Raw genomic sequence first — 71,376 nt, forward strand, 5'->3', positions numbered from 1 at the left:
TCTCACAATACTCATCATATCATGTATGTGCATGGTCATGCCCTCTCTATTTGTCAATTGCCCAACTATAATTTGTTCACCCAACATGCTATTTATCTTATGGGAGAGACACCTCTAGTGAACTGTGGACCCCGGTCCTATTCTTTACATCTGAAATACAATCTACTTCAATTGTTCTACTGTTCTCTGCAAACAATCATCATCCACACTATACATCTAATCCTTTGTTACAACAAGCCGGTGAGATTGACAACCTCACTGTTTCGTTGGGGCAAAGTACTTTGGTTGTGTTGTGCAGGTTCCACGTTGGCGCCGGAATCCCTGGTGTTGCGCCGCACTACATCTTGCCGCCATCAACCTTCAACGTGCTTCTTGGCTCCTACTGGTTCGATAAACCTTGGTTTCATACTGAGGGAAAACTTGCCGCTGTACGCATCACACCTTCCTCTTGGGGTTCCCAACGGTCCCGTGCTGTACGCGTATCACTCATGAGATCATTGTATTGAAGTACATGGGAGAGAGATTAACCACATAGCTACCGGTACAGCCCTTAGCCTCGAGGGAGAACTACTCCCTCCTCATCATAGGAGACAGCAGCGGCGATGAAGATGGCGGTGGTGTCGATGGAGATGCCTTCCGGGGGCAATTCCCCATCCCGGCGGCGTGCCGGAACAGAAACTTATGTCCCCCAGATCTTGGCTTCGCGATGGCGGCGGCTCTGGAAGGTTTCTCGTACCGTGGCTTATTCGTCTCCAAGATTTAGGCCAAGGGGGGGCGCGCCCCCCTATGGTGTGGGTCCCCCGGGACCCCTCCGAGGCTGCCCTTCCGCCTACTTAAAGCCTCCGTAGCGAAAACCCTAAAAAGATAAGCCACGATACGGAAAACCTTCCAGAGCCGCCGCCATCGCGAAGTCAAGTTCGGGCGACAAAAGTCTCTGTTCCGGCACGCCGCCGGGACGGGGAAGTGCCCCCGGAAGCCATCTCCACCGCCATCTTCATCGCCGTTGCTGTCTCCCACGATGAGGAGGGAGTAGTTCTCCCCCGAGGCTGAGGGCTCTACCGGTAGCTATGTGGTTCATCTCTCTCCCATGTGATCTTTATGTGATCATGAGCTTTGTATCACTATTAATCTATGTGCTACTCTAGAGATATTATTAAAGTAGTCTATTCCTCCTCCATGATGTAATGTTGACAGTGTGTGCATCATGTAGTACTTGGCGTAGGTTATGATTGTAATCTCTTGTAGATTATGAAGTTAACTATTACTATGATAGTATTGATGCGATCTATTCCCCCTTTCATAGCTATTGTTGACAGTGTGTATGCTATGTTAGTACTCGGTCTAAATTGCAACGGTCTATTATGCACTCTAGAGGTTACTTTAATATGAACTCCGGATGTTGTGGAGCTTGTTTACTCCGGCTAGAGGTGTGCTTTTATATCCCTACACAATGAATGGTGTTTGTTATCCAACAAGAGAGTGTAGAGTAGCATTTATTTATTCAGTTATGTGATCATTGTTGAGAGTATCCACTCGTGAAAGTAGGATCCCTAGGCCTTGTTTCTAAGCATTGAAACACCGTTTCCAACAAGTTCTGTTACATGTTTGCTTGCTGCCATCTTTATTTCAGATTGCAATTACTACTTACAATCATCCATATTACTTGTATTTCACTATCTCTTCGCCGAACTAGTTCACCTATACATCTGACAAGTGTATTAGGTGTGTTGGGGACACAAGAGACTTCTTGTATCGTAATTGCAGGGTTGCTTGAGAGGGATATCTTTGACCTCTACCTCCCTGAGTTCGATAAACCTTGGGTGATTCACTTAAGGGAAACTTGCTGTTGTTCTACAAACCTCTGCTATTGGAGGCCCAACACTGTCTACAGGAATAGAAGCGTGCGTAGACATCAGCCACCCTCTATGAGATTCCGGTGTGATCTTATTGGCCCCCATCTAAGTAGTTGGAATGAATTGGTACAGAGGTTAGCTTCAATACAACTAGTTCTGGGGACGGATGAATTCCGATGGAGCCTCACCAAGAATGGTGTTTTCTCGGGCAACTCCATGTATAAGGCTCTTACTATTCCCGGTTAACCGATTGTCAATAATAAATCCATCTAGAAAATGAAGATACCCCTGAAAACAAAAGTCTTTGCGTGGTATCTTCGTCGGGGTGTGATTCTTACTAAAGACAACCTTGTAAAACATAACTGGCAAGGCTGTAAGAAATGTGTTTTTTGTCATGAATATGATACAATAAAACACCTTTTCTTCAACTGTCGGGTTGCTAGATCTATATGGTCAATCACTCAGATGGGTTCTACCTTATACCCACCTCAGTAGCATTGCAAATATTTATGGCAATTGGCTAAATGGGGTGGATCCTAGGTATAAAACGCTTATCAGAGTGGGCGCGATTGTTGTGGTATGGTCGCTTTGGCTATGTAGAAATGATAAGATTTTTAATGATAAAAATTCTTCTCATGTGCAGGTCCGATGTACGGCTTTGCTCCATTCATGGTCGTCAGTTCAATGATTGGAGGACCGAGACCGCTTTATGGAGGTGTCTACACGGTTAGAGAATACGATCAAAGAGTTTATTTCCTAACATGGGTGGCTGCATAATAGGCGGATTGAAATCAATGAAGCTTAGTCTAGTTTGCTCTCTTTGTCTTTCTTTATAATTTGCTCTCTTTGTCTTTCTTTATAAGTACTTTTTGTTTGAGACTTGATACTTTGAACGGCCGTGTGCATGTTAGTTATGCAGAAACTGGGTGTAATGCTTTAAAAAAATTGAGTAATGAAGCATCCTTTACCAAAAAATATGGTCGGATCCGTGGACGACTGCATAAATGAAACGAACTCATAAGGTATGTGTAGTTTTATGGAGCAGGCACAAAGCATGATAACAACTTATTGATAACTTGTTAAGAAAACAAGTTCTATGGAGCTTACATGCTAACCATCATTACATCGTTAATTTTTATTTATATTATAGGTAAATAATAATTCAGGACTGTAAACTGACGTTCCTCCAAAGAGATAGCAATGTAACGAGACAACACGAGATATTAAGAAACGTCTCGTGTTAGTTGTTCGACCCGGGTGTATTCCGGCGGGGAGGATGCATGCTGACTCCGGGCCTGCCCGACGGAGGCGGCGGTATCCACCGACTCCTTGATCCGAGCACTTTTGGTCCTGGCTCAGCGTCCCCGCCGTCCGCAGCACGGCCGATCCTGTCCTCGTTGCATGGCTGCTGGCCGTATCCTGCCATGAGCAGTCTCCTTGGAACTGCACATACGTGTGTACATATATATACGTCGTTATACACAAACTGCTGCTGGTATACAACCCTTCAGGTCATATGAAAATCCAAGCAATCAAAGCAAGGAAAAAAGAAATACAAGGTCGTGCGTAGACGTACTGCATCTGGAGGAGGAGGGTGCAACGGAGCTCGCTAGCACAGCCACCAACATGAGAAGAGCTTCCAATCTAACCTTTGCTTCTCCCATCGAAATGCTTTAGTGAACGTTACGAGATCGAAGCTTGGGTGGATATATGTGGACTAGTGGTTTTTATAGATGAAACATGTGGTAGCTGTGATGTGTATGTCAGTATGTGTACATGCAAATATGCAATGGTCGATTGTAATGGCAAGAGCCCGGCTACCATGCATGATTCTTGTGCCGTACGTGACATGGGGTCAAGTCAACTACCGGATAACTTGTACCGTACTACTCCGTTTTATAATAAGTGTTGCTTGATTATATTTACATGTATCTATACACTAAAATATGTTTAATATATGTGTAACTAGATAAATTTGCAACACTAATTATAGGTTGGAGGGAGTACAAAATATGTAAAATTCAAGATTACACATCGATATAGTATATATATAGTGTTGCGTTCTAGTGAAGCTTACTTACAAAGTCCACTCAGAAAGTCATCTCCCACCACTAGCTAGCGTGGTGGTTATTTTGTGACAAATCCAATTATATCGTTCGTCTCACATTAAATGGTGGTCAAAGCCAGAAAACAAATGGTGAAGTGCAAACTTGGTGCTTCCATTGATGAGCATTGACTTTGAGCTACGTGGGGTTGACTCTCAAAGTCAGCGAACTACCAACTCGAAGAATTTATGGGTCAGTGTCAACCTTTTCGGTGGCATTGTTAGTTATACTACCTTCGTCCCAGTTCATTGGGCTTACACGTATCCCTAGGTTCTCAATTTGGCCAACATAATATCAGTTGTACAACACAAAAATTATATCATTAGAAAGTAGAACACGTGAGTTTTGTAATGATATATATTTTGTAATATCTATGTTGTATTATCATTATCAAATTTTCAACCTAGAAACACGTGCAAGCCCTATAAACTTGGACGGAAGGAGTACATGAGATTTGTGACATCCTTACCATCTCAAATTATAAGGCCATCATCAATAACTTTGTGAAGCTAGATCCTAGACTTTTGGGCTTTCAGTTGTTCGAAGTTTTATACAGAGAAGAAGGGGTTTTTTCTATCATAAGACAAGGCGCTCTCAACGCCGGTTACAATATTGTGCAACGGAAAGATGTTAGCTGCAAGTGTATTAAGGGATTCCTGGTTGAATATAGAATTTAGACAGAGTTTAACTAGGAAGTGCGATTATCAAATTAACCAGATTCCTTTTTTTGGAAATTAACAACTTCCAGATCATTTACGGTTAAATATGTGTATGCAGACCTATTGAACGAGCACACTATTTTTGTTCGTAAGTATCTATGGAAGCTAAGGATACTATTTAAAATTAAGAACTTTACGTGATTTTTTTGTAGAAAAACTATTAACTAATGATAATCTTGCTAAGCGAAAATGGAATGGATGTAAAAAGTCAATGGTAAGGACGGAATCATTATCTCCTCGGTCGGCTTGAGAGTAACGATTGATCGGAATTCAGATGATTAGCTGATTTATATATACAACTTACGGAAAATAGCACTTAAAACACGTATATATATATAAAAAGAAATAGTATATGTACATGTGTACTTCTCTGGAGCCTAAAAGCTCATCAAAACATGTACACTTATCCAACCTGATTGAATTTTCAAGGTCACAAGCGACTAAGAGCCAGCAGCCACCACCACGTTCCTTCGCTCCACTTCTCCTCCTTTGATCTCTGAAGTTTTTCTTTTTCGACCACCTATCCAAGTGACCACCTCTTTTGCACCACAACCACCTACCCTAATAAAGGTAGCATTGAGCTCTTGGATATGCTCCTCAAAGCGATCAAGTTCCTGTATCTGAGACTAGTCACAATAGGAAGTATCATACACTAGTATCATGCACATGATACTCGTTTATGATACTACCCCACAATGCATAATATCATAAGATAGTATCGTAGTATCATCATATTTAATGTTTTGTACAATCTCAATACAAACTTGTGTACATGATATGTTTGCCATTAAGTTTTCTAGTTTTACGTGCTATGATACGGTATCATGTACACAAAATTTTGGTACTCCCATCTCTCACCTCATTAATTGATGCGCCACATCAAATGCATGATACTACTTAGAGCAATTCCAATAGTGTAGTCGGTTGTTGGCTATAAGGAAGATGATATGTCATCTATAGTCAACTTGTAGCCCACAAGTACAATAGTTGGCTATAAGAATGTACTACTTTCTCAATGGATGGCCCACATTTCATTGACACAACTTGCCTAGGAGCACATGCTAGAGCTGGCTCTTGCATAAGAGCACACTTACATTCTCTCTCCTCTTCTCTCTCCTCCAACTAGACACAAATATATTATTTTAATTCTTCTAGCCAGCTGACTATGACTTATTGTGCTTGCTCTTATGATACTTTCATTGTGACTAGTCTGAGGTTTAATTGATAACGGTGAGGAACTGATTGGCGACGGCGGAAATCGATGGGGAGATTCCACAAGCCGAAATGCACCCTGGAAACAAACACGACGTTTCTACTGTGCACTCTACCTATCTACCTATCGTGCATGTTTTACCTGTTCCAGGATTTCTTCTGTAATGTTTCATCAACTTATGTTTCTATTGTCGGTTTGCTACTTCAAAATTCGTGCTATAATGCTTCCTCGTATCTTTTAAATCTGCACCAAACGTAGGGTCTGTTTGGTTTGAGTCCCCAGCTCACCCTACAAAAATAATAGTCATGCCAACGAATGTGCCTCTTGTTTGGTTTGTTTCTACTACCTCCGGCTTTGATGAATAAGAAGCACAGGTATTTTAAGATAAACTTTGACCTAAAAAATAGAGCAATAGAATCTTGATTATGTTGGACATATTTAGTATGGTTGGATTCAAATTTGAAAAAAAAAACTTTATAAATGCTAAATTTGTACCAATAATCTTTATGCATTTGAAGAAAAAATAGTAAAAAAGACATGAAAAACGAGAACGCCTTTTCCGTTAAAATGAAGGGAGTAATTGTTTGGCTGCCTATGGCCTCTGTAGTGCTTCTTTCATAAAGTTGCCTATATCTTTTAGCAAGTTTAGGGCTTACCCAATTTTTGGGCGTGGGCGCTAACCAAATGTACCCTTAGCCTCAAACTTATTAAGATAGTGGGCCTTCTTTTTTTTAGAGCTGCCTAGGTAGTCGTAAGGGTGTCTTTAGCTGACGAGGGGTCACCTCGTCAATACCTACGTATTGTAGACTTGGGTTTCGGGAGAGAGCGACGATGGAGATTCTGGGAGTGAGATTAGGCACACAATGTACCTAGCTTCGGGTCCCCTCGGTGGAGGATCCCTACGTGCTGCTAGCAATCTAGTATATGATCATAAGTATGTTTACAGGGTGCCGCTGTAGGCGAAGCTATGTTGTTTCTCCCCCTCCTCATGTGCCCTGGCTAGCTTTATATATGCAACCAGCCTAGGGTTTTACAAGAGTCCTAGTCGACTACTTTTTCGGGTTGCCTTGTTGGGCCTTCTCCATATTGGACCGAGCCGAGCTAGGTACACTAATAATGGGTACCCGAAGGGTATACCCATGTCAGTAGCCCCCGAGTGTCTAGGGAAGTCGAAGACTTGCGTAGAGACTCCAAGCATCAAATTGAAAGAAATACAAGGCGAGATCCATGTTGTTGATCATGTGTAGCGTAGATGATGTCGACGATTCTCAAAATTGTTTTTCTATCGGGTGCGTGGCAGCGCTCCCGATGGGAGTAGCCCCGGAGTCTATGGGTAAGTGCTTGCACTTAGGCATAGACTCAAGTTGTACTACTCGATGAATAACTTGACTATATTTCTAGGGCAGCCCTCTTTTTATCGACTCCTGTTGGAGGACTTAATGAAATCCAGCGCTCTCGATGGGAGTAGGCTCCACTCGAGTCACAGAGTCGAGTTGAGTCTACTAACCTTTATATGTTTACATAATCGAATGAAATTTACATGCTTTTTCAAATTCTTCGAGACCAAAAAGACACTATATTTTCTTCGTCAAATATATTGTATAGGGATATTGGTAAATGCGGCTGGTTCATCTGACGGATCAGGTACCAGTTAATTACTCCAGTGGAAAATCCGGATAAACCTACTTCAAACTCGCGTCCCCGGACACGAATTTGGGATACTGACGTAATTCAGAACGTGCCGCTTTAGGACTTACCGAAACTGAATTCCAGCAAAATTATCGGTCCACATTGCGTCCGCCGAGATTTTTCTTCACATTTGTTGATGTGGAAAAAGTGGCAGAGCGCATTCGGGTGCGATGCCATGCCACACAGGACGGATCCTGGGGTCTTACCTTCGTGACCTTTTTACGAGTCACGACATTTAGAGTTTTTACCGCGGCCGACGCGCTCCGAGAATATGTTGTCTAGCACCTTATTCGGCTGATGTAATGACCTATTTTTTGGGCTCTTCTATATTTTTCGCGGCGTGATGGGATGGCCGAATATATTGGGATCTTCTATATTGTAATCAGGTACATCGCCGATGCTCTTGATCGGAATAAATGACGAGTCAGTGAACCTGAAGATTTTTCCACCTTTTTTTTGGTTCTTCCTTGATGAAAATTTCAACGAGTTCCTCCTTGAAGAAAATTTCTTCGGGTCCTCCTTGAGGAAAATTTCTTCGGGTTTCTTCTTGAGGAAAGTTCTTCGGGTTCCTCCTTGAGGAAAATTCTTTGGGTTCCTTCTTAAGGAAAGTTCCTCGGGTTCCTCCTTGAGGAAAATTCTCCAGGTTCTCTCTTGAAGAAAATTTGTCGGGTTCTCCCTTGAAGACAATTTCGTCGGGTTCTCTCAAGATTTCGTCAGGTTCTCTCAAGATTTCGTCGGATTCCTCCCTGAAGAAGATTTTATCGAGTTCCTCCCTGGAGAAGATTTAGTCGGGTTCCTCCCTGAAAAAGATTTCGTCGGGTTCCTCCCTGAAGAAGATTTCGTCGGATGCAAGCGGAGACAAGCAACCGTTTCCGTCCGCGTGAACGAAAAATGGGTTTGCACCACAGCCTAACGGCCTAACACAAATTTTTCTAGTTGTTCGCAGGGACGCAAACACGTCCCAAATTTAGGGTCAAAAAGCTCGGCATTGGCTGCCTGGATTGCGTCGGTGGTCACCCACGGAGGTTGGCGATGGAGCGACTCGAGGGACGCCGCTCGCCGGTCAAGGCAATGGCCATGCGCACCGACGCCTCCGCTCCCTTCCCCATGCCCTCCCGGTAGAGGCTATAGAGCGAGCCCTCGTGGAGGTAGGGGTGATCCGCTCCGCCTCGAACCCACGCAGCGCTTCGAGATGCGCTGCATCCGGATCTTCCGGATAGCGAGCGTGAGCCATGGCGGTGCGCCTCTAGGTGCTTTCGTGGTCGTCCATGGCTTGTAGATAGGTACTGCCATAGCAGTCCTAGTGGCGGCCATAATAAAGGCACGGTAGGGCGGGAACCAGCCGACCCAGCAGTGACGCAGCGTGCCAAACGCTCGGCCTCGCGCGTGAACCACTAATCGACGACAGGACTCGGTGATTCATTAATCGTCATTAAAAGTGATTCACAGTAAAAAAAAATACATTGGGCTGCTCGAAACACCCCAGACCACCCCAGAACAGTCGCCTGAGCCTTTTTATCCAATTTCCGCATCCACCACCCGATCCAAATAGACGCAGATGGTCAATTTAGGCGTATGGTCTGCGCCGGTCTGCTGGAGATGCGGGTGGGAAGAGATTTCTCCTTTTTGGCGACCTTGTTCTCGAAGTTCAGAATTAGGAAAGAAGAAAAAACAGTGTTTTTCTGCCCGATTTGAATGGTCATACATACTTCACGTGCTAAAACTGCGTCACCAGTCGGCACGGCAGCACTGCCGCGTGTCAGCAGGAGCACGAATCGTGGGCCCCGCGGCCCAAACGGCCCGCCTAACCGCACCTCTTTGCTCCGCGCAACCAGCTCCCGTCCCTCCTCCGCCCCACGCTTCTCCATTCCATCCACGCCCGAGCTCCCACTCCTCCCATCGGTTCGGAATCCCCACGCGCGCCGCCGATCGATCGATCGAGCTCCTCTCCCTCCTTCCTATCGCCAGATCGATCCCGCCATCTGAGGGCTTCCTCTCCGTGCTGTTACGATCGATGCATTGAGCTCCTGACCAGCCAAGGCAAGCCCCGTTTCTTTCGTTCCTTCCTCTTCGTCGTTTCCCGTTCGATTCGCGTGATTTCTCGATACTCATTTGATTTGCACCATGACATGCCGACTTCAAATCCGTTGTAATGGCAATGTTCTGGTTTGCGGCGGGGGGATACGGTGTGGATGCGCGGGTTTCTTGATTTGTTCGGGTGGATTTGGTGGGCTCCGCGTGGTCTTTGTTAAATTGTTTCTTGATAGTAATGATCTCCCGGTCTCGTCACTGGCTGTTTGCCTTTTTTTCGTCCCCTAATTTATTTTTCTGTAGTTTATGTAATCGGATTAAAATTTTCTTTTTAATGTCAGGTTTTTACTACTAGTAATATCATTATTTATATGAAGTGAGATGTTGTGATGGCCTAATCAGTTCTTTTATAATACCATATGTGTTGGTTGATGCATTCAGCTTTTAGTACGTGTATCAATATGTACAAGCGAAAATGATGCGCATGATGTGATATAAAGGTGTGAATCATGCGTCAAGAATGGTTGGCGATAAGGTAATCAACCAAGATGTAATCATCGCTCCAAATACTGGAATATCCAGAATTAGTAGTGAGATCCTATTCTAGGAGAGGTAGAGGCGATGGATACTTTCTTGGCTTCCATTGGCAACGGCATTGTTTTTCCAGTCTTGTGCCGCCTTCACCTTCGGCGAGGGATATCAATTGACATCTCAAAGAACCGTTGTTGTTTGTTTTAATTGTCGCTGTCGTTACTCTGCATCAGTTTTCCTTTTCAACAGTGTTTTTCCCTATGTAGATTTGTTGTTCCAGAGGCACCGGAACTGAACTTGGACAACTTTGACCATAAATATGTATTCATTACTGTATAAACAAAGCATTTCATCTTCGGCAGTAACTAGGAGCGTCTGTTTAGTTCTGCATCTCTGCTCAGCTTGCAGTTAGGCATTCAACTGATGTACACATATTTAATTTCTTAATTCTCTTTGTTTTTAATTAAAGATGAATTCAATATGGTTTCTGCCGTGGGCTCACCATCTTAGGGACCCTTAAATATGTGAAGCATCGAATAGGGATAGTTGGTTATGCTCAAGCTCTCATCTCCGATATTATGTATATTTCCAGGTAATAGGTTTCTACCACCTTACAAAATAGAGCCATTTGCTGAAATGGGGGGTGTAGTTGGAAAGGGAGACACCCCAAGGCACAGTTCAGCAGCAACAAAGTTAGAGCAGAAGATGGTTGAGGCCATGCAGCAGAGGGCACAGGAAGGGACTTCTCTGAGATCATTCAATAGTGTCATTATGAAGTTCCCTAAAATTGATGAGAGTTTGAGAAACTGCAGGATTATCTTTCAGCAATTTGGTGAGTATCTATTATCCCCTGCACATAAAGTCGTGGACCAAAGCTTATACTACATACCTTTTATTTCTACCACACACCAAAACTTCAAAACACAAGTTGAAAACTGTTTGAGATGTGCTGAGTCTGAAGTTGATGAACTTGATCAGTTAGTTAATTAGGCTAGTTTTCCTTTCATATAATACTGTAATTTGCTAATCTCATTTGTAAAAATTGCTCTTGATTGTTGGATCTGTTTCCTAGTCCCTTTGTGTGTCATCCTATAAAAAAAATACTGTTCTATTTGCGCAGATGAAGATTCAAATGGTGAAATAGATCAACTGGAACTGAAGCATTGTTTCCAAAAGCTGGATATCTCATTCACAGATGAGGAGATAAAAGATCTATTTGAGGCGTGTGACATTTATGAACATATGGGCATGAAGTTTAATGAGTTCATTGTCTTCCTGTGCCTTGTTTATCTTCTCAATGATCCAGCTGTGTCAGAAGCAGTATCCTTCATACTTCTATGCATAAACTACCCCTACTTTCAGAGTTCGTCCTATTACTTGGCGCTGTGCTGCAGTTTCTACATTACATGGGAGCTAATCATTACCCAAGTTCATAAAAGTAACATTGATTTTCTGCACGAAATTTCAATATGCATAGTTCTGTTTGACAAAATACAATATGAATTTGTTTATCAAAGCTAATGATAGATACACTAACTTAAAGTTCTCTTGCGAAAAAAAATCCATACAATGCTTTGATAAATCGACATATGGAGTAGGAATTACTTGCAAAGTGTTTCAGATCAGGTCTCTGATGATTTTAATTATATTGTTTGAAATAAAACACAAATGAAGCTCTATAAAAATGTAAGAGACATACTTAAAATTGTCGAAGTGATATAGTTTATTTATTCAGCGTTTTGGCCATTGCAAGAAAGTAGATCATATAAGAACAACTAGGTAGATACATGTTTCTTCTGATTTTATGAGGAGACCTGTTTTTGTTCTGTTTCGATGAGGAGACCTGTTACGTCCTTGATATGTTGCTTTAGAGAAAAAGAATGGGACTCGGTAACCTTGAGCCTACTTTTGAGACACTGGTTGACGCATTTGTCTTCTTGGATAAGAACAAAGATGGATATGTCAGTAAGAGTGAGGTGATAGAAGCGATCAATGAGACCTCTGCAGGAGAGCGTTCTTCTGGGCGCATAGGCGTGAAAAGATTTGGTTAGTATCTCCCCTGCAGCACCATACTGAATCTGAATCCTCTATAAAATTTGAAGTGTTACACAAACTATGCTTTTCTGTTGTTCTATCTTCGGTTTCTCAATTAATTTGTTTTATGCATGTTATGTAGTCACCATCCCTTTTGTAGGCATATCTGCAGTTCAAAAATATATTTTTAGAAGGTGCATCTGCTGGTGAAAATAACTATGACTATGTTGTCACCACCTCGTTCTAGTTTGCTTTGCAATGGCTTTGTAATACGCATCCCTGTGAATGTGGGTTGTGAATATATAATCTATACAAGTTTCAAGCTGCTGGCAATTTTAAATTCCTTTGGGACATCTGTGGATGCTTACAAGTTTTTTTTTTTCCTTCATGCTCTGCACTTGAAGAATTTTTGTTTCAGTTGAACAACTCCATGGGAGGTTGTTTCAGTTGAACAATTTTGGTAGTACTTATTCCAGTACACATTACGAGAGTTTCCTCATTTTTTGTTGACACTGATGTTTACTCCTTGGTGGTTCCAGAGGAAATGGATTATACTTTGAACGGCCGTGTGCATGTTAGTTATGCAGAAACTGGTTGTAATGCTTAAATTTTTGAGTAATGAAGCCTCCTTTACCGAAAAATATGGTCAGATCCGTGAACGACTGCATAAATGAAACGAACTCATAAGGTAGGTGTAGTTTTATGGAGCAGGCACAAAGCATGATAACAACTTATTGATAACTTGCTACGAAAACAAGTTCTATGGAGCTTACATGATAATCATCATTACATTGTTAATTTCTATTTATATCATTGGTAAATATTAATTCAGGAATGTAAACTGACGTTCCTCCAAAGAGATAACAATGTAACGAGACAACACGAGATATTAAGAAACGGCTCGTGTTAGTTGTTCGACCCGGGTGTATTCCGGCGGGGAGGATCCATGCTGACTCCGGGCCTGCCCGACGGAGGCGGCGGTATCCACCGACTCCTTGATCCGAGCGCTTTTGCTCCTGGTCCTGGCTCAGCGTCCCCGCCGTCCGCAGCACGGCTGATCCTGTCCTCGTTGCACGGCTGCTGGCCATATGCTGCCATGAGCAGTCTCCTTGGAACTGTGTGTACATATATATACCTCGTTATACACAAACTGCTGCTGGTATACAGCCCTTCAGGTCATATGAAAATCCAAGCAATCAAAGCAAGAAAAAAGAAATACAAGGTCGTGCGTAGACGTACTGCATCTGGAGGAGGAGGGTGCGACGGAGCTCGCTAGCACAGCCACCAACAGGAGAAGAGCTTCCACTCTAACATTTGCTTCTCCCATCGAAATGCTTTACTGAGATCGAAGCTGGGGTGGATATATGTGGGCTAGTGGTTTTTATAGATGAAACATGTGGTAGCTGTGATGTGTATACGTATGTGTACGTGCAATGGTCGATTGTAATGGCAAGAGCCCGGCTACCATGCATGATTCTTGTGCCGTACGTGACATGGGGTCAAGTCAACTACCGGATAACTTGTACCGTACTACTCCGTTTTATAGTAAGTGTTGCTTGATTATATTTACGTGAGATATGCACTAAAATATGTTTAAATATATGTGTAACTAGATAAATTTGCAACACTAATTATAGGAGGGAGTACAACATATGTAAAATTCAAGATTACACATCGATATAGTATATAGTGTTGCGTTCTAGTGAAGCTTACTTACAAAGTCCACTCAGAAAGTCTTCTCCCACCACTAGCTAGCGCGGTGCTTATTTTGTGACAAATCCAATGATATCGTTCGTCTCACATTAAATGGTGGTCAAAGCCAGAAAACAAATGGTGAAGTGCAAACTTGGTGCTTCGATTGATGAGCATTGACCTTGAGCTACGTGGGGTTGACTCTCAAAGTCCGCGAACTACCAACTCAAGAATTTCGGTGGCATTATTAGTTATACATGAGATTTGTGACATCCTTACCATCTCAAATTATAAGGCCTTCATCAATAACTTTGTGAAGCTAGATCCTAGACTTTTGGGCTTTGAGTTGTTCGAAGTTTTATACAGAGAAGAAGGGGTTTTTTCTATCATAAGACAAGGCGCTCTCAACGCTGGTTACAATATTTAGCAGCGGAAAGATGTTGGCTGCAAGTGTATTAAGGGATTCCTCGTTGAATATACTAGAATTTAGACAGAGTTTAACTAGGAAGTGCGATTATCAAATTAACCAGATTCCTTTTTTTGGAAATTAACAACTTCCAGATCATTTACGGTTAAATATGTGTATACAGACCTATTGAACGAGCACACTACATTTCTTCGTAAGTATCTATGGAAGCTAAGAATACTATTTAAAATTAAGAACTTTGCGTGGTTTCTTTATAAAAAAAAACTATTAACTAATGACAATCTTGCTAGCGAAAATGAAATGGATGTAAAAAGTCAATGGTAAGGACGGAATCATTATCTCCTCGGTCGGCTTGAGAGTAACGATTGATCGGAATTCAGATGATTAGCTGATTTACATATGTACAACTTACAGAAAATAGCACATAAAACACGTATATATATAAAAATAGTATATGTACATGTGTACTTCTCTGGAGCCTAAAAGCTCATCAAAACATGTACACTTATCCAACCTGATTGAATCTTCAAGGTCACAAGCGACTGAGAGCCAACAGCCACCACCATGTTCCTTCGCTCCACTTCTCTTTCTTTGATGTCTGAAGTTTCTCGTTTCCCACCACCTATCTAAGTGACTACCTCTTTTGCACCTCAACCACCTACCCTAATAAAGGTAGCATTGAGCTCTTGGATGTGCTCCTCAAAGCGATCAAGCTCCTGTATCCGAGACTAGTCACAATGGGAAGTATCATACACTAGTATCATGCACATGATACTCGTTTATGATACTACCCCACAATGCATAATATCATAAGATAGTATCATCATATTTAATGTTTTGTACAATCTCAATGCAAATTTGTGTACATAATATGTTTGCCATTAAGTTTTCTAGTTTTACGTGCTATGATACGGTATTATGTTATAATATCACTCTTATCTCTCACCTCATTAATTGATGCACCACATCAAAATTTTGCTAACATGGTATGAATGATACTACTTATGATACTTCCGTTGTGACTAGTCTAAGGTTTAATCGGTAACGGTGAGGAACTGAGTGGCGATGGCAGAAATCGATGGGGAGATTCCACAAGCCGAAATGCACCCTGGAAACAACACGACGTTTCTACTGTGCACTCTACCTATCTACGGATCGTGCATGTTTTACCTGTTCCAGGATTTCTTCTGTAATGTTTCATCAAGTCATGTTTCTATCGTCGGTTTGCTGCTTCAAAATTCGTGCTATAATGCTTCCTCGTATCTTTTAAATCTGCACCAAACGTAGGGTCTGTTTGGTCTGTGTCCCCAGCTCACCCTACCAAAATAGTGGTCATGCCAACGAATGTGCCTCTTGTTTGGTTTGTTTCTACTACCTCCGTTTGATGAATAAGAAGCACATGTATTTTAAGATGAACGTTAATCCCAAAAAATGGAGCAATAAAATCTTGATTATGTTGGACATATTTAGTATCATTGGATTCAAATTTGAGAAAAAAACTTTATAAATGCTAAATTTGTACCAATAATCTTTATGTATTTGAAGAAAAAAATAGTAAAAAGACATGGAAAACGAGAAGGCCTTTTCGCTAAAATGAAGGGAGTAATTGTTTGGCTGCCTATGGCCGCTGTACTGCTGTAGTGCTTCTTTCATGAAGTTGCATATATCTTTTAGCAAGTTTAGGGCTTACCCAACTTTTTGGCGTGGGCGCTAACCAAATGTACCCTTAGACTGAAACTTATTAAGACAGTGGGCCTTCTTTTTTTTAGAGCTGCCTAGGTAGCCGTAAGGGCGTTTCTAGCGGCCAACGCAAGCGGAGATAAAGCAACCGTTTGCGTCCGCGTGAACGAAAAATGGGTTTGCACCCCATCCTAACGGCCTAACGCAAATTGTTCTAGTTGTTCGCAGGGACCAAACGCGTCCCAAATTTAGGGTCGAAAAGCTCGGCATTGGCTGCCTGGATTGCGGCGGTGGTCACCCATGGAGGTTGGCGATGGAGCGACTCGAGGGACGCCCGCTCGCCGGTCAAGGCAATGGCCATGCGCACCGACGCCTCCGCTCCCTTCCCCATGCCCTCCCGGTAGAGGTTGTAGAGCGAGCCCTCGTGGAGGTAGGGGTGATCCGCTCCGCCTCGAACCCACGCAGCGCTTCGAGATGCGCTGCATCCGGATCTTCCGGATAGCGAGCATGAGCCATGGCGGTGATGCGCCTCTAGGTGCTTTCGTGGTCGTCCATGGCTTGTAGATAGGTACTGCCATAGCAGTCCTAATGGTGGCCATAATAAAGGCACGGCAGGGCGGGAACCAGCCGACCCAGCGGTGACGCAGCGTGCCAAACGCTCGGCCTCGCGCTTGAACCACTAATCGACGACAGGACTCGATGATTCATTAATCGTCATTAAAAGTGATTCACAGTAAAAAAAAATACATTGGGCTGCTCGAAACACCCCAGACCACTCTAGACGTAAACAGTCGCCTGAGCCTTTTTATCCAAATTCCGCATCCACCACCCGATCCAAATAGACGCAGATGGTCAATTTAGGCGTATGGTCTGCACCGGTCTGCTGGAGATGCGGGTGGGAAGAGATTTCTCCTTTTTGGCGACCTTGTTCTCGAAGTTCAGAATTAGGAAAGAAGAAAAAACAGTGTTTTTCTGCCCGATTTGAATGGTCATACATACTTCACGTGCTAAAACTGCGTCACCAGTCGGCACGGCAGCACTGCCGCGTGTCAGCAGGAGCACGAATCGTGGGCCCCGCGGCCCAAACGGCCCGCCTAACCGCACCTCTTTGCTCCGCGCAACCAGCTCCCGTCCCTCCTCCGCCCCACGCTTCTCCATTCCATCCACGCCCGAGCTCCCACTCCTCCCATCGGTTCGGAATCCCCACGCGCGCCGCCGATCGATCGATCGAGCTCCTCTCCCTCCTTCCTATCGCCAGATCGATCCCGCCATCTGAGGGCTTCCTCTCCGTGCTGTTACGATCGATGCATTGAGCTCCTGACCAGCCAAGGCAAGCCCCGTTTCTTTCGTTCCTTCCTCTTCGTCGTTTCCCGTTCGATTCGCGTGATTTCTCGATACTCATTTGATTTGCACCATGACATGCCGACTTCAAATCCGTTGTAATGGCAATGTTCTGGTTTGCGGCGGGGGGATACGGTGTGGATGCGCGGGTTTCTTGATTTGTTCGGGTGGATTTGGTGGGCTCCGCGTGGTCTTTGTTAAATTGTTTCTTGATAGTAATGATCTCCCGGTCTCGTCACTGGCTGTTTGCCTTTTTTTCGTCCCCTAATTTATTTTTCTGTAGTTTATGTAATCGGATTAAAATTTTCTTTTTAATGTCAGGTTTTTACTACTAGTAATATCATTATTTATATGAAGTGAGATGTTGTGATGGCCTAATCAGTTCTTTTATAATACCATATGTGTTGGTTGATGCATTCAGCTTTTAGTACGTGTATCAATATGTACAAGCGAAAATGATGCGCATGATGTGATATAAAGGTGTGAATCATGCGTCAAGAATGGTTGGCGATAAGGTAATCAACCAAGATGTAATCATCGCTCCAAATACTGGAATATCCAGAATTAGTAGTGAGATCCTATTCTAGGAGAGGTAGAGGCGATGGATACTTTCTTGGCCTCCATTGGCAACGGCATTGTTTTTCCAGTCTTGTGCCGCCTTCACCTTCGGCGAGGGAGTTCAATTGACATCTCAAAGAACCGTTGTTGTTTATTTTCATGGTCACTGTCGTTACTCTGCATCAGTTTTCCTTTTCAACAGTGTTATTTCCTATGTAGATTCGTTGTTCCAGAGGCACCGGAACTGAACTTGGACAACTTTGACCATAAATATGTATTCATTACTGTATAAACAAAGCATTTCATCTTCGGCAGTAACTAGGAGCGTCTGTTTAGTTCTGTATCTCTGCTCAGCTTGCAGTTAGGCATTCAACTGATGTACACATTTAATTTCCTAATTCTCTTTGTTTTTAATTAAAGATGAATTCCAATATGGTTTTCTGCTGTGGGCTCACCGTCTTAGTGACCCTTAAATATGTGAAGCGTCGAATAAGGATAGTTGGTTATGCCCAAGCTCTCATCCCCGATATTATGTACATTTCCAGGTAACAGGTTTCTACCACCCTACAAAATAGAGCGATTCGCTGAAATGGGGGGTGTAGTCGGAAAGGGAGACACCCCAAGGCACAGTTCAGCAGCAACAAAGTTAGAGCAGAAGATGGTTGAGGCCATGCAGCAGAGGGCACAGGAAGGGACTTCTCTGAGATCATTCAATAGTGTCATTATGAAGTTCCCTAAAATTGACGAGAGTTTGAGGAACTGCAGGATTATCTTTCAGCAATTTGGTGAGTATCTATTATCCCCTGCACATAAAGTCATGGACCAAAGCTTATACTACATACCTGTTATTTCTACCACACACCAAAACTTCAAAACACAAGTTGAAAACTGTTTGAGATGTGCTAAGTCTGAAGTTGATGAACTTGATCAGTTAGTTAATTAGTCTAGTTTTCCTTTCATATAATACTGTAAATCTGTAATTTGCTAATATCATTTGTAAAAATTGCTCTTGATTGTTGGATATGTTTCCTAGTCCCTTTGTGTGTCATCCTATAAAAAAATACTGTTCTATTTGCGCAGATGAAGATTCAAATGGTGAAATAGATCAACTGGAACTGAAGCATTGTTTCCAAAAGCTGGATATCTCATTCACAGATGAGGAGATAAAGGATCTATTTGAGGCGTGTGACATTTATGAACATATGGGCATGAAGTTTAATGAGTTCATTGTCTTCCTGTGCCTTGTTTATCTTCTCAATGATCCAGCTGTGTCAGAAGCAGTATCCTTCATACTTCTATGCATAAACTACCCCTACTTTCAGAGTTCTTCCTATCACTTGGCGCTGTGCTGCAGTTTCTACATTACATGGGAGCTAATCATTACCCAAGTTCATAAAAGTAACATTGATTTTCTCCACGAAATTTCAATATGCATAGTTCTGTTTGACAAAATACAATATGAATTTGTTTATCAAAGCTCATGATAGATCACTAACTTAAAGTTCTCTTGCGAAAAGAAAAAAATCCATGCAATGCATTGATAAATCGACATATGGAGTAGGAATTACTTGCAAAGTGTTTCAGATCAGGTCTCTGAAGATTTTAATTATATTGTTTGAAATAAAACACAAATGAAGCTCTATAAAAAATGTAAGAGACATACTTAAAATTGTCCAAGTGATATAGTTTATTTATTCAGCGTTTTGGCCATTGCAAGAAAGTAGATCATATAAGAACAACTAGGTAGATACATGTTTCTTCTGATTTTATGAGGAGACCTGTTTTTGTTGTGTTTCGATGAGGAGACCTGTTACGTCCTTGATATGTTGTTTTAGAGAAAAAGAATGGGACTCGGTAACCTTGAGCCTACTTTTGAGACACTGGTTGACGCATTTGTCTTCTTGGATAAGAACAAAGATGGATATGTCAGTAAGAGTGAGGTGATAGAAGCGATCAATGAGACCTCTGCAGGAGAGCGTTCTTCTGGGCGCATAGGCGTGAAAAGATTTGGTTAGTATCTCCCCTGCAGCACCATACTGAATCTGAATCCTCTATAAAATTTGAAGTGTTACACAAACTATGCTTTTCTGTTGTTCTATCTTCGGTTTCTCAATTAATTTTTTTTATGCATGTTATGTAGTCACCATCCCTTTTGTAGGCATATCTGCTGGTGAAAATAACTATGACTATGTTGTCACCACCTCGTTCTAGTTTGCTTTGCAATGGCTTTGTGATACGCATCCCTGTGAATGTGGGTTGTGAATATATAATCTATACAAGTTTCAAGCTGCTGGCAATTTTAAATTCCTTTGGGACATCTGTGGATGCTTACAAGAATTTTTTTCCTTCATGCTCTGCACTTGAAGAATTTTTGTTTCAGTTGAACAACTCCATGGGAGGTTGTTTCAGTTGAACAATTTTGGTAGTACTTATTCCAGTACACATTACGAGAGTTTCCTCATTTTCTGTTGACACTGATGTTTACTCCTTGGTGGTTCCAGAGGAAATGGATTGGGACAAGAACGGAACTGTAACCTTCAAGGAGTTTCTGTTTGCTTTTACTCGCTGGGTGGGGCTTGACGAGAATGAAGATGACGACGATGATGAATGAGCGCAACTGAAGATTAGCCATTCTGCGTAGCCCAAGTCAGCCTCGTAGGCCTCCAACAGCTTTTCTGCCAAGATAATGAAAGAATAGTTTAAAATGTTCATTGGTGTCTTGCCAATCATGCCTATTTTTAGAGTGCCAGTTATGTCTGTTTATGTTCTTGTTAATAGAATGGACCAAAGTTGTTGACAGAATTTTGCGATAAAAGATTGCTTTGGTAAATGGTGGTGTCTGAGAAAACTGCAAACCTAGCCTGAGCTAGGTATGTGATCATATATTACCACACCAGTCAAAGGTTTTGTACGCTCATATTTTGGAATGCACAAAATTGTAGTGTTTTAAAGGGAGCTGTTCTTATTTTCCAAGAAAATTAATGTTAATTTTTTTTAAGATAATGGAAGATGTGGTTGCTCTCTGGCCTTTGCATCGATACATGCACCCGGGTGACAAATCTGCAAAGTCCAATTGCATCGGTATACTTCACCGATTTGTAGATCCAACGTTGTTTTAGAAAAAGAGCAATAGTACTATTGATATTCTTTGCACTATCATACCATTACTAGTTGAATATATGTGCGTTGCTACGGTTTCTTTAACAAATATAGGTAAGATAACCACATAGTTAAGATAACCACATAGTGTGTGTTACACAGTGTCATCGTGGTGAACAGACAGATGCCATAGGATGGCTTATACTGGGGCCGAATGGACGCAAGAGGATTCGGGGGAGGGTTTGCGATTAGATGGGAAGAACTTCCGGATGCTTTCCTCAAGAACACAGCCAGAGACCGGTATACAAGAAGAGAGACAAGAGGAAGAACTCTTTACTAGATCGCTAGCTTCATTGATCTCAACACGGTTACAAGTTCTGTCGTCTAATTCCTTCTGTAGTCTCGCGCCTGTAAGAGGCAGTACCCCCTCTCCTTATATAGGGGAGAGGGTGGCTTACAGAACAAGAAACCCTAATGGCATCTTTGACTGGACAAACTACTTTACAAAGCTACTTTAATCATGGATGACGCCGGGGTCCTCTTTAATCAGGGAGGCTGACGTCCTCCGGCTTCTTTCTCCGTCACCTCTCTCTTTGGCGCCAGGGCTCTGAATAAAGTTACTTTGCTTAGCTCATCCTTGTCTTCTTGCTCTGAAGAGAATCTTTGACCAGTCCTGCCGGCAGGCCCTCCTTTCCGATATCTTCTTTACCGGGTTCCGGCATACCCCTTTGGGGATACCGGCTTAGCTTTGCTTTCCCAAATTCCTACCAGGCTTCCGGTAAGAACGTTAAACCGGTATCTTGATGGCTCAAACCATCCGGTTTGGCATGCCTTTGGCATACCGGGGGTTATCCCCCCAACATTAGTCCCCGAAAATTTGGTATAGCACGGAGGATTCTATCCTACAGACCATGCCAGGTTTTCATCTTTTTAAGATACCGGTTTAATCACTCATGCCTTGAGCTTGGTTCCGGCACCTTTACCCTTGTTCTTTTTCTTCTCTTTGCAAGGCACGTTCCGGCATCTCTCTTTCCCGGTATCACGTGTCTTTACTCCTCCCTCGGCGAAGTCGAGAATATTTTGGGCCCCGCGCCTGTCAGTGACATGTGCACTGTTAACTGCCACGCCAGTGTCAGTTGTCCTTTCGCTTCGGCTCCCGCGCGCTCATTAAATGCACCGCTGCGGATCCCACTAGCCGTTTTGGATCCCGTGTGTGCCTCCGTGTGGCGTCCCCTTTTCTCGCGTGTACCTCTTCGCCACGTGGCGGCCCAAGGCGCGAACCGTCACGGGCCGCGAGGCGAACCGCCGCGGCCCAGCGGTTTTCTGCCCACCTTCTCTCTCCTTTATAAGCACAACCGCCCCTTCTTCTTCATCTTCTTCGCATTCCCCATTCTTCGCGCACAGTGCTCCTTGCCTTTGCGCTTCCGCCGCTCTCCGTCCGCCGTCGCTCGCTCAAGCTCCGGCGCCCGGCGAACTTACGCCGTGCTTCCGCCGGACCTTGCTGTGCGGGAATCTCCAGCAGCACCTTCACCGTGCCTGCTGCATTCGCGCTTCTTCGCGAGCTTCTCCGCCTCGCCGTCGACGGTGCTCGCCGGCGACCGCAGGTCCGCTCCACCAACAGCAAACACTTCCCTCAGCGACCGCGGCGCTCAAGGTTGGTACCAATTTTGTTTTGCTCGCCATCTGCTTGCTTTTCAGATCTTGGCCCTACGGTGTTCTTATTTCCTCTTTTTTCTTTGGTTTTCTTCTTACTCGTAGATCTTCACGCGGGGTTCAAGTGTGGGATTCCTGTTTTTCTGCCTAGCCATCCAATGTCTGACGAGGAGTCTTCCTCCGCATCTTCCTCTTCTCTTTCTGTTAAGCGCCGTAGACAATCTCCCGGCGAATCCGCGGCTTCAGATCCGATGGAGACCGATTCCGGCAACCAGCAGGAATCCGGTAGCCTCCAAGAGTCCGGCGGCCATTTAGAATCCGGTAGCTTTAGCCAAGCTTCCGGTAGCCAAGAAGCGAGTAGCTCTGGCCAAGCCTCTAGTAGCTCCAGCCAATCTTCCGGCGAGGAGCCTTCCCCAATCACCCGCGGAGCCTGGATGGGCTCCAATGTTACTGAGTTTGAGATCGACTGGTTATACCGGTCCCGCCGGATTCCGGAAGGAGTTACCTGCCGGATTCCTGGTGACGAAATCGAACCGGACCCCGAAGCCCGTGAATATGTTGTTTTTCTCGCTCACTTTGAGCGCGGCTTCGGCCTTCCTGCCTCCCCTTTTTTCCGGGAGTTTTTAGATTTCTATGAACTCCAACCTCACCACCTTCACAGCAACGCCATCTTCTATCTTTCTTGCTATGCCACCTTCATGGAGGCCTATATCGGCATTCGTCCCACTCGTGAGACGTTTGCCCGCTTCTTCAATTTGCGGATTAATTCCGTCCAGGGCAAGGAAATCCCTAAGCCCAAGCCGCCCGTGGAGTGCGGATCTTGTATCGTTGGCTCCCGCCAAGGGAGCACTTTTCTTAAGTTTACCGGCCTCGAGTCCTGCCGCGCCTGGCAAGGAACTTTTTTCTATGTGAAGAACAGCGGCCGCGCCAATCTTATCGACCTTCCTCCATACCAAGAGGGGCCCCCTAGCAGAACCAATTGGAGCTACAACCCGAAGACGGATCACGCCGAAACCAACCGGGTAGTACGCTTTTTGGCTTCTTTGAAGAAGGAGACCAACATCTGCTCTGATGATATCATCCGCACCTTTATTTCACGCCGGGTGCTTCCTCTGAAGCGCCGTGCGCATAGGATGAGCGAGATGTATGGCCCTGGCGATCCTACCAAGATCACAGGCCGTCCCCTTAGCAAGAAGGATGTTGTTCGCAAGGCTAAGCAGATTTGCCAAACTGCTATGCCATTTGCTTGGGAATGGGGCCTCCTTCCCCTCAGCTCTACTAACCCTCCGACTCAAGAAGTAAGAGATTACGCAATTGGGGTTGTTTTTTGCCAGTAACTTTCTGCTTTTGTTAACCTTCCTTTTTATCTTGTTTCAGGCCAAGGACCGCTTCCCCCTCATCCAAGCAGAGCGGCGAGGAACTTGCCGGAAGCGCGCCCTTGACTCCTTCGACCCAGACCCCTACATCTTTTGGAAGGATCTGAAGATGGGCAAGACTCCGGCAGCGCGCCTTGGCCGGGACCCGCCGGAGCCAACCGGGACCTCCGATGACCTGACCGTGCTCGAGGTACCTTCTTTTCCGGTTTCCTGTACTTTACAGCTATTGCTTTCTTGCGAATTGCTTCTTAGCCATATTCAACTTATAGATCCACGAGCGCGTGCCGCCCCTGCGCGCCGAGGCCGGTTCTGAATTTGTGGACAAACTCATGGCCCAGGGCCAGAAGAACAAGCAGCCGGCATCTAATGCCGGCCCCAGCCATGCTCCTCCCTCCAAGCGCTTCCGGACCGAGCCCGTGGGGGAGAAAGAAGTGGGCGTGCGCCGCTACGGGCGCAAGGCGATGCCAACTGCTTCCGGGTAAGTTTCTTATTCTCTTGCTTGCCTCTTTTTTGCCAAGTTCTTTTTCCGGTTGCTTTTTCTCAACCATTTGTCTTTTCTTTTTCTCAGCCCCGCGCTCAAGCTTGGCCCAAGGCCATCGGGCTCTGAGGGATCCGCAAGGACCTCAACCCCTCCTCCTCGCTCAAGCCCGGCACCATCTGGTGCCGGCAACACCTCTGCCTCCCTTTCGGGGGGCACAACAAATTCGGGGCGTGCGGCCCCTTCATCGTCAGATCACCGCACGGAGGAGGATTTTTCCTTTCTCCCTGAACACCAGGACACCGGCGCCAGCAACATCGGTGCCGGAGAAGAAGAAGCTGCCGGGCAGGCGGAGCCTCAGGCTCCACCCGTCCTTGAAAAGACTACAACTTCCGCGCCGGAATCTTCCGCGCCGGAAGGCCCCGAATCGGGTGACGCGCCCAGCGCTCCCCCTTCTCCACGAACCATCCTCATGCCACCGCCAAACGCTCCTCGCGCCAAGCCCTCCAAGGCTGCTCCATCTGCGCCGCCGCCCAAGACCTCCGGGGCCGCCCCTTCTGCACCGCCGCCCAAGACTTCCAAGCTCATTAAGGGGAAGGCGATGGCCTCCAGCGCCCTTTCCGTCGGCCAGCAGCCTCTGGTGCTGCACGTCTCCAAGGCCGCCAGAGATACCGCCACGAAGGCCACCGGTCTTCTTGGCCGTATCACTGAGTTCCAACGCCAAGGCCGGGACCTGGGGCATCTCCTGCCCTACGCCGAAAAGTGGAACGCCGCGGACATGACTCCGGCGACCCGCGGCCTGGGCAAGGACAGGCTGCCGGCACCTGACCCTGTCGGGGACCGGTCTTCCGAGGAGCACTTCATGCGGCTCCGCAACGCCGTGAAGGAGCTCGACAGCGCGTGGTACGATGCCACGAACAATCTGATGGTACGTTTTACTAACTTTTCTCAATCTTTACCGGTTTCTTCGTTTCCGGCTTTGTTCTATCTTTTCTTTAGTTTCATGCCGGTTTCTCTCTTGTCTATCTTCCCAGTCCCCGAGTTTTGTGATGAGAGCGCAGCTCTCAGCGCAAAACTCAACTTAAAAACTTAGCGTGAAACCGGCACTGCCAGTCCCCGAGTTTCGGGTTAAACACCTTCTTCTTAGCGCACAACTTACCTTAGAAACGCGCAAAACCGGCACTGCCAGTCCCCGAGTTTCGGGTTAAGAACTTTGTTCTTAGCGCAAAACTTATCTTAAAAACGCGCAAAACCGGCACTGCCGATCCCGAGTTTCGGGTTAAGAACTTTGTTCTTAGCGCAAAACTTATCTTAAAAACGCGCAAAACCGGCACTGCCAGTCCCCGAGTTTCGGGTTAAGAACTTTGTTCTTAGCGCAAAACTTAACTCATTTCTTCTTTTTCTTGAACAGCTCACGGCTGACGCTCGGAAGGCCCTCTTCGAGGAGCTTCTATGGGAGCATCGGGAGCTCGCTGAGGCACACGATAAGTGCCAAGGTAACTTTGTACGACCAGCATCTTTTTACCGGAAACCTTTTTTCCTTCTGACATTTACAATTTCTGTTTAACAGTGATCCCGGAAGCTTCCATCGATGCTCTCAAGGAGCAGCTCGCCGTCGCCCAACGTACGATTTTCTCCTTTCTCCTTTGAACTTGATTTCTTTTCCATTTTTACTAGCATAACCTTGTTAACATCTTCCTTTCCGGTTGCAGGGGAGAAGGACCAGCTCATCCGGTAGCACCAGGAGGAGCTGAACGCCCACAAGGCCAGCTACCAGGAGCTCAAGTCCCAGCTCATTCAGCTGGGGCTTGACCATGCCAAGGCCCTCAAAGCCGCTGAAGCTGACGCAGCGGCCAAGATGGACGAGGCTCTGGAGGACGCCAGCAACGCCACAGTGGTGCTGCGAGCTGAGCTGGAGGAGCTGGCCAAGGCCCGGAAGGGTGCTGAGGAGAAGGCCGCGCGGCTGGAGGAGGAGCATAAGGAATGCAACCAGTTGATCCTGCAAACCGACACACTTGCCTACCGTGAGTTCTTTTCTTTTACATACTCTGACTACCGCATACGAGCCTTTTTTCCTCCGCTCCCATTTTCTTTTCGTTATCTTTCCTTCCGGTCTCTTTTTCTTCCGGATTCTTTTCTTTCCGGTCTCTTTTTCTTCCGGATTCTTTTTCTTAACCTTTTTCTTTCTTCGCACAGGCCTCTTTCCGGACTCGCAGAAGTACGCTGTCAAGAAGGTTGACGCGCGCCACAAGGACCAAGGCCGAGCGGATCTTACCGTGCCATGGACGCCCAACGACCATCTGGTCGCGCTTAACGCGCGGGTGTCCCACATGCGCGCCATAGACCGCAATCTATCGGACATCCCTGATGTAGCTACCCAGCTCTTCAGGACTTTATGGCCTGGCGAGGAGGTGCCGGATACCTTCTCCCTCATCAGCGACCGTCTCAAGGGCGCCGGTAGGAGGATCCGCGAGTGGCAGTGCTCTGCTGCTCGCGCTGGAGCGGACTCCGCCCTCCGCGTCGCTTGCTCCTGGTACCCGGAGCTGAACCTGGACGCCCTTACCGGCGTGCGCGAAGGCGCAGAAACCGATCTGGACCCGATCCTCACCGCTAAGCGGCAGGATCGCGCGTACCACATTGCGGAGTACGCCGACATGCGCACCTTCATCCCTCCCCCTCCTGACGTCAAAGATTATCTTGATGAGGAGGAGGATGAAGCCGAGGAAGAGCTCCTGGACGACGCTGATGCTGGCGATGCTCCTCCGGAAGCTCCTGCTGCCTGATGATCTTCCACTGAAAGTCTGCCTTTGATATATCTGTTGGTCCTGTTTACCTTAAAACAATGCTTGTTAAATTCTGCCCCGGTATGCCGGGGCTTATGATGTAAAACTTTAAGTCTGCTTTTGGTTGTGGCACAACATTTTATGCCGGTAAGTTATACCGGTAGCTAATTATCTTAAGTTTGCTTTAGCACATTTGCTTTTGGTTCTGATTTTATCTTGCACTGCAAAGATTTCCAAATTGTTTCCGCATCCAACTTGATGCACACTTGGTTCTTTTGCCTTGGCTCTGCCTGCCTTCTCTGGGCGTTCTTTGGCGTATGAGCACAAGGTTCTTTCACCAAACAAGCATCTTCTTGAACTTAGAAATAACTTTGAAATTTTGCAAAAAACCGGTTTAACCAGGGTTAGTTAAATTTTCCGGATTGTTCTTTCCTGCTCTCCCTTTTCGCAGTTCATGTGCTTATCCCCTACCGGTTTATCTTGCTTGCCATGAAGCCGGTTTGCGGACAGCAGCAGAGTCGAAGACTCCGGTAGGATTTAGCACACTACTAAACCGGAAAGAAAAAACATTCAATAAGCAACCGGTAAACTGAAAAAATAAACAAGTTACATGCAACCTTATTGGGGTAGTCCCCGAGATTTATTCAAGGTTCCGGCATCTTTTATTCATAGCATATAAGGTACAAAAAAGGAACTTCTTACACCACAACTTCAAGAGTAGAAAGGACGCAATAGAGCTACGTTCCATGGACGCTTGCTCTCTTCTCCGGACCTGTCCGCCTTTCCTTTTTTCCATTCCTGTGCATCGATCAAGTAGTATGCATCATTGTGAAGCACCTTGCTTACAATGAAGGGACCTTCCCATGGTGGCAAAAGCTTATGCCGGCCTTCAGTGCGCTGCACTAGGCGAAGCACGAGATCTCCTTCCCGGAAAACTCTCGGGTTAACTTTCCGGTTATGATATCGTCTGAGGTTTTGCTGGTAAACGGCTGTTCTTGCCAAAGCTAGCTCTCTTGCTTCTTCTAGCAAGTCCACATCATTTTCTCTGGCCTCTTTGACCTCTTGCTCAGTATAGAGCTGTACTCTTGGTGAATCATGAATGATATCGGTTGGTATGACCGCTTCTGCTCCATAAACCATAAAAAATGGAGTGTATCCGGTAGACCGGTTTGGAGTTGTTCTTATACTCCACAGTACTGATGGTAGCTCATCGAGCCAACATCCCGGTGACTTTTCCACTGCATCAATGAGTCTAGGCTTGATACCGGAAAGTACCAAAGCATTCATTCTTTCCACTTGGCCATTGCCTTGTGGGTGTGCCACTGAGCACAAATCCAACCGGATGTTCTTGTCCTCACAGAACCTTTTGAACTCACCTTGAGCAAAGTTGGTTCCATTGTCAGTGATGATGCTGTGCGGGTATCCATACCGCAAAATGACATCTTTTAAGAACTTCACCGCTGTGTGCCCATCACATTTTGCGATAGGTTTCACTTCTAGCCACTTGGTGAATTTATCCACCATAACCAAGATGTGGGTCATGCTGCTTCTTGCAGTTTTGAATGGGCCAACCATGTCAAGGCACCAAACGGCGAACGGCCATGTTAACGGTATTGTCTTTAAACCGGATCTTTGGGGTATGATTTTGCTTGGCGTACCTCTGGCAGCCGTTGCATTTTCTTACCAAATCCTTAGCGTTTTCCAAAGCAGTGGGCCAATAAAACCCATGCCGGAATACTTTTGCTACTAGCGCCCTTGATGAAGCATGATGCCCACATTCTCCTTGGTGAATTTCCTCGAGCATTTCTTTTCCTTCTTCCGGTTCCACACATCTTTGAAGGACACCGGTAACGCTTCTCTTGTACACCTCACCGTTGATGAAGGTGTAAGCTTTGGACCTTCTTTGTATCCTTCTTGACTCATTTTCGTCAGCCGGCAAGGTGCCGTTGATCAGGAATTCCTTAATAGGTTTAACCCATGACGGTGTCTCTCGAACCAAAAACACCGGTGCATCCATCTCCATGCTATCTACCAGCATCATTTCTTCCGGTATGGGTACAGCAGTCCCCGAGCTTGCCGGAGCAGTCCCCGAGCTTGCCGGAGCAGTCCCCGAGCTTGCCGGAGCAGTCCCCGGGTTCCCTTCATCGATATCCATGGGCACTACGTGTGATTCCGGTACAAAAATTGATTCCGATTCCGGGCTTGGTTTGATCGATGGTACTCTTAAGTGAGCCAAAGCTATGCCGGGAGGAATTTCTTGCCTAGATGAGCCCAGCTTGGACAAAGCATCCGCGGCTTCATTTTCCGCGCGTGGCACATGGTGAAACTCACAGCCTTCGAAGAATCCGGCAATCTTTTGCACATGAAACCGGTACGAGGCCATGTTGGCATCTTTCGCATCCCAATCTCCGGAACACTGCTGTACCATAAGATCTGAATCTCCATAGCAAATGATCCGGTGCGCACCGATTTCTTTTGCGACCTTAAGCCCATGGATCAAAGCTTCATATTCAGCGACATTATTCGATGCCCTGAAATGCACTTGCAAAACATACCGGAGGTGGTCTCCTTTAGGCGAAGTAAGTACCACACCGGCACCTAAACCCTCTTTGAGCTTGGATCCATCAAAGTGCATTTTCCAGTACTCTATCCTTTGATCTGGCGGTTTATATTGCATCTCCGCCCAATCAACGAGGAAATCAGCCAAAGCCTGTGATTTTATGGCATCTCTTCTTTCATATACCGGCACGTATGGTGATATCTGGATTGCCCATTTTACAATCCGGCCGCTGGCGTCTTTGTTGCACATGATGTCGGAAATTGGCGCTTCACTCACCACCTTCATGGGGTGCTCCTCAAAGTAATGCTTGAGTTTGGTGGCGGCCATGTACACGCCATAAGTCATTTTTTGGAAGTGAGGGTAGTTTTGTTTCGAGAGGGAGAGCACCTCGCTCAGGTAGTATACCGGCCTCTGGACGGTTTTTCCTTCCTCTTCTCTTTCAACCACAACCACTACACTCACAACCCGGTTTGTTGCCGCTATGTATAATAGCATAGGTTCTCTTTCTAGGGGTGAAGCCAGTATAGGTGCTGTGGCTAGCATTGTTTTTAGCTCCTTAAACGCTGCGTCTGCCTGAGGGGTCCAGACGAACGTATCAGATTTTTTCATCAGAGCATAGAGTGGTAGAGCTTTTTCTCCCAATCTGCTTACGAACCGGCTTAGCGATGCCAAGCTTTCGGTAAACTTTTGCACATCTTTTAACTCTCGAGGGACAGCCATTCTTTCTATTGCCCGGATCTTTACCGGATTAACTTCTATGCCCCGGCTTGATACCAGGAAACCGAGCAGCTTGCCGGCAGGGACACCGAAGGTGCATTTTGCCGGATTAAGTTTCATCCAGAACCATCTTAGGTTATCGAATGTTTGCCGGATGTCATCGATTAAGGTGTTCTTTACCTTAGTTTTTATCACGATGTCATCCACATAGACCTGCACATTCTTTCCGATTTGATCAAACAAGCATTTTTGCATACAGCGCTGGTACGTTGCACCAGCGTTGCGCAAACCAAAAGGCATAGTAACATAGCAATAAGCCCCGTGCGGGGTAATGAACGCAGTTTTTATTTGATCTTCCTTTTTCAAGGGAATCTGGTGGAAACCGGAATATGCATCCAGGAAGGACAGCAACTCACACCCAGCAGTTGAATCAATCACTTGATCGATTCGTGGCAAAGGAAAAGGGTCTCTTGGGCAAGCCTTGTTTAGGTTGGTGTAGTCAATGCACATGCGCCACACCTTCGGAGCTTTTGCCTCCAGGTTCTCATCTTTCTTCTTTTCAACCATTACTGGATTGGCCAGCCACTCTGTGTGCGTGACCTCCACAATGAATCCGGCAACGAGCAGTTTTGTCACCTCTTCTCCTATGATTTTCCTTCTATCTTCAGCGAACCGGCGCAGTGGTTGCCGCACCGGCTTGGCATCTTTCCGGACGTTTAAAGAGTGCTCAGCCAGCTCCCTCGGAACACCCACCAAATCATCAGTTGACCAGGCGAAGATATTCCGATTCTCACGGAGGAAGCTGACGAGCGCGCTTTCCTATGCTTGATCGAGTCCGGCACCGATGCGAACGGTGCGCTCTGGGTAAGCCGGATCCAGCACAATGTCCTTTGTCTCATTTGTCGGCTTGAATGCCGGTGAGCCCAAGTTTCCACTCATTGCCGCTAAGCTCAACTGTGAGGACTGAGCCAGCGCAACAGCTGTTTGCATCCTTTTCTTTTCCTCCGCGATCACCAGCGATTCCGCTAGGTTTGATCCGGCAGATGCAGTTTCCAGTGAGACTTTATAGTTTCCCACCACAGTCAACGGTCCACGAGGTGCCGGCATCTTCATCTTGAGGTAAGCCGTATGAGTTGTGGCCATGAAGGCTGCCAATGCCGGTCTCCCCAGCAATGCATGGTAGGGACTATCTAGATCCACCACCTCGAACTCAATATTTTCAACCCGGCAATTGTCACGGCCTCCAAATGCTACGTCCACCCGAACCTTTCCTATCGGGGCGCAGGACAAGCCCGGAACGATTCCGTGAAACGTTGTGCGTGTTGGCTGAAGCATGTTTTTACGTTATGCCCGGCGTATGCATGGTATGCTTGTACATGATGTTTATGCTGCTGCCGTTATCTATCAGCACCTTGCTGAATTTTACTCGAGTTTGTGGCCCTTTCATGATTGGATCCACAACAAGAGCATATCCACCCGGATTCGGCATGATTTTGGGGTGATCCTTAATCGACCAGGCAATTTCCTGGTTGGACCACTGCATGTATTTGGGAACTGCCGGCATCACGGCGTTCACTTCCATGGAGCGGCGATGCATACTTTACTGTCACGTCGGCTCGGTGACAAAAACGACCACAGCACATATGCGGGTCTTCGTAAACATTCCGGCCTAAAGGTGCCGGTGGAGGTGGTTGGTTATCGTTTTGCTCCACCCGGTTAACTTGCGAATCTGCTGCCGGTTTGGCTGCACCGGTAAGGCGTTTGCCCCGGTAAGCGGTGGTGGTGGCGGTAGCTGTTGCTGCCGCGGCATGTCTTGTGGCGGTTGTGCATCTTTTACCGCTCCCTTTTGCATCAAGTACTTGGTCCAGGTACAATCCTTCGTCAAGTGGTTTGACGGGTGTGCCGGATTCGGTGTGTGCCACCGGCATGGTTGATCCATGGCAGCTTCCATGGTGTATTTTGCGGGTTCTTGCCAGTTTCTTTTCTGGACCCAAGGTTTCTTTTCCACCCATTGTTTCTTAGGACCCGCCCACGGCTGCGATCCGGTTCTTTGCCTCGATCGCCGCTGGCCTCGTAGTTTTCTGCACAGCAGCAACTTGCTGCGGACCGAACCTTCGATCCGGAAAATCTTCTCTTCTTTTGTTATTCCGGTTATCCCGGTGTTGCTCTTGGCGTAGCTGTTCCGGTTCAGGTTGCACTGTCGGCTGCGTTGGGTCTCCCAACGCATATCTATCCGCCACACCTATCATCTCTCGCCAACGTTGTCGGCATGTTCCGTCGCAGCCTTCGCCACAACGGCGAACCTCTTCTCGCACCCACCTTTGCTAAACCAAGCAATTGCACGTGCTTCGATTACCCCTTCACAGGAGTTCCTTGTGGTGTTCCACCGGGCCGGATAATCCCGGTCTGTTTCGTTCGGGCGTACGCACAGAGCAAGTTCTTGCGGCCTGTTTGGCCTCTGATAGGTGCTGCTGAAATTGCTCACAAAAGCTTCCTCAAAATCCAGCCAGCCATTTATGCTTCCTGCCGGCAAGTTGTTTAGCCAGATTCTTGCCGGTCCAACCAAAAACGATGGTATGATTCTCACGGCCCAGCGTCTGTTTCCTCCTCCTGCTACGGTTCCTCCACCGCCTGCGACGTATACCGCGGTCACGTAATCCGCGAGCCAATCTTCCGGCTTCATAGTGCCATCGTATGTTTTTGTGTCACGGGGCAACGTAAAGTTGCGAACTGGTGGTTTTTCTCTCATGATCCTTGGGCCAAAGCACTTTGGGCCTGGAGGACCTTCCTCCTCGATCATTTCTGACAAGTACACTCTATCCAGACGGTGCCTCGCATCCCGTTCCGGTAAGTATCTCTCTCCCAAGCGTTCTCCCAATAGGTTCCGGTATGCTGCCGGTCTTGCAGAATCAGCTTCATCATAACATTCCGGTACCGCGGCCCTTGCCTGCCGGTACCTCGGGGGATCTATTTCCTCCTCATCGTACGCTGCCCTTGCAGCTCGATAATTTTGCCCGGTCTCATATCTACCGGCATGATTGTTTCCGGCATAGCCTCCTCTGGCGTAGCCTCGCTCTGCCCCTTGGCTTTTTCTACCGGCATCATGTTGCCCGGCTTGTTACTTTCCGGCAAGAACCGGATCGTACACAGTCATCTACTGCGCATTCACTTCTTTTTCTCTTCTTCGGTCCGGATGGGGGGACGAAGCCTGCCCATGGGACTTGCTACCGGCATTCTTTGTTGAACGCGCGGATTTTGAGGCCGCTGCCTTGTTCAGCTTAGCCAGCTGCTCAGCGTTCTGCTGCTCAATAGTTTCCAGCAGCTCTCTAACACGCTCTTGCTGTTTTGCCAAAGCATCTCCGGAAAGCGACTCGCATAGCTCTACTGCAGCCTTAGCAGCTTTTATCGTTTTATCCGGGCTACTGTACTTAGGTTTCTCCACGATGCTAACAGATGCAGAGGCGCTCTTGCCGGTAAGAATCTCTTTGCGCAAATCTTGATCTAGGTTGCGAGCTTTTAGCCGGTTTTCCGGCATTCTTGCAGCATGCGCGCTAACAGAAGCAAAGCCATGGGCAGTGTTGTACTCACGTAGGGTAAGGTTCAGCTCGCGCTGCGCCCGGAGGATGTCCTTGCCGCTCTCGAGCACCTTCTGGCGCTGCGCCTCCAGCTCCTTTGAGCCGCCGGATCGACGTTCTGCGCGATGGGGGTGGCGAGGACATTCATCGCTGCTTGGAGCGGCGTTTCCGGTGGCGCGGATGATGCTCCCGCTGCGCCTGCGTCGCGCTCCAGCGGTGGCTTAGCCGCACGGGTCGAAACCGCGCGACCAGCACCTTCTCCCACAGCTTCTTTTCCTGCACCAGCCACACCGGTCATCATTACCTCGACGCTGCCGGCGGCGCGGCCAGCACAGAGCCATCTTGGTGGGTCCGGCGCCACCAGCACCGGCGAGAGGCGCTGGCGCACAGGGACGGTGCCGAAGTAGACGTGGTGGCTGCCGAACTCGATGACGCGGCCGTTCTTGGGGAAGACGCCGCCGTTGGCGAAGCAGCCCGCGTTGTCGTTGATGAAGTCCATGGCGTAGATGCGCTGCACCAGCGCGGACACCGTACGTTCGCCGGCGACCTCGAGGATGCCCGCCCGAATGTGAACTCCATCAAGCGCCACTTCATGCCCCACGGTGGGCGCCAACTGTCGTCGTGGTGAACAGACAGATGCCATAGGATGGCTTATACTGGGGCCGAATGGACGCAAGAGGATTCGGGGGAGGGTTTGCGATTAGATGGGAAGAACTTCCGGATGCTTTCCTCAAGAACACAGCCAGAGACCGGTATACAAGAAGAGAGACAAGAGGAAGAACTCTTTACTAGATCGCTAGCTTCATTGATCTCAACACGGTTACAAGTTCTGTCGTCTAATTCCTTCTGTAGTCTCGCGCCTGTAAGAGGCAGTACCCCGTCTCCTTATATAGGGGAGAGGGTGGCTTACAGAACAAGAAACCCTAATGGCATCTTTGACTGGACAAACTACTTTACAAAGCTACTTTAATCATGGATGACGCCGGGGTCCTCTTTAATCAGGGAGGCTGACGTCCTCCGGCTTCTTTCTCCGTCACATCTCTCTTTGGCGCCAGGGCTCTGAATAAAGTTACTTTGCTTAGCTCATCCTTGTCTTCTTGCTCTGAAGAGAATCTTTGACCAGTCCTGCCGACAGGCCCTCCTTTCCGGTATCTTCTTTACCGGGTTCCGGCATACCCCTTTGGGGATACCGGCTTAGCTTTGCTTTCCCAAATTCCTACCAGGCTTCCGGTAAGAACGTTAAACCGGTATCTTGATGGCTCAAACCATCCGGTTTGGCATGCCTTTGGCATACCGGGGGTTATCCCCCCAACACACAGGTATTAAAATTCGAACTTTGATAGCTAAATAAATGTGTGTTGCTACACACTGGCCGGCAGAATTCCTGTTGTTGATTGTGATGGAACTCAAGTAATCTCAAGGCGAAGCGACTCCAGAATCACAGTTATTGGTCCCATTTCTCCTCCGACGATGTCAGGAATGTTATTGGTCATTAAACCTTCGCATTGGTTGTGCATGTTGGCTTCAACTTCATTCCCTGCTCCTAAGCTCATTTTCATCAAACAAGATTCTTGTTTTATCGTAACCATCATAAGAGGCTTGGCTTAACTAAGGTTGAACAATACATTCAGTAATAAAGAAGAATACTTTTACTTTTGTTAGGTTCTCGTCATCTAGCCAACAAATTATGTACATGAACATTTAGTGCATTTGTTTCTCAGGTAACCAAACGAAAGTATTTATATATAAGTAAAAATAAACCACAGCATACATTAGTGGTGCATCACAATTCACAATAATGCATAATGCAAATGTAGCCTGAGCTAGGTGTCTAATCATATATTACCTTACCAGTCAAAGGTTTTGTACGCCCGTATTTTAGAATGCACAAAATTGTAGTGTTTTAAAGGGAGTTGTTTTTCGGATATCACTTTTGGCTCATAGGTGTAGACGCACCCATTGTTTAAAAAACATATTTCAAAATGTCAAAAATATCTGGAAAAAAATCTAGGTGTAGATCCGGACATTATATGTCCGCACACAACATTTCGCGAAAAAATAACATTTTTGTGACTTGTGTAAAAAAGATAATTTTCGGTCATGCAAAATAGCCTTTTGCGAGATGTTGTTTTTTCTTTTTTGCACAGCCCATAAAACTTGTCCTTTTCTGAGAAAATTTTGTGTGTAAACATAGCATATCAAGATGTACACCTAAAAAATATTTCCAGAACTTTTTGACATTTCAAAACAAATTTAAATACATTATCCATAATAGGTGCATTTGCACCTATGAGCTAAAACACCATGTCCGTTTTTTTTTTTGTGTGGAGCAAACTCAGGGGCATGCAACTATCATCGGAGCAGGACAGGCTGGTTAGGCGTTGAATGAAGGATGTCCAGTATTCTTCTCATTCCTGTTACGACGCCCTCTTTCAGAGGCGGTCTTATCATGGTCTTGGAGGTTGAACTGGAAATCCTGGGCGCCACCTAGGGTGAAGTTTTTTATCTAGTTGACCTGCCTTGACAGGTGTTGGACGAGCGAGCAAATCGGCAAAATCCAATTGTATGGGTATACTTCAGCGATTTGTAGATCCAACGATGTTCTAGAAAGAGCAATACTATTGATATCATTTCCACTACCTTATATGGTAGCTGTCTTTCTCAAAGTATTGGCACTATTTTCAGATTTTTAACCATTATACTAGTATAAGTGATGAAACACTCTTAGGCTGAATGGCTCCTGGCATGATTTTTTTTAAGGATACAGGCTGGAAGGTTAAGAAAAAAAATACTATGATATTAAAACATAAGTCAAAGGATAGGATTGCACCCTAGATCCATCTAGAGCAATATTTTCAGATCGGATGGTTCGGAAGCAATAGAAGCAAGCTGGCATGGTATCATTATTAGCATTAAAGCAAGCACAAAGGGAAGTTTTTTTAGGACATAATCTACTACCCCTGTGTATTAGGTGAGCTCACCAACCAGGCCACCTGGACCACACCTGTTGAAGAAGAGAAAGAGAGATCTGAGGAATCCTTTCGAAGGCAGCCGGGAGAGGAGAGATCGGACTAGCTACGGAGGTAGGTAACCCTGCAATTTCTATCTTGTTTTCTCTTTCTCCATCTCTTGTAAAGAGAAAAGAGAGGCCATTTCTTGATTTCGTTGCTGCTACTTCCATGGTGCTGGTGCATGGCCTTGATGAGAATTGATCTTGGTGAATTACCTCTTGGATTATAGATGGATAGCTTGTATCATCAGTAGATAGAAAAAGGTCAATCCCTGTTATTTACATAATTATTCCTTCATCGTGTCTTGCTTGATTGCTTCAAATTGGACTCCTTCTGGGTTACTGGATTCCACAAAGCAGTTTGCTCAGCTGGTTCTGCAAGGGAACTAATAATTTTGCACGATCCCCATTAGAGCTGAATGAGGATTTTTCCGAGATGAGTGGATGACATGGCGATGATGGAATAACAGTATGCACAGCAACGATTGACTTGTGGCTTCTTGGAGCTGCACAAGGAAACGCAACAGCAAATGGGATAGCATCTTCACTTCTTCCTGTTCACATTTTGCCCCGTTGTCGATTTTTTCTCTCAGTGCTTCTCCAGTTAAAATTTCCTGAAAACAATACATTCTCACACGCGTCTGGCAGTGGTAAATATCACCGCCACTCCCGTCGCTCCCGCCAATGTAGCACCCGTCCTGTGGCAGTGTTGTTTTGCTACTGTGAACTCAGATTTAACCTTCGAATTGCAGGTAGGATGGCAAAGCTGAAGGCATTGTTACAGAAAAGGGAAAATCGCATTTGCGCTGACTGCGGCGCACCTGATCCCAAATGGGCGTGAGTGTCTGCACCCCCACCTCAGATAGCTATTGCATGAGTCGTCACGTTCTAATAACTAGGCCATCACTATTCAAACAGCAATTACCTACTTACATCTGTCATTTTTTATGTAAAAACCCTTTTGTACACAAAGATGAAAGATCCCTTTTGGTCCTGACAATACTTTTGCAGAGAAAATACTAGCAGATTATTGGGAGGAATTATAAAGTATGCAGGATCTTGCAGAAGAAAATCAGACTAATGTGCAGTTATCAGAAACTAATTTTATTTTCTTAACTCATGTTTCTTTGCATATGACTGAGTATTTCCTTGCAGATCAGCTAACATTGGTGTATTCATATGCGTAAAATGTTCTGGCGTTCACAGAAGCCTTGGCACACATATCTCAAAGGTTTAACTAGCTGCAACTCAACAATAGTTTTATGCATATAGAATTTATTGTATTCCTTTAGGAAAAACACCCGATCGTCTTAGTGTGTTAACTAGCCCTAACATTGCAACCAATACTTGCAAGCAGTGGCGGAGCTGGCATACAACTATTGGATTCAGATGAACCTAATAAAAGACACCAAACCATCATTGCATTAGTATGTGATATTGATAACTACTGGAAGATTACATAGCAACGCCAAGGGTTAAACCTAATGATTTTTTGTCTCCAGTTTCGCCCCTACTTGCAAATAGCAATGCATAATGTATCCGAATGCTTGATTTCGATCTTCTGTTTTTTGCTGGAAATGAGCTGCTTTATGTGAAACTAAGATGGTCAACCTTTTACTTGGTCCAGGTCATGTCAGTGACACTAGATAAGTGGACTGACGATGATATTAACTTCATGATAGAAGTTGGTGGAAACTCGCAAGCCAATGCAATCTACGAGGCCTTTCTCCCAAAGGGCTACAGCAAGCCACATCCAGATTCTGCCCAGGAAGAGCGACAGAATTTCATCAAGTATTTCATCTTCTTTTTCATCTGGACATGCCCTATGGTTCAGTTTATCCCTTTGTAATGCCTACCTTGAAAAATTACAAAGAAAGGCATCCATGAACTCCCTATTACTGTCATCTTAATACTAATGATTAGCCATGCCTCAATGTTTCAGGTCAAAATATGAGCTCCAGGAATTTCTGCAGCCCAGCCTACGGATCGTCTCTAATTATCCTAGTGATGTCGGAAAACAAGCAGCCAGCACCCCACATTCTGGTAGCTCCAAAAGTGAGGCAAGGCTGCCCAAGATTGCATATTAACACAAGCTCTTACCCGCAAAAAAAAAACACAAGCTCTATGTTTCTCAGGATGTCATACAATTCACATGTTCCTCTATGCAGATTGGAATGGTTGAGTTCATCGGAATACTAAATGTCAAAGTTATTGGAGGTACCAAATTAGCTGTCAGGGATATGTATAGCAGCGATCCTTATGTAGTCTTGACCCTTGGACAGCAGGTAATCATATTTCTCATTTCTCCAGCAAATAATAACAGTTAAAGTTGACGTCAACAGCTCCTGGTGGGAGAGATGTCGGTGTGTTGCAAACTTGGCCCTGTTTTTAGGTGGTCAAACAGGGGTGTTTTGGGTGCGTTTTATTTTGCTGTAACCTGAACATTGGTTTCATTTTGCATGAATGGAACCGGGGAGGTTGTCTCCCTGAGAATCTAAAAAACAGTTGACGTCAAAATTTGAGCATTCTTGCAGAGTTATTTATTTCAGCAATTTTGACAAGCAAATCTGAACGTAGCAGTATTGTTGTCTGCAGAAAGCGCAGACTTCAGTGATCAAAAGAAACCTGAATCCTGTCTGGAATGAAGAACTCAAGCTCTCTGTTCCTCGGCAATACGGACCTCTGAAACTGGTAACAATAAGCTCTAAGAAACAAAAACAATTCTGATCTGTTCATCTGGCAATAACATTATCTTACAAACTCGTGTGGTAATAATAAACAGCAAGTGCTGGACCATGACATGGTATCCAAGGACGACGTGATGGGGGAGGCCGAGATCGACCTGCAGCCCATGATTAACGCGGCAGCAGCATACGGTGATCCAGAACACCTCGGCGACATGCAGATCGGCCGGTGGCTCAAGTCAGCTGACAACGCTCTCACCACCGACAGCGCTGTCATGATAACAGGGGGAAAGGTGAAGCAGGAGGTCTCCTTGAAACTGCAGCGCACTGAGTCAGGGGAGGTGACGCTGTCCATGCAATGGATAGCTCTAAACATGTAAGATCCGGATAAATACGGCAAACTTGTGAAGGCCGTTTCATTGGTAAATATGCTTATAGAGACTGTATTGTGCTGCAAAGGGGGAAGTTTTTTTCCGGTTGATTATCTTTTTGTGAAAAAATATATAAGATGGAAACAATAATAAGCATAATATGGTTGTAAATTTTCAACAGCAATTGGAGTAAGGCCGTCAGATCATGAACTCTGCACTTGTAATCATCATCCGGCCTTATAGACCAATTTACTCCACAAAATTAACTTAGTCTAAAATGGCAAACCAAAAGGGTTGAGAATTCAAGTGTGCCAAAGAAATTTATCCATCATTGTATTTGTAGAACATAAATTGTTTTCATGATCGACCTTTCCACATGAAAAGAATTAAGACATGTATCTACCAAGGATGTTCAGTGGAAAGGGTAATCGTTTTAGCAACTGATGACACCACGGCCAATACCTATTTCGAGAAAGTGTACACTGGTTTCTGATTAACATGAATTGCTTCGGTAGTACGTTGTAGGTGTTTGCTATAAATTGTACATTTTGGTACCACAATTGAACATCCAAGGAAGAAATTGACAGCATTTGCTCTCAAGCCTGGCAGGGCGAAAGCACTTTGGCGGCAACTGAGAAATGTTTTGAGAAACAAGCCTTAATTCCATCATCATCACTATCAGTTGACTTCCACGGCCTCGATTAACACGAGTTAAAACAGCAATGGGATCACAACAAAGGCTCTGTTGAATCTTCTAGCCAAATTGGTGTGTTTTGTTACATGTAACGCGAAACACAATCCACAATCCTTGTAATGCTACATTTGCAAAAGCATGTGGACCAAAGAGGAATAGATATGCCACAGGCCATATTTACAAATTGAGAGATGTACAGCCAGCAGGGTTACAGTTGCACATTCATATTCCACAAATATCTTGATCTGCATGACCTACCACATTGCATCAACCCACTGAAGCGATTGGGACTTGCGACCGTATAAATCCAAATGATAAATAGCAAACAAAAAAAGAATATTGAAGTGGGGAAATTAGCATGGCTCAAAGGAATTAGCAGCATTAGCTCTCAAACCTGACTGGGCGAAAGTTCTTAGGCGGCAACTGCGAATGTTTGAAAAAACAAACCTTTGTTTTATCACCATTACCTTGAATTGAACTAACCAATCCCAAGTTAAATATAAATTAGCTTGTGAAAATATTACAATGTAACAAAAACAGCTTTGTGTAATTATTAATTATCAACGCGGATTTGCTAACCGCATGGCTAGCTATGCACCCCCTTAGAGCCATCGGATATAGTGGGTAGAAAAATGAATGGGTGTAGATTAGGATGGCTGGTAATGGAGTGAACGTAACGGCTGTTAACTTCGCGTTTGTAGCCGTTGGAGTGTACAGGCGGTGGTAGTTGTATCCGTAATGTGCAAGGTAATACATAGGGTATTTCATAACACAGATGGCTCATTCATATGAAGAAAAAACTGTGCTACGCATTTTACTGCAATAGTAGTTTGCAAAATGGTTTGTAATACAGTTGGGAATTAGTTACATGTTAAAAAGATGACTTGATTTGTTCTTTTGAAGGCTGCAAGTTGTTTCTTGAACGCGATACGTTAGCATATTGAGGGTGGTGGAGTTCTCTAAGATGGAAGGAGATGATCAAGCGTCAAGGTTGGTGCAATTTTTTTCAGATTTTACTTTAGATTACTACTACATCTATCTCGCTCCCCTAACAAACCAATGTAGAGAAATGTTTATGTCGTTTACCTGAAAATTTTCGTGTGCAGAATGCCAGGCGGCCCTATTCTACCTGCCGCATGGAACTATGGTGCTGTGGAGAGGGCTCTGAGAGAAGCAGCGAACAGGGGAGAGAGATGCATATTCGAGCCTAAGATTGGGCAAGTATTCCAATCTTTGGAGGAGGGCTATGAGTTTTTCAACATGTATTCTTGGGAAGTTGGATGATGTGAGGGTTTGTGAGAGCTGGCCAGAAATTCACTGATTCTTTTTCTCCTGGGTTATTGCTGTCAACGATCATGCACACGACAAAAACTACAAACGCAATCTTGAACACGTTGACTTCATCCCCAGAAAGTGGTTGACCGGCCAGTGATTGCAATGTCATTGCTGCTGCTTTGATTGGAGATGTGTTGTCCTTGTCCACGCCAATAATAGATTCAATTTTGTTGCGCATGTCCTGTGATTTATCGAGCGATGTATCCCAAACATCCTTGCCACCGCATGGTATGCCGAACACGTAGGAAGCATCTTCCTGGAAGAAAGTGTAAGGGTATATTGCCCCTATGTGTGGTTTTGGTAATTAATGACAACCCCTATGGACTAATGTTTTCATTGAGTTTATATGAAGGAATATTCCATAGGTACTACTTGTACTCCATGTGTTGGATTCAAGTATGGATGCCATGAAGATAAAGGTATTCCTTGTGTATTGGCATCAAGATCATCGGTATGAAGATATATATATGTGATATGATCAAGAAGAAGAAATGAAGATGGAGTTCTTATGTGGAACTCAATATTAGCCATGCTCTATCTTAAGTGAGTATGTGAAGATACAAGGTTGAGTTGGGCAAGTTCAAGATGAGCATCTCAAGTGAATCACATGCTTGAAGCATGTCGTCCATTTGGTGATAATGGACTAGTGAAGATGTGCATCAATGGAGCTTTCGCATCATAGTGTATGTGGGAGCATTTGTGAGTCTTCACGAAGCAACATTGGTCAAGTGAGGCATTCCGGCTTGAGTGAAGCTTGAAGAGTTATCATCAAGATCAAGCGGGATGCGCAAGGCAAAGGTATGGCCTTGCTAGGTTTTCCTTTTACCGATCTCAAGGTGGATGTTGGGAGACCGGATTATAGGATAGATAGCCGCACTATTAAGAGGGGCTTTCGGTTGAGTAACTTGATCACATCGTCTTAGGGAGCTCAATCCTTTGCATACTTTGCATATCCTTATTGCTTCTTGGTGTTTCCCTATGTGAGGTTCTTGAGCTTGTTGCTAGCTTTACAACAAGCCCAAGTTCATCGAAAACGGAGTTCGCATGCATCTTCTATTGCGTTTTCGAGGTTGGGTGATTTTACCGGTTATTCATGATATAAGGTTCTACCTTTTATATTCATGATAAAATTCCCTTCTACAGATTCTTGAGTTTGCACTTTCTATAGGATAGCATTTGTTGTTATCTTCCAAACAAAATTAGTTTCATTCGAATCGGAGTTCGGGAGCATTAGTTATTAAAGAAAAAGGAAAAAGGGAAAAGAATAAAAAGGAAAAAGAAAAAAAGGAGGAGGGGCAGCCGGTCGGCCACCCGGCCTGCCAGGCCATGCGCCGGCCCACCCGGCCATGACCGGGCGCCAACCGGACCGGGCCAGGCGCCGGCCCACCCGGCCAGCCAACCGGCCTCGGCCCCGGTCCGCAACCGCCCAGCCCGGCGCCCTCCCCGGCCCGACCGGGCGCCTCCCTGGGCCGCCTTCGCCCCGCGCGGCCCATGTGGCACGCGCCGCCCACGCGCCCGCGCGCCTCCTGCCATTTTACCGCCCAACGGCTGCCGCCGCCCGCCCGGCCAGTGGGCCGGCCCGACCGGGCGCCAGGCTGGGCTGGTCAGGCGCCATTTCGGTCGGCCGGCCTGGCAGCCGGCCGGGGCACCTTTTTGGGCCGTTTTTTATGCGATTTTCACACAGTTTTATCTCCAACGGTTATTTCTTCCTCCCTTGCTATAAATACCTTTCTCCCACCTTGAGACAAGTAGTTCTTCCCATTCTCTCTCCTCCATTGTTCCATTTTGAAGAACTTGCTCTCCCCTTTGATTCCTCCAACCATTCTTGCTCATTCTTGAGGATTTGAGAGAGGATATCTAGATCTACACTTCCACCAAACCATTTCTTCTCTAAGTGAGGGAATCTCTTGGGATCTAGATCTTGGAGTCTTTGGTTGACTTTCCCCTTTGTTCTTCCTCTCCAATCTCATCCTAGCATTCGTTGCTTTGGTGGGATTTGAGTGTGAAGGACTTGAACACCTCTAGTGTTCTTGCTTTGCATCATTGCATAGTGTTGAGCTCTCCACCACGATTAGTTCGAGTGAGACACCATGAGCTTGTTACTCTTGGAGGGAGACCTCCTAGTTGGCTTGGTTGGTGCCCCGGTGATCTCTTCAAGAAGATTGTGAAGAGGCCCGGGCTTCTCCTTCGTGGAGCTTGTGAAGTGGTTGTGGAGCTTGCCATCTCCGGAGCGGAGGAAAAGCTAACCATAAGGAAAGGGCCATTATCCTTCGTGGGTGTGGTTCGGAGAATAGGGTGAGCCTTCGTGGCGCGGGGAATCCTTCGTGGGACCTCCACTCCTCCAAACGTGACGTACCTTCTTGCAAAGGAAGGGAACACGGGAATACATCCTCGTCTCCGCGTGCCTCGGTTATTTCTATACCCGAGCTCTCTTTCCTTGTGATAGCCATCGTGCTTGAAGTACATATATCTTGCTATCACTTGTGCTACATATATCTTGTGCCTATCTTGCTTAGCTCTAGTTGCTATTGTTACACTTAGTTGAGCTTAGCATATTTAGGGTTTGTGCTTCTAAACTAATTAACAATAGTTTAATTCCGCATTCTTACAAGACAAATCCGCAAGAGTTTGTAATTGCCTATTCACCCCCCCCCCTCTAGGCGACATCTCGATCTCAATTGGTATCAGAGCAAGGTCTCTCCTTGTTTAAGGCTTCACCGCCTTGAGAGTAAAGATGTCGGCTAGTATAGTGCACAATGACACAATTGTCTTTAATGGCACAAATTATCTTTTGTGGCGAAATTGCTTACTTTGTAATCTTCGGACCTTGTGTCCACATATAGAGCAATTTCTAGATGTCGGTTTTTCTCCTCCGATGGATTCTCAAAATCTATCTTTAGAGGATGAGAAAAACTTACATCTTGAAGCTCAAGTATCTAATGAGCTTTTATTCTCCTTGAGACCCGATTTTCGTAGGTTCTTGATATATATAAAGCGAAAATCATCTCATGAGATGTGGATCAAGCTTAAGGAAATGTTTGGTGGATCCACTTCTCAATTGGTCGGTGGTGACTCCGAGGAGCTCTCTTCCTCTTCACATCATGAAGAGCTCCAAGTTGCTTCCACCTCCGGTCATGATGAGTTATCATCTTCTTCCACTTCACCAACGTGTAGCAAGACACGAGGTAATGATATGGTGAGTGGTGAGGAAAATTGCAATGTTGATATTGTGCTCAAGAGTGATGATTCTTCATCTCTATCCCATTGCAATGCTTCCTCTTTGGACTTAAACACATCTAGCATTGAAAATAATCTACATGCTTGTGTTGATAGTCCTTGCATATCATGTGTAAATTGCTTACATAGATCTCATGATGATATGCTTACCTTGTCTTGCTCCCATAATCAAAATGCTTATATTTCCTCTAGTTGTTTGTTGACTAACAATGTAGAGGAAACCGATCACTCTATGGATCAAGACATGTTTTCAAATGAGGATTCAAGAATTTCTTCATCTTCATCCTCCGGTATGCACATGTGCCTTATGGCAAATGGATCAAAGGTATATCCTACTTTGACTCCTAACACTTCCTCTAATGATGAGAGTGATGATGATGATAATGATGAAGAATATAATACCTTGGTGCATAATATGGCAAAGGTATATGCTTCTCTTCATGGTAATAAAGAAGCTCGTGCTAATCTCGAACACTCTATGGATACCTTGAATAAATATAGGGAAACCATAGTGAAGTTGGAGTCCCATGTTGAAAATGCGGAAATGAGATTCACCCTCCTCAAGCATGAGCTAAAAGATGAGAAGCATACTAATTTTATGCTTACACAAAAAATTGAATCTTATGAGCTTGAAAATGAAAAATCTATTGATGATGCTTGTGCTACTAACTCTAATTCTTTTGATGCATCCACCTTAGAGGAGAATGTTGAGCTAAGGGCTCAACTTGAGTTGCTAACTAGCAACTATAGGGAATTGGAAGAAAGTCATAAAAAGCTCTCAAGCTCTCATAATGATCTTCTAATTTCCTATGGTGGGCTAAAGTTAGATCATGAGGCTAGTATCACTAAGGTAACATCTTGTGAGCCTCATGTGGACATTAGCACAATCTCTACTACAAATGCTATATTGCCATGTGCTAGTCCTTGTAATCCATCTAGTCAAACTAGTGATACACCTTGTGTTGGATTACTCACTTTGTCTTGTTGCTCTAACAATGAAGCTTCTACTTCCTCTAGTACTTGTATTTCTACTAACCATGTAGAGGAAATCAAAGAGCTCGAGGCTCAAGTCCTTTCTTTGAAGAAAGACTTGGAAAAGCGTCATGAAGGGAAATCCACACTTGACAAGATGCTAAGTGTGCAACAATCCTCCAATGACAAGAGTGGACTTGGATTCAACTCCAATAACAAGAACAAGTCCAAGAGCAAGAGCAACAAGAAGAAGGGCCAAGACAAAGTCAAGGATCCGGCCAAGTTGGCTTGCTTCAAGTGCAAGGTTGAAGGGCATCATGTTAGATCATGCCCATTGAATAAGAAAAAGAAGAAGCACTTGAGTGAGAAACAACAAGGGAAACAGCCACAAGGTCAAGGTCAAGCTCATGCTCGACCTCCAAGTTGAAGATAGGCCACTTCCCAAGAAGAATCAAGATAATGTTCCCCAAGAGAAGAAATCAATAAAGAAGAGAAAGGAGAACACTTGCTACTTATGCCGTGAGAAGGGGCACTTTGCTTCGTCTTGCTTAGGTGGTACCTTATCTAACCCTATAATTGTTGATGATGATTATTCTCTAGGGAAGGATAAGGATGGCAATGTGTTTGCTAAGTTTGTTGGAACTCAAAGTGGTTTCAAGAAAAGAACCATTTGGGTAGCCAAGCCTATTGTGACTAACCTCTTAGGACCCAACTTGGTTGGGGACCAACAAGCTCAAACTTGATCAATAGGTGTAGGTGGAGGTCATTGGAGACTTGGCTACTTCATGAAGAATTAAGGGATCTTCATATATTATATTTTGACCAAGTCAAGTCATATGGATTATCATCTATATCTTATATCCAATGTTCCTCTTTGCGGTAACTTATACTTCAACTCACATATTTATTGTAAGTTACTTGCCCCTTTGCATGTTTGGTTTTGTACCAAATATTTGTGTGTATGTGTTGTGTCTTACTTACTTATCTTGTGTATTCAAGTATGTTTGTTTGACTCATCATATACTTGTGTATTGTTTTGGAGCCTAATGCATCTTGATGATATCGTATTTGGCTCTCCTTGAGTTATTAATGGAACATCCCATTTTGGGGGAGTCATATGCTTTGTGCATATCTCCTTCTATAAAATGTGGGTATATGGGTATCACCACTTAGTATTGATATTGCAAGATTATCTAGTCACTATGTGGTAAGTCATACTCATGATAAATTCAAATTCTAATGTCCATTAATCATCTCTAGTTGAACTTTAGTTGCCTCTTGTTTAGAAGAAATGCTTTATCACATTATGGGGGAGTAATATGTTTTGTACATATCACAAGCCTAGAAAATGTGAACATATGAGGTTATGCCACTTAAAGTTGATGCTCTTAGTCATCTTTTCTTAGGTGGCATGTTTGCTCAAACAAGCTCCACTTCTATTGAAAAACTTTTATTGCTCATCTTATGGATTCTTGTTTGAGTAAGAAATTCTTGGTACGGTTTTCCTCAAATACATATCTCTATATCTTATTTGGGACACCGCTTGCTTCAAGTTATTCTAATCATTGCCGTGCGTGATTGTTTGACTAGTTGAAGCGATCAAGAGTCTTCATCCGTGCATAGTGCTTAATTCTATATACTTATCCTATGACTTTTATTGTGAAGTTGATCCTTACTATCTTTGTCAATTCACCACTGGAAATTATTTCCAATATACTCATTGTCTTTGACAATTGATAACCTTATATGTGGTTGAATTTATGGATCACCTTCACCTTGGATTGCTTCTTATTGCCTTATTTTATTTCCAAGAAATCGTTGTTGCTCCCATGTGTCTTCCTTGTCCCTTTGAAAAATCCTTTGATAAATTCTCCTAATTCATATCAAGTGTTTGTTTTGGAAGACAAATCTTTTCCTTACGGTACATTGTGCCATTGTGAAAAGTGTAGTGGGTTTGGTTTATTTGTTCGAACCTTGCTCCTTTGGGAGTTTTGCCATCTCATTTCTTCTTCTATCGTTATTTGGTAAATGAGATAAATCTTTGAGCATGTTTGTTTTATTTCATCCTTTATGCTCAATGATTTCTTCTTAGTTCATTTGTTGAACTTTGTTGAACAAATCTTTTGAGATTTGCTTCTTAGATATAATTTGGACAACAAATTTGTTTTGTGACACCTCTATGCCTTATTTAATTCTTTTGGTGTTTTGTCCAAAGTATATCTTTCTTGGATCTTTAAAAGTTTTGGTGCATGCTTATATGTAATTTGTTTATACTTGTAGCATGCTTGCTTTCTTTTGATCCATTATGTAGGATATACTCCATCAAATCCTAAATGGCTAAGATGTGCATGAAATTCAAATTTCATCTAAATATGCACATGTTTATATGGAGTGTGTCCTATATATTGTGGTTAGTCTAACCATGTTGGACCCAATAAGTTTGGGGACCAAGATGTACTTGAATGATGTTTTAGGTACATTGGAGATGCAATGGAGGCTTGTCTCATCTATAAGGAAGGTGTTGTCACCATATGAGAATTGGAGTCAAGCTAGGATGATCGATGAAATCTTATCTACTACATCAAGCCATTGATATCTCGGTAACAAGTATCTTATTCATGCATTCTCATATAGCATCCAACCTCTTGTAGGTTGTATCTTGGCATGAAATTATTTATTTCGAAAATATTGCGGTTCTTGAAAAATCATTTTTAAAGTAAAACTTCTTATTGTACATTTGAGTAATTTGAGAAGATGCATATGTTGGGAATATATATATATCATGTTTATGATTCACCTACCCAAATATGCCTCTAGCAATTTATTGCATATCAATTCCTCAAAGAGCTCTTATGTGCAATATTGATGAAATTACGAAATGAATCCATATTTATGATACTTGTTGCCTTTCTCAAAACACTCCAACTAGCTCTACTTCCCTTATTGTTAGTTGTGATGTTTTTGAGATCTAACTTGGTTGAAGCTCATTCATATACCATAAGTGAAAATTGGAGCCATAGGCTATATATGCTTCTTAAGCAAACATCCTTGGTATATTTTATGACTTCATTTCGGATATCTAGTCTTATTTATTTTGTTAACCTCTTGTGTGTGCATGTTTCTTTATGGATCATTTTGTCCACTTTAGAAACTTATATACATAAGAGCGTTAATCCATCACCTTGATATCCTTGTTCTTTGCCAACCATCTTCTTATCCTTTTGATTTTAGTGTTATTGGTAAAGAAGATTTATGAGTGCTTGGTTTATTTGTTTTTCTTCATGCACTCATATCTCGTAATTGTTGGACTCAAGTTGTTCTTGATAAGCATATTCTATTTTATCTTAGTTGTGTTCTAAATGATATATAGGGAGTGAGGATTCCATGTTTGTGCATATTGTATTCAAATGCAAACATTATAAATTGTGCACGAACCTTGGGGAGCTTTCTTATTTTATTTAGAGCACTATATATCTCTTATCATGATATTTTTGTTTGTCCAATTGGATCTTTGATTGCTTGCTTTATTTGTTGAAGCTCACTTCACCATGTTATCTTTATGCAATCTTTGATCCTCAATATAGTTTGACTTCCTTCAAGTATTCATCATTGGATATGTGCACTTGATTCCACTCAAATTATGAAGAAGTGCACACTTTGGGGAGGAACTCACATTATATTGGCCTTCTAAATTTTTCACCCATTTTGACAATCGATGCCAATGGGGGAGAAGTTTAGAGGGTTTAAGGGAATGGTTTTATACTTAAGTTTGGTTTGTGCTTAAGGGTTTTGCCTCTCATGCATTCCATATTTATATGTCTTGCATGGTTGTATATATATAGTGGAAATTGTCCCAAAGGTTAATCTTGACAATGTATGCAATGAATTCATGTTCATCACACGTGCATACATTGTGGGGGAGCTTGCTCTATATATATTGGCTCTACTCACATCTCTTCCATTAGTTGTAGTTGTGTGAGTAGAGTTGGTTTGATATGGGATAGTAGCTTTGTGTTACTTGACCATATCAAATACAACCTCTTGTGTACAACTTATTCTCGGATAAGTTGCGTACTTGTTTCTAATATTCATTATATAAACCCTCTTTTTGTGGTTGTCATCAATTACCAAAATGGGGGAGATTGTAAGGGTATATTGCCCCTATGTGTGGTTTTGGTAATTAATGACAACCCCTATGGACTAATGTTTTCATTGAGTTTATATGAAGGAATATTCCATAGGTACTACTTGTACTCCATGTGTTGGATTCAAGTATGGATGCCATGAAGATAAAGGTATTCCTTGTGTATTGGCATCAAGATCATCGGTATGAAGATATATATATGTGATATGATCAAGAAGAAGAAATGAAGATGGAGTTCTTATGTGGAACTCAATATTAGCCATGCTCTATCTTAAGTGAGTATGTGAAGATACAAGGTTGAGTTGGGCAAGTTCAAGATGAGCATCTCAAGTGAATCACATGCTTGAAGCATGTCGTCCATTTGGTGATAATGGACTAGTGAAGATGTGCATCAATGGAGCTTTCGCATCATAGTGTATGTGGGAGCATTTGTGAGTCTTCACGAAGCAACATTGGTCAAGTGAGGCATTCCGGCTTGAGTGAAGCTTGAAGAGTTATCATCAAGATCAAGCGGGATGCGCAAGGCAAAGGTATGGCCTTGCTAGGTTTTCCTTTTACCGATCTCAAGGTGGATGTTGGGAGACCGGATTATAGGATAGATAGCCGCACTATTAAGAGGGGCTTTCGGTTGAGTAACTTGATCACATCGTCTTAGGGAGCTCAATCCTTTGCATACTTTGCATATCCTTATTGCTTCTTGGTGTTTCTCTATGTGAGGTTCTTGAGCTTGTTGCTAGCTTTACAACAAGCCCAAGTTCATCGAAAACGGAGTTCGCATGCATCTTCTATTGCGTTTTCGAGGTTGGGTGATTTTACCGGTTATTCATGATATAAGGTTCTACCTTTTATATTCATGATAAAATTCCCTTCTACAGATTCTTGAGTTTGCACTTTCTATAGGATAGCATTTGTTGTTATCTTCCAAACAAAATTAGTTTCATTCGAATCGGAGTTCGGGAGCATTAGTTATTAAAGAAAAAGGAAAAAGGGAAAAGAATAAAAAGGAAAAAGAAAAAAAGGAGGAGGGGCAGCCGGTCGGCCACCCGGCCTGCCGAGCCATGCGCCGGCCCACCCGGCCATGACCGGGCGCCAACCGGACCGGGCCGAGCGCCGGCCCACCCGGCCAGCCAACCGGCCTCGGCCCCGGTCCGCAACCGCCCAGCCCGGCGCCCTCCCGGCCCGATCGGCGCCTCCTGGGCCGCCTTCGCCCCGCGCGGCCCATGTGGCACGCGCCGCCCACGCGCCCGCGCGCCTCCTGCCATTTTACCGCCCAACGGCTGCCGCCGCCCCGCCCGGCCAGTGGGCCGGCCCGACCGGGCGCCCAGCTGGGCTGGTCAGCGCCATTTTCGGTCGGCCGGCCTGGCAGCCGGCCGGGGCACCTTTTTGGGCCGTTTTTTATGCGATTTTCACACAGTTTTATCTCCAACGGTTATTTCTTCCTCCCTTGCTATAAATACCTTTCTCCCACCTTGAGACAAGTAGTTCTTCCCATTCTCTCTCCTCCATTGTTCCATTTTGAAGAACTTGCTCTCCCCTTTGATTCCTCCAACCATTCTTGCTCATTCTTGAGGATTTGAGAGAGGATATCTAGATCTACACTTCCACCAAACCATTTCTTCTCTAAGTGAGGGAATCTCTTGGGATCTAGATCTTGGAGTCTTTGGTTGACTTTCCCCTTTGTTCTTCCTCTCCAATCTCATCCTAGCATTCGTTGCTTTGGTGGGATTTGAGTGTGAAGGACTTGAACACCTCTAGTGTTCTTGCTTTGCATCATTGCATAGTGTTGAGCTCTCCACCACGATTAGTTCGAGTGAGACACCATGAGCTTGTTACTCTTGGAGGGAGACCTCCTAGTTGGCTTGGTTGGTGCCCCGGTGATCTCTTCAAGAAGATTGTGAAGAGGCTCGGGCTTCTCCTTCGTGGAGCTTGTGAAGTGGTTGTGGAGCTTGCCATCTCCGGAGCGGAGGAAAAGCTAACCATAAGGAAAGGGCCATTATCCTTCGTGGGTGTGGTTCGGAGAATAGGGTGAGCCTTCGTGGCGCGGGGAATCCTTCGTGGGACCTCCACTCCTCCAAACGTGACGTACCTTCTTGCAAAGGAAGGGAACACGGGAATACATCCTCGTCTCCGCGTGCCTCGGTTATTTCTATACCCGAGCTCTCTTTCCTTGTGATAGCCATCGTGCTTGAAGTACATATATCTTGCTATCACTTGTGCTACATATATCTTGTGCCTATCTTGCTTAGCTCTAGTTGCTATTGTTACACTTAGTTGAGCTTAGCATATTTAGGGTTTGTGCTTCTAAACTAATTAACAATAGTTTAATTCCGCATTCTTACAAGACAAATCCGCAAGAGTTTGTAATTGCCTATTCACCCCCCCCCCTCTAGGCGACATCTCGATCTCAATTGGTATCAGAGCAAGGTCTCTCCTTGTTTAAGGCTTCACCGCCTTGAGAGTAAAGATGTCGGCTAGTATAGTGCACAATGACACAATTGTCTTTAATGGCACAAATTATCTTTTGTGGCGAAATTGCTTACTTTGTAATCTTCGGACCTTGTGTCCACATATAGAGCAATTTCTAGATGTCGGTTTCTCCTCCGATGGATTCTCAAAATCTATCTTTAGAGGATGAGAAAAACTTACATCTTGAAGCTCAAGTATCTAATGAGCTTTTATTCTCCTTGAGACCCGATTTTCGTAGGTTCTTGATATATATAAAGCGAAAATCATCTCATGAGATGTGGATCAAGCTTAAGGAAATGTTTGGTGGATCCACTTCTCAATTGGTCGGTGGTGACTCAGGAGCTCTCTTCCTCTTCACATCATGAAGAGCTCCAAGTTGCTTCCACCTCCGGTCATGATGAGTTATCATCTTCTTCCACTTCACCAACGTGTAGCAAGACACGAGGTAATGATATGGTGAGTGGTGAGGAAAATTGCAATGTTGATATTGTGCTCAAGAGTGATGATTCTTCATCTCTATCCCATTGCAATGCTTCCTCTTTGGACTTAAACACATCTAGCATTGAAAATAATCTACATGCTTGTGTTGATAGTCCTTGCATATCATGTGTAAATTGCTTACATAGATCTCATGATGATATGCTTACCTTGTCTTGCTCCCATAATCAAAATGCTTATATTTCCTCTAGTTGTTTGTTGACTAACAATGTAGAGGAAACCGATCACTCTATGGATCAAGACATGTTTTCAAATGAGGATTCAAGAATTTCTTCATCTTCATCCTCAGTATGCACATGTGCCTTATGGCAAATGGATCAAAGGTATATCCTACTTTGACTCCTAACACTTCCTCTAATGATGAGAGTGATGATGATGATAATGATGAAGAATATAATACCTTGGTGCATAATATGGCAAAGGTATATGCTTCTCTTCATGGTAATAAAGAAGCTCGTGCTAATCTCGAACACTCTATGGATACCTTGAATAAATATAGGGAAACCATAGTGAAGTTGGAGTCCCATGTTGAAAATGCGGAAATGAGATTCACCCTCCTCAAGCATGAGCTAAAAGATGAGAAGCATACTAATTTTATGCTTACACAAAAAATTGAATCTTATGAGCTTGAAAATGAAAAATCTATTGATGATGCTTGTGCTACTAACTCTAATTCTTTTGATGCATCCACCTTAGAGGAGAATGTTGAGCTAAGGGCTCAACTTGAGTTGCTAACTAGCAACTATAGGGAATTGGAAGAAAGTCATAAAAAGCTCTCAAGCTCTCATAATGATCTTCTAATTTCCTATGGTGGGCTAAAGTTAGATCATGAGGCTAGTATCACTAAGGTAACATCTTGTGAGCCTCATGTGGACATTAGCACAATCTCTACTACAAATGCTATATTGCCATGTGCTAGTCCTTGTAATCCATCTAGTCAAACTAGTGATACACCTTGTGTTGGATTACTCACTTTGTCTTGTTGCTCTAACAATGAAGCTTCTACTTCCTCTAGTACTTGTATTTCTACTAACCATGTAGAGGAAATCAAAGAGCTCGAGGCTCAAGTCCTTTCTTTGAAGAAAGACTTGGAAAAGCGTCATGAAGGGAAATCCACACTTGACAAGATGCTAAGTGTGCAACAATCCTCCAATGACAAGAGTGGACTTGGATTCAACTCCAATAACAAGAACAAGTCCAAGAGCAAGAGCAACAAGAAGAAGGGCCAAGACAAAGTCAAGGATCCGGCCAAGTTGGCTTGCTTCAAGTGCAAGGTTGAAGGGCATCATGTTAGATCATGCCCATTGAATAAGAAAAAGAAGAAGCACTTGAGTGAGAAACAACAAGGGAAACAGCCACAAGGTCAAGGTCAAGCTCATGCTCGACCTCAAGTTGAAGATAGGCCACTTCCCAAGAAGAATCAAGATAATGTTCCCCAAGAGAAGAAATCAATAAAGAAGAGAAAGGAGAACACTTGCTACTTATGCCGTGAGAAGGGGCACTTTGCTTCGTCTTGCTTAGGTGGTACCTTATCTAACCCTATAATTGTTGATGATGATTATTCTCTAGGGAAGGATAAGGATGGCAATGTGTTTGCTAAGTTTGTTGGAACTCAAAGTGGTTTCAAGAAAAGAACCATTTGGGTAGCCAAGCCTATTGTGACTAACCTCTTAGGACCCAACTTGGTTGGGGACCAACAAGCTCAAACTTGATCAATAGGTGTAGGTGGAGGTCATTGGAGACTTGGCTACTTCATGAAGAATTAAGGGATCTTCATATATTATATTTTGACCAAGTCAAGTCATATGGATTATCATCTATATCTTATATCCAATGTTCCTCTTTGCGGTAACTTATACTTCAACTCACATATTTATTGTAAGTTACTTGCCCCTTTGCATGTTTGGTTTTGTACCAAATATTTGTGTGTATGTGTTGTGTCTTACTTACTTATCTTGTGTATTCAAGTATGTTTGTTTGACTCATCATATACTTGTGTATTGTTTTGGAGCCTAATGCATCTTGATGATATCGTATTTGGCTCTCCTTGAGTTATTAATGGAACATCCCATTTTGGGGGAGTCATATGCTTTGTGCATATCTCCTTCTATAAAATGTGGGTATATGGGTATCACCACTTAGTATTGATATTGCAAGATTATCTAGTCACTATGTGGTAAGTCATACTCATGATAAATTCAAATTCTAATGTCCATTAATCATCTCTAGTTGAACTTTAGTTGCCTCTTGTTTAGAAGAAATGCTTTATCACATTATGGGGGAGTAATATGTTTTGTACATATCACAAGCCTAGAAAATGTGAACATATGAGGTTATGCCACTTAAAGTTGATGCTCTTAGTCATCTTTTTCTTAGGTGGCATGTTTGCTCAAACAAGCTCCACTTCTATTGAAAAACTTTTATTGCTCATCTTATGGATTCTTGTTTGAGTAAGAAATTCTTGGTACGGTTTTCCTCAAATACATATCTCTATATCTTATTTGGGACACCGCTTGCTTCAAGTTATTCTAATCATTGCCGTGCGTGATTGTTTGACTAGTTGAAGCGATCAAGAGTCTTCATCCGTGCATAGTGCTTAATTCTATATACTTATCCTATGACTTTTATTGTGAAGTTGATCCTTACTATCTTTGTCAATTCACCACTGGAAATTATTTCCAATATACTCATTGTCTTTGACAATTGATAACCTTATATGTGGTTGAATTTATGGATCACCTTCACCTTGGATTGCTTCTTATTGCCTTATTTTATTTCCAAGAAATCGTTGTTGCTCCCATGTGTCTTCCTTGTCCCTTTGAAAAATCCTTTGATAAATTCTCCTAATTCATATCAAGTGTTTGTTTTGGAAGACAAATCTTTTCCTTACGGTACATTGTGCCATTGTGAAAAGTGTAGTGGGTTTGGTTTATTTGTTCGAACCTTGCTCCTTTGGGAGTTTTGCCATCTCATTTCTTCTTCTATGCGTTATTTGGTAAATGAGATAAATCTTTGAGCATGTTTGTTTTATTTCATCCTTTATGCTCAATGATTTCTTCTTAGTTCATTTGTTGAACTTTGTTGAACAAATCTTTTGAGATTTGCTTCTTAGATATAATTTGGACAACAAATTTGTTTTGTGACACCTCTATGCCTTATTTAATTCTTTTGGTGTTTTGTCCAAAGTATATCTTTCTTGGATCTTTAAAAGTTTTGGTGCATGCTTATATGTAATTTGTTTATACTTGTAGCATGCTTGCTTTCTTTTGATCCATTATGTAGGATATACTCCATCAAATCCTAAATGGCTAAGATGTGCATGAAATTCAAATTTCATCTAAATATGCACATGTTTATATGGAGTGTGTCCTATATATTGTGGTTAGTCTAACCATGTTGGACCCAATAAGTTTGGGGACCAAGATGTACTTGAATGATGTTTTAGGTACATTGGAGATGCAATGGAGGCTTGTCTCATCTATAAGGAAGGTGTTGTCACCATATGAGAATTGGAGTCAAGCTAGGATGATCGATGAAATCTTATCTACTACATCAAGCCATTGATATCTCGGTAACAAGTATCTTATTCATGCATTCTCATATAGCATCCAACCTCTTGTAGGTTGTATCTTGGCATGAAATTATTTATTTCGAAAATATTGTGGTTCTTGAAAAATCATTTTTAAAGTAAAACTTCTTATTGTACATTTGAGTAATTTGAGAAGATGCATATGTTGGGAATATATATATATCATGTTTATGATTCACCTACCCAAATATGCCTCTAGCAATTTATTGCATATCAATTCCTCAAAGAGCTCTTATGTGCAATATTGATGAAATTACGAAATGAATCCATATTTATGATACTTGTTGCCTTTCTCAAAACACTCCAACTAGCTCTACTTCCCTTATTGTTAGTTGTGATGTTTTTGAGATCTAACTTGGTTGAAGCTCATTCATATACCATAAGTGAAAATTGGAGCCATAGGCTATATATGCTTCTTAAGCAAACATCCTTGGTATATTTTATGACTTCATTTCGGATATCTAGTCTTATTTATTTTGTTAACCTCTTGTGTGTGCATGTTTCTTTATGGATCATTTTGTCCACTTTAGAAACTTATATACATAAGAGCGTTAATCCATCACCTTGATATCCTTGTTCTTTGCCAACCATCTTCTTATCCTTTTGATTTTAGTGTTATTGGTAAAGAAGATTTATGAGTGCTTGGTTTATTTGTTTTTCTTCATGCACTCATATCTCGTAATTGTTGGACTCAAGTTGTTCTTGATAAGCATATTCTATTTTATCTTAGTTGTGTTCTAAATGATATATAGGGAGTGAGGATTCCATGTTTGTGCATATTGTATTCAAATGCAAACATTATAAATTGTGTACGAACCTTGGGGAGCTTTCTTATTTTATTTAGAGCACTATATATCTCTTATCATGATATTTTTGTTTGTCCAATTGGATCTTTGATTGCTTGCTTTATTTGTTGAAGCTCACTTCACCATGTTATCTTTATGCAATCTTTGATCCTCAATATAGTTTGACTTCCTTCAAGTATTCATCATTGGATATGTGCACTTGATTCCACTCAAATTATGAAGAAGTGCACACTTTGGGGAGGAACTCACATTATATTGGCCTTCTAAATTTTTCACCCATTTTGACAATCGATGCCAATGGGGGAGAAGTTTAGAGGGTTTAAGGGAATGGTTTTATACTTAAGTTTGGTTTGTGCTTAAGGGTTTTGCCTCTCATGCATTCCATATTTATATGTCTTGCATGGTTGTATATATATAGTGGAAATTGTCCCAAAGGTTAATCTTGACAATGTATGCAATGAATTCATGTTCATCACACGTGCATACATTGTGGGGGAGCTTGCTCTATATATATTGGCTCTACTCACATCTCTTCCATTAGTTGTAGTTGTGTGAGTAGAGTTGGTTTGATATGGGATAGTAGCTTTGTGTTACTTGACCATATCAAATACAACCTCTTGTGTACAACTTATTCTCGGATAAGTTGCGTACTTGTTTCTAATATTCATTATATAAACCCTCTTTTTGTGGTTGTCATCAATTACCAAAATGGGGGAGATTGTAAGGGTATATTGCCCCTATGTGTGGTTTTGGTAATTAATGACAACCCCTATGGACTAATGTTTTCATTGAGTTTATATGAAGGAATATTCCATAGGTACTACTTGTACTCCATGTGTTGGATTCAAGTATGGATGCCATGAAGATAAAGGTATTCCTTGTGTATTGGCATCAAGATCATCGGTATGAAGATATATATATGTGATATGATCAAGAAGAAGAAATGAAGATGGAGTTCTTATGTGGAACTCAATATTAGCCATGCTCTATCTTAAGTGAGTATGTGAAGATACAAGGTTGAGTTGGGCAAGTTCAAGATGAGCATCTCAAGTGAATCACATGCTTGAAGCTTGTCGTCCATTTGGTGATAATGGACTAGTGAAGATTTGCATCAATGGAGCTTTCCCATCATAGTGTATGGGGGAGCATTTGTGAGTCTTCACGAAGCAACATTGGTCAAGTGAGGCATTCCGGCTTGAGTGAAGCTTGAAGAGTTATCATCAAGATCAAGCGGGATGCGCAAGGAAAAGGTATGGCCTTGCTAGGTTTTCCTTTTACCGGTCTCAAGGTGGATGTTGGGAGACCGGATTATAGGATAGATAGCCGCACTATTAAGAGGGGCTTTCGGTTGAGTAACTTGATCACATCGTCTTAGGGAGCTCAATCCTTTGCATACTTTGCATATCCTTATTGCTTCTTGGTGTTTCTCTGTGTGAGGTTCTTGAGCTTGTTGCTAGCTTTACAACAAGCCCAAGTTCATCGAAAACGGAGTTCGCATGCATCTTCTATTGCGTTTTCGAGGTTGGGTGATTTTACCGGTTATTCATGATATAAGGATCTACCTTTTATATTCATGATAAAATTCCCTTCTACAGATTCTTGAGTTTGCACTTTCTATAGGATATCATTTGTTGTTATCTTCCAAACAAAATTAGTTTCATTCCAATCGGAGTTCGGGAGCATTAGTTATTAAAGAAAAAGGAAAAAGAGAAAAGAATAAAAAGGAAAAAAGAAAAAAAAGGAGGAGGGGCAGCCGGTCGGCCACCCGGCCTGCCAGGCCATGCACCAGCCCACCCGGCCATGACCGGGCGCCAACCGGACCGGGCCAGGCGCCGTCCCACCCGGCCAGCCAACCGGCCTCGGCCCCGGTCCGCAACCGCCCAGCCCGGCGCCCTCCCGGCCCGACCAGGGCGCCTCCTGGGCCGCCTTCGCCCCGCGCGGCCCATGCGGCACGCGCCGCCCACGCGCCCGCGCGCCTCCTGCCTTTTTGCCGCCCAGCGGCTGCCGCCGCCCCGCCCGGCCAGTGGGCCGGCCCGACCGGGCGCCCAGCTGGGTTGGTCAGCGCCATTTCCGGTCGGTCGGCCTGGCAGCCGGCTGGGGCACCTTTTTGGGCCGTTTTTTATGCGATTTTCACACAGTTTTCTCTCCAACGGTTATTTCTTCCTCCCTTGCTATAAATACCTTTCTCCCACCTTGAGACAAGTAGTTCTTCCCATTCTCTCTCCTCCATTGTTCCATTTTGAAGAACTTGCTCTCCCCTTTGATTCCTCCAACCATTCTTGCTCATTCTTGAGGATTTGAGAGAGGAGATCTAGATCTACACTTCCACCAAACCATTTCTTCTCTAAGTGAGGGAATCTCTTGGGATCTAGATCTTGGAGTCTTTGGTTGACTTTCCCCTTTGTTCTTCCTCTCCAATCTCATCCTAGCATTCGTTGCTTTGGTGGGATTTGAGTGTGAAGGACTTGAACACCTCTAGTGTTCTTGCTTTGCATCATTGCATAGTGTTGAGCTCTCCACCACGATTAGTTCGAGTGAGAGACCGTGAGCTTGTTACTCTTGGAGGGAGACCTCCTAGTTGGCTTGGTTGGTGCCCCGGTGGTCTCTTCAAGAAGATTGTGAAGAGGCCTGGGCTTCTCCTTCGTGGATCTTGTGAAGTGGTTGTGGAGCTTGCCATCTCCGGAGCGGAGGAAAAGCTAACCATAAGGAAAGGGCAATTATCGTTCGTGGGTGTGGTTCGGAGAATAGGGTGAGCCTTCGTGGCGCGGGGAATCCTTCATGGGACCTCCACTCCTCCAAACGTGACGTACCTTCTTTCAAAGGAAGGGAACATGGGAATACATCCTCGTCTCCGCGTGCCTCGGTTATTTCTATACCCGAGCTCTCTTTCCTTGTGATAGCCATCGTGCTTGAAGTACATATATCTTGCTATCACTTGTGCTACATATATCTTGTGCCTATCTTGCTTAGCTCTAGTTGCTATTGTTACACTTAGTTGAGCTTAGCATATTTAGGGTTTGTGCTTGTAAACTAAACGATAGTTTAATTCCGCATTCTTACAAGACAAATCCGCAAGAGTTTGTAATTGCCTATTCACCCCCCCCCCCCTCTAGGCGACATCTCGATCTTTAAGAAAGTAATCCTGCTGCCAACGTGAACAGAAACTGATCTGGACATGCTGTCAACCTTGGGCATCAGCCAAACGGTGAACTGCTTGTCAAACTGTAGTGTGTGAACAGTTTTTGCGAAAGCACCGAATCCTGATGATTGGGCAATTTCTTGTTGCTGGGTGGTGAATTTCTGAACTATGTTGTTAAGCTGCAGGAACAGATTGGAGTTGGCGTATGTGAAAGATTGAGATGTCGCCTAGAGGGGGGGTGAATAGGCAATTACAAACTCTTGCGGATTTGTCTTGTAAGAATGCGGAATTAAACTATCGTTTAGTTTACAAGCACAAACCCTAAATATGCTAAGCTCAACTAAGTGTAACAATAGCAACTAGAGCTAAGCAAGATAGGCACAAGATATATGTAGCACAAGTGATAGCAAGATATATGTACTTCAAGCACGATGGCTATCACAAGGAAAGAGAGCTCGGGTATAGAAATAACCGAGGCACGCGGAGACGAGGATGTATTCCCGTGTTCCCTTCCTTTGCAAGAAGGTACGTCACGTTTGGAGGAGTGGAGGTCCCACGAAGGATTCCCCGCACCACGAAGGCTCACCCTATTCTCCGAACCACACCCACGAAGGATAATGGCCCTTTCCTTATGGTTAGCTTTTCCTCCACTCCGGAGATGGCAAGCTCCACAACCACTTCACAAGCTCCACGAAGGAGAAGCCCGGGCCTCTTCACAATCTTCTTGAAGAGATCACCGGAGCACCAATCACCAAGCCAACTAGAAGGTCTCCCTCCAAGAGTAACAAGCTCACGGTCTCTCACTCGAACTAATCGTGGTAGAGAGCTCAACACTATGCAATGATGCAAAGCAAGAACACTAGAGGTGTTCAAGTCCTTCACACTCAAATCCCACCCAAGCAACGAATGCTAGGATGAGATTGGAGAGGAAGAACAAAGGGGAAAGTCAACCAAAGACTCCAAGATCTAGATCCCAAGAGATTCCCTCACTTAGAGAAGAAATGGTTTGGTGGAAGTGTAGATCTAGATCTCCTCTCTCAAATCCTCAAGAATGAGCAAGAATGGTTGGAGGAATCAAAGGGGAGAGCAAGTTCTTCAAAATGGAACAATGGAGGAGAGAGAATGGGAAGAACTACTTGTCTCAAGGTGGGAGAAAGGTATTTATAGCAAGGGAGGAAGAAATAACCGTTGGAGAGAAAACTGTGTGAAAATCGCATAAAAAACGGCTCCAAAAAGAGGCCCAGCCGGCTGCCAGGCCGGCCGACCGGTTATAGCGCTGAGGAGGCCGGCGGCCCGTACGGTCCGACCGGCCCAGCAGCCGGGCGGGGTGACGCACGCGCACAGGTGGCAAATAGTGTGAGGGGAGGACGGAGGGGGCCCAGCCCGGCCAGGAGGCCGGTCAGGCCGGGGAGGCAGCCGAGCAGGCCGGCGGGCGCCGCGCCCGGGCGGACGAGGCAGCAGGTCGGTCGGTGGACGGGTGGGCCGGCGCTTGGCCGGTCCGGTTGGCGCCCGTCCTGGCCGGGTGGGCTGGCGCATGGGCCGGTCCGGTTGGCGCCCGGTCCTGGCCGGGTGGGCCGGCGCATGGCCTGGCAGGCCGGGTGGCCGACCGGCTGCCCCTCCTCCTTTTTTTCTTTTTCTTTTTATTCTTTTCCTTTTTTCCTTTTTCTTTAATAACTAATGCTCCCGAACTCCGATTCGAATGAAACTAATTTTGTTTGGAAGATAACAACAAATGCTATCCTATAGAAAGTGCAAAATCAAGAATCTGTAGAAGGGAATTTTATCATGAATATAAAAGGTAGAACCTTATATCATGAATAACCGGTAAAATCACCCAACCTCGAAAACGCAATAGAAGATGCATGCGAACTCCGTTTTCGATGAACTTGGGCTTGTTGTAAAGCTAGCAACAAGCTCAAGAACCTCACACAGAGAAACACCAAGAAGCAATAAGGATATGCAAAGTATGCAAAGGATTGAGCTCCCTAAGACGATGTGATCAAGTTACTCAACCGAAAGCCCCTCTTAATAGTGCGGCTATCTATCCTATAATCCGGTCTCCCAACATCCACCTTGAGACCGGTAAAAGGAAAACCTAGCAAGGCCATACCTTTGCCTTGCGCATCCCGCTTGATCTTGATGATAACACTTCAAACTTCACTCAAGTCGGAATGCCTCACTTGATCAATGTTGTTTTGTGAAGACTCACAAATGCTCCCCCATACATTATGACGGGAAAGCTCCATTGCTGCACATCTTCATATGCCCATTATCACCAAATGGATGGCAAGCTTCAAGCATGTGATTCACTCAAGATGCTCATCTTGAACTTGCCCAACTCAACCTTGTATCTTATCATACTCACATAAGATAGAGCATGGCTAATATTGAGTTCCACATAAGAACTCCATCTTTATTTCTTCTTCTTGATCATATCACATATATATCTTCATACCGATGATCTTGATGCCAATACACAAGGTATACCTTTATCTTCATGGCATCCATACTTGAATCCAACACATGGAGTACAAGTAGTACCTATGGAATATTCCTTCATATAAACTCAATGAAAACATTAGTCCATAGGGGTTGTCATTAATTACCAAAACCACACATAGGGGCAATATACCCTTACAATCTCCCCCATTTTGGTAATTGATGACAAACACAATAAGAGGGTTTATATAATGAATATTAGAGGCAAGTACGCAACTTATCCGAGAATAAGTTGTATACAAGAGGTTGTATTTGATATGGTCAAGTAACACAAAGCTACTATCCCATATCAAACCAACTCTACTCACACAACTACAACTAATGGAAGAGATGTGAGTAGAGCCAATATATATAGAGCAAGCTCCCCCACAATGTATGCACGTGTGATGAACATGAATTCATTGCATACATTGTCAAGATTAACCTTTGGGACAATTTCCACTATATATATACAACCATGCAAGACATATAAATATGGAATGCATGAGAGGCAAAACCCTTAAGCACAAACCAAACTTAAGTATAAAACCATTCCCTTAAACCCTCTAAACTTCTCCCCCATTGGCATCGATTGTCAAAATGGGTGAAAAATTTAGAAGGCCAATATAATGTGAGTTCCTCCCCAAAGTGTGCACTTCTTCATAATTTGAGTGGAATCAAGTGCACATATCCAATGATGAATACTTGAAGGAAGTCAAACTATATTGAGGATCAAAGATTGCATAAAGATAACATGGTGAAGTGAGCTTCAACAAATAAAGCAAGCAATCAAAGATCCAATTGGACAAACAAAGATATCATGATAAGAGAGATATAGTGCTCTAAATAAAATAAGAAAGCTCCCCAATGTTCGTGCACAATTTATAATGTTTGCATTTGAATACAATATGCACAAACATGGAATCCTCACTCCCTATATATCATTTAGAACACAACTAAGATAAAGAGAATGTGCTTATCAAGAACAACTTGAGTCCAACAATTACAAGATATGAGTGCATGAAGAAAAACAAATAAACCAAGCACTCATAAATCTTCTTTACCAATAACACTAAAATCAAAAGGATAAGAAGATGGTTGGCAAAGAACAAGGATATCAAGGTGATGGATTAACGCTCTTATGTATATAAGTTTCTAAAGTGGACAAAATGATCCATAAAGAAACATGCACACACAAGAGGTTAACAAAATAAATAAGACTAGATATCCGAAATGAAGTCATAAAATATACCAAGGATGTTTGCTTAAGAAGCATATATAGCCTATGGCTCCAATTTTCACTTATGGTATATGAATGAGCTTCAACCAAGTTAGATCTCAAAAACATCACAACTAACAATAAGGGAAGTAGAGCTAGTTGGAGTGTTTTGAGAAAGGCAACAAGTATCATAAATATGGATTTATTTCGCAATTTCATCAATATTGCACATAAGAGCTCTTTGAGGAATTGATATGCAATAAATTGCTAGAGGGCATATTTGGGTAGGTGAATCATAAACATGATATATATATATATATATATATATTCCCAACATATGCATCTTCTCAAATTACTCAAATGTACAATAAGAAGTTTTACTTTAAAAATGATTTTTCAAGAACCGCAATATTTTTGAAATAAATAATTTCATGCAAAGATACAACCTACAGAGGTTGGATGCTATATGATAATGCATGAATAAGATACTTGTTACCGAGATAGCAATGGCTTGATGTAGTAGATAAGAGTTCATCGATCATCCTAGCTTGACTCCAATTCTCATATGGTGACAACACCTTCCTTATAGATGAGACAAGCCTCCATTGCATCTCCAATGTACGTAAAACATCATTCAAGTATGTCAACACCCGGATTTTTAAGTCCAGATGCCTGTTATTCCATACATCGCAATCCCAGGAATATTGTTGTTGCGAGACATAACAGTTGAATATCATAAGTCATCATTCATTACATACCATAGTCGTTTTACAAATAGAGATCACATGATCCAATATTACACAAATAGTTGATCTATTGATCAACGTACACAAAGTTTATAGTTTCATAGCGGAAGCGTAAATAGAAGGGACTCTCTAGTCCACAGGCCAACGTCTGACGTCAGAAGATTCCCTAGTTGTCGTGGGCGTCCTGCTGGTCGTCCTCTTCATACTGCTGTTCTGCTTCATAGTCTGGCCATTTCAATAGCCAGGGACACAGCCGTGAGTACTTTAAAGTACTCGCAAACTAATACTAATGTAAGTGCTAACAATTCTAGTAAGGGGTGCTAAGCTCTAGTTTATTTTGCATAAAGCCAATTTTAGTTCACAAACATTTTTGTAAACAACTTTTCATGTGCTAACTAACTCAAGTGGGAACATTAGTGTCATTCCCACAACTCAGTTGTGATTCAAAGTCAATGTCACCTTTCAAGTTCAAAATCACAAGTCACCCTTCACCATTCATAGTTTTCAAAAAAAAAGTTCTGATGACGGAACAGTATGGCCTTTCCAACTGTCCATAACCGAGGACGCGGCTATTCGAATAGGTTTAACTCTGCAGAGGTTGTACACTTGTGCCACAACAATTGCAATAGTTCGTCAGTAATCGGCCCTGATTTATCGTACGCAGTACGCGAACTACCAATCATAACCTTTCATTTACATACCCTAGTATAGGCACCTCTCCCCATGAGCTTGGCCTCCCAGTGAAGACAGACAGTCAGCCTGGGAACTCCACAGGGCTTGGGCCGGACATTCACCTCATTTCGCATCATATCATATCGTTTCTATTGTGGTAGAGGCAGCTTTCGGCATAACCCCGATGACGCTTGTTTAGAGGGAACCCATACTAAGACACACAAACTTCCGGTTAAGCCCTACCCAGATTCAGGTATTGTGGGGGTACTTGTAAAATTGGAATGGTATCGCATCCGAACCCAACCATCAGTGTTTTTGTAAAATTCACCAAGTCATTCACCAGTCATATCCACCTTCAAAAGCTTTCAATAGAATGACTCATCATTCCAAGGTTTTCAAAGTCATTTCATACACACTTGTTCCCATCCAGACTAGTCATCTTTAATTTAGCACTAGCATCTAAGTATGATGGGGTGCTAGGTACTTTGTTTTGCTTCTAGGCTAACTTGATACTCTTGTACTAATCCAATACTAACCAAGTGAATCATGAATCAAAAAGTACTTTGATAAAACAAAAGTAAATAAAGCTTGTAAAGTAAAACTGGGAAATAGGATCATAAGCATAAAGTAAATTGGGTAATGCCTTGCTCATGGTGAGCTTTGCACTTTGCAAGAGTATTCTCTTGCTTTGCTTGAGGGAGACTAACTTTACTAGTCTAGTAAATTTCTCTACTTTGACCCAAGTTAACTATAAAAGTAACTTCTTGGGAAAACAAGTAAAAACTAGTAAGATATAAACTTGGGATAGGCTTATGTAAGAAAAGATGGTGCCTTGCCCCAAGGGGCTTTGCACTTTGCAAGAATATTAGCTGCAACATTATAACTTGCATTGGTATTGGCTTGCAAGAGTATAGCTTGCCTTGGTTGAAGTGAGGGTCCAAGTTCTCTTCTCCTTCCTCTTTGTAGAAGTCCTCCTCTTCCTGATGGTCTCCGGTACTAGCGTCTAAAATACGAATGCGGGGTACACAATCATCATACCAAACTTACATACTAAACTAAACACACACAAGCTTTACACAACTTAAACTAGCCTCACACACTACCATTAAGTGGGTGGATGTGTTCCTTTCTTATTTAAGAAAATAACTTCCTCTCATACTAACTTAGGTGTTACTTTCAATTACTTAGAGAAATAATTTCCTCTCATTATCTTATTAAGATTTAATTTCTCTTATGAATAATATATGACCTAGGTTGACCAAAGTCAACCTTGTCATACTCATCATTTGAGAACATGATTTAAATGAGGTTCCATACCTCATACAATTTAATACTAACATGGTAGTGATTTAATGTCACCAAATAACTCAATATGAGGTTATATAGACCATGGTCCATACCTCCTGTTGAACTACTTGAGACCAAGATTTAAATGAGAGGGAAACCTCTCATATGATTTAACACATAGTTGTAACTAGGTTAACAACTACCCTTGAGGTGATTTAACATTATCAACAATTCATTGGCTACTCTAACATTACTTGTACTCACACCAATTATTCTATTCACACAAATACTATAATTAGGGTGCATTGGTTGTGTTGCTTGAGGAAGATAATTTCCTCTCCTTACATATGTAAAAGATAATTTCCATATGGTTCTGGAGAAATACTTTTCTCTCATTGAAATCTTCTTAAGATTTAATTTCTCAAACAATCATACATGAAATCATGTTGACTCAAGTCAACCATTCATCATCAGTTGAGAAATTGATTTAAATGAGGTAGAGTACCTCATACCATTTAATAACACTACAAATGATTTAAATCTCTAAGTAATTCATATAAGTGAGTTTGGCCAGGGGTCCAAACATCACATGAATTCATTTGAGACAAGATTTAAATGGAGTGTAAGACTTCATAAGAATTACTTAATAGTTTTGGACAATATCAACTAGTTAAACTAGCCATATTATCCACTACTTAAACTAGGGCATGATCATGTAAAGTGACCACACCATTTTCTTGCATAAACAATTAGTGTAAGTCAAAAGTGAGCTATTGGAGTTGGAATTGACTCAATATCTATTTTGGTTGATTTTTAAGAATTATTCTAAGGCAGAAAAGTCCCTGTCTTGTTTATTTTGCTACATTAATTCTACAAATACTTTTGATATGGGACCAGTGTCATTTGATAGATAATTTCACTAGCTTTCCAACGGTATAAAATTCATCAATTTTGGTTCAGTAGATTTGAAAATATTGAATTTCAAAGTGGGGTTCAGTATTGGAAAAAAATTTGAATTGAATTAATTGACTTTAGCTAGATGGGCTAGGCGGGAAAATAATCTGGGCCGAAAGATTTAAAATGCCAGGGAGGAAGAGTTGGGCTGGCCCAGCAGTGCGTCCAGCGCAGCGGGCCAGCTGACAGGGGGACCCGCATGTCAGCGACGGAGGCTTACCGAAATGGTATGGAGGATTGTGGGACGTAGGATCAGAAGGAGATCGGACGGCTGGGCGTCGTCGTCGTCGACGATGAGAGGACCTTGCTGCAGCGGCGGCGGTAGGGGGTCGATGGCGAGCTGGGACGTCGGCGAGAGGTGGCGCTGATGCAGGGCGATGGTGTTGACGACGGCGAACTCAACGATGGTCGCCGGAGCTCAGGGGGTGGATGGTAGCGTCGGATTGCTCTGCGGCGGCTCTCGGGCGGCGAGGTTGCAATTGGGCGGCGGTGGCGAGCAATGTGGCATGTAGAGAGGGCGAGGAGGCTCAGAGGAGGGAGGGAAGTTGCTTGGTGTGCTGAGAGGAGGAGGAGGAGCGCTCCTTTTATAGGTTGCAAGATGGCCGGGCGGGGTGCGGCAGGTCGACAGCGACACGGCGTCTCCGGCGAGGGAAGTGGGTCGGCGTCTTCAGCACGAGCTAGGCGAGGTCCAGGCGGTGCTAGGGAGCTAGGGTACGAGGTGGGGGACGGTCTGGTTGGCGCGCGCGACGCCGAGCTCTAGCGGCACGGGCGCGGGATTTCGGCGATGATGTCGACGGCGGCGGTGCTTGCGCGAGGCACGGCGCGTGTCTGGCGGGTTCTGGTCACGGCTGCGATGCTCAGGGTGCAGAGAGGGGGGCCAGGGGAGGTGTGCTGCGGCGAGGCGACTCGTGGCCAGGGCATGTCCACGGGCGCGCGCACGACGCCCTCGGCATGGCCCTGGGCGCTCTGGGCACGACGTGTGCCACCAGTGGGGTCCTCTTCTCCGGCGATGGTGGCTATGGTTGGATGCAGGGGAGCAAAGGGGGTCCAGGGGACATGATGGCAGGGTGTGGTGGTGAGAGGAGAGGAGGGGATGGTGTCCATGGTGACCATGGCCGGCATGGCCATGGCATGCATGCTTGGGCAGCTCCTCCTAGGGTTGCTGTGCATGGAGAGGGTGAGAGGGGACAAGAGATCAAGGTGGAGTGATTTGGGGCATGGTAGGGTTAGCTAGGACACTATTTCAAATAGTGTCAAATAGTTCCCTATTTGCATTTCACAAATTTTGTCCCAATTTGGTTTGATTCAAAATAGTTGGCCAACTTGAATTGTGTGGGTTTAGATAGGTTGTATTGGACCAGAGACAACTATGTGTGGTGGTGGAATTTAGAAATTCAAGGAAGGGCAAAATTTGATAAGTGGGAGATTGTTCCCCATAATAAAAAGTGCCAACTTTGGATGAGCATAGCAAAAGATCAAAAATGATTTTGGCCAGGGGGTCTTTACAAAAAGTGTTCACCTTGATGTTGACTTTGAAATGGTGCCAAGAGTTAGCAAGAGTTAGTTTGAGAAAATTGAATGGTAAGGGCTCAAAGTAGTGATCAGACTAAAATTGGCAGATTTGACCAATATCACATGTGATCTCCAATTGAGTTTGAATTTGATTTGAATTGGGTTTCTTTGATTCCAAAAGTTGTAATAAGTGTTTAGTATCCTATTACAACTAATGGTGAAGGCCAAAATGGTCTAGGGTCAAAATTTATAAAAATGGCATAAGCCATATGTGAGGGTTTTGTGAAATTCTAGCTTTTATTCTTTTATTCCTCTTTTCTTCAATTTGACAAGAGTGAGGTTTATTTGGTGTTAGATTGAGTTAGGTGAAAGGTTCCAACCATTTTGAGGCAATCGAGGTGGCTAGGTCAAGATTGGATAATTTGGCTAAAGGTGTATGTGAGTGAAAAATGGAGTTATCTCACTATTTGATTTCTCTCCATTTGAGTTGACTTTTGTTGACTCTAATGTGACTCTTATTAGTTTAGAAACATTCTCAAACCATTGAAACCATTCCAAAAGGTCTTGCTCAAAGATTTGTAAAATTGGCCATAATGCATGAGAGGTGACAGGTCAATTTTTCTTATTCTTGTAATGTGCTCCCCTTGCTTTACTTGAGCAAGGTTGAGGGTCAATTTAGGGTTAGATTAGGTTTAGAGATGGTTTCACACCATTTGGTTAGGGTAGAAGTGCATAGGACAAGAATTGGTGAAAATGGCTATGTGTCACATATGCCTCTATGCATATGTGGCATTTGATTGTTAATTTGGCTAGGCTTGACCCAATCGATGTTGTTGAGTGTTGAAATGGTATATAGGAGTGATCCAACCATTCACTAGAAGTCTTAGGGTCAAGATCCTCAATTTCACAGATTTGATATTTTGCTCCCATATGCCTCTATGGCATTATTACTTTCTTTTTAACAATCTTTTGTTTCATTTTGGATTGGGTTGGAGAAGTACTAGATAAGGTTTAAAAAGGTTTTCCATTCCTCTAAATAAAGTAGAAAGGCCTAGGGTAAAGTTTTACAAAATAGCCATAGGCATATATGCCTCTTCCTTAAATAAGATTTTTCCCTTTTATTTTATTTCTCAAAGATTGATGACAAGAGGGATGTGGTTTAGGGTTTAATAAGTTTTGCAATGGTTCACCACCATTTAGCAAAAAAAGAAAAGGTAGGGTTCAAGATTTATATATTATAGCTATAGGCCCAGATATGCCTTTTCTTTTATTTTAGGTTTCTCAAAAAAGATCCAAATGATTATTGAGGAGGTTAGGGTTTAGGGTTTTTCTCATAAGCATAATAACACTCATCATGGCAAAACACAAATATTAGCTAAGCATAGCACTCTATTTAAGAAAAGTTTTTGTTGGTTCTCATTTTTGGAAAAAGGAAATTCATTTTCTCTT

At 43.7% G+C, this 71,376-nt stretch overlaps 3 protein-coding genes and 1 non-coding gene across 6 annotated transcripts; 3 read left to right on the top strand and 1 right to left on the bottom strand.

The window, feature by feature from the left end:
- The first annotated feature begins 9,380 nt into the window (after window positions 1-9,380).
- Window positions 9,381-12,815, top strand: LOC127307610 (probable calcium-binding protein CML21). Of its 2 annotated transcripts, none has more exons than XM_051338345.2 (5): window positions 9,381-9,619; window positions 10,734-10,973; window positions 11,262-11,461; window positions 12,013-12,187; window positions 12,715-12,815. In XM_051338345.2, exons 2-5 carry the CDS (start codon window positions 10,778-10,780, stop codon window positions 12,780-12,782), a joined length of 639 nt encoding a protein of 212 aa, XP_051194305.1. In that variant the 5' UTR covers window positions 9,381-9,619; window positions 10,734-10,777; the 3' UTR covers window positions 12,783-12,815. The 2 variants fall into 2 exon arrangements, with proteins under 2 accessions (XP_051194305.1, XP_051194306.1); XM_051338346.2 differs by lacking the exon at window positions 12,715-12,815 and adding an exon at window positions 12,336-12,518 and having other exon boundaries at window positions 9,382-9,619.
- A 4,277-nt stretch (window positions 12,816-17,092) lies between these two features.
- Window positions 17,093-20,824, top strand: LOC139829664 (probable calcium-binding protein CML21). The gene is made up of 5 exons (XM_051338342.2): window positions 17,093-17,304; window positions 18,419-18,658; window positions 18,954-19,153; window positions 19,709-19,883; window positions 20,375-20,824. Exons 2-5 carry the CDS (start codon window positions 18,463-18,465, stop codon window positions 20,482-20,484), a joined length of 681 nt encoding a protein of 226 aa, XP_051194302.1. The 5' UTR covers window positions 17,093-17,304; window positions 18,419-18,462; the 3' UTR covers window positions 20,485-20,824.
- A 16,217-nt stretch (window positions 20,825-37,041) lies between these two features.
- Window positions 37,042-40,396, top strand: LOC127307612 (ADP-ribosylation factor GTPase-activating protein AGD12). 2 transcript variants are annotated; one of them, XM_051338347.2, is made up of 8 exons: window positions 37,042-37,197; window positions 37,877-37,961; window positions 38,280-38,355; window positions 38,752-38,915; window positions 39,067-39,184; window positions 39,293-39,409; window positions 39,720-39,815; window positions 39,907-40,396. In XM_051338347.2, the coding sequence occupies exons 2-8, from the start codon at window positions 37,882-37,884 to the stop codon at window positions 40,186-40,188; spliced, it is 933 nt and encodes a 310-aa protein (XP_051194307.1). In that variant the 5' UTR covers window positions 37,042-37,197; window positions 37,877-37,881; the 3' UTR covers window positions 40,189-40,396. The 2 variants fall into 2 exon arrangements, with proteins under 2 accessions (XP_051194307.1, XP_071677953.1); XM_071821852.1 differs by lacking the exon at window positions 37,042-37,197 and having other exon boundaries at window positions 37,945-37,961; window positions 38,136-38,355.
- Window positions 40,397-40,736: 340 nt separating this feature from the next.
- LOC127311107 (small nucleolar RNA SNORD14) lies at window positions 40,737-40,857 on the bottom strand. The gene has a single exon (XR_007857596.1). It is a non-coding gene; the product is annotated as a small nucleolar RNA SNORD14 (small nucleolar RNA).
- Between the last annotated feature and the right edge of the window lie 30,519 nt (window positions 40,858-71,376).

Source organism: Lolium perenne, chromosome 6 (assembly GCF_019359855.2).
Source record: "Lolium perenne isolate Kyuss_39 chromosome 6, Kyuss_2.0, whole genome shotgun sequence".
Taxonomy (NCBI): domain Eukaryota; kingdom Viridiplantae; phylum Streptophyta; class Magnoliopsida; order Poales; family Poaceae; genus Lolium; species Lolium perenne.

Coding starts and splice junctions, on each gene's coding strand:
- LOC127307612 (XM_051338347.2), top strand. CDS start 37,882: ATGGCAAAGCTGAAGGCATTGTTACAGAAAAGGGAAAATCGCATTTGC. Junction 37,962..38,279: donor GCACCTGATCCCAAATGGGC/GTGAGTGTCTGC, acceptor ATTTCCTTGCAG/ATCAGCTAACATTGGTGTAT. Junction 38,356..38,751: donor TTGGCACACATATCTCAAAG/GTTTAACTAGCT, acceptor TACTTGGTCCAG/GTCATGTCAGTGACACTAGA.
- LOC139829664 (XM_051338342.2), top strand. CDS start 18,463: ATGGGGGGTGTAGTCGGAAAGGGAGACACCCCAAGGCACAGTTCAGCA. Junction 18,659..18,953: donor GATTATCTTTCAGCAATTTG/GTGAGTATCTAT, acceptor CTATTTGCGCAG/ATGAAGATTCAAATGGTGAA. Junction 19,154..19,708: donor ATCCAGCTGTGTCAGAAGCA/GTATCCTTCATA, acceptor ATGTTGTTTTAG/AGAAAAAGAATGGGACTCGG.
- LOC127307610 (XM_051338345.2), top strand. CDS start 10,778: ATGGGGGGTGTAGTTGGAAAGGGAGACACCCCAAGGCACAGTTCAGCA. Junction 10,974..11,261: donor GATTATCTTTCAGCAATTTG/GTGAGTATCTAT, acceptor CTATTTGCGCAG/ATGAAGATTCAAATGGTGAA. Junction 11,462..12,012: donor ATCCAGCTGTGTCAGAAGCA/GTATCCTTCATA, acceptor ATGTTGCTTTAG/AGAAAAAGAATGGGACTCGG.